This window comes from Schistocerca piceifrons, chromosome 4 (genome assembly GCF_021461385.2).
Source record: "Schistocerca piceifrons isolate TAMUIC-IGC-003096 chromosome 4, iqSchPice1.1, whole genome shotgun sequence".
Taxonomy (NCBI): domain Eukaryota; kingdom Metazoa; phylum Arthropoda; class Insecta; order Orthoptera; family Acrididae; genus Schistocerca; species Schistocerca piceifrons.
In genome coordinates, this window is record NC_060141.1 from 669,943,743 (window position 1) to 670,015,831 (window position 72,089).

Sequence of the window (72,089 nt, forward strand, 5' to 3'; positions counted from 1 at the left end):
GTTAAAATAATTGTCATAATTGAAATTATTAAAATAATGCGTCACTGACGAGGTTAACTAATTCTTTTCCATTTTTCTTCAATTCCCAAAACGTGTGAGGGAGACTATTCAAATATCTAATGAAATGCAGAATTCATTTTGGATTATTGATACTACAATAGTTAAATTCATTTTTTAACATTTTGTCAACATCTTTTTCATTGCAATAATTATTATTGCCTGCTGACTCTTCACCAGGGATTACTGCCAATGTATCGATTAATTGACAGATATCATTCATCCAAACACTTATGATGGGCTACTCTGTAAATTTTTGAACTAAATGCATGCCTGTCCTTTTATTTGCATTTGATTACTTCATATCTTGTACCAAAAAAGATGTAATATATATCCATTTATATTCCTTGCTTAATTGTATTTATTCCTATCAACATCATATTTGTGATACAATAAATTTGTTGATTATATTTTCTTTATAGTTATTTAAATAATATATTATGTATAATCACTGTTGTGTATAATCAGTAACATTCAATTATTTTCCTGTTACCAGTTTCAATACTTCATCTGCACCAATCCATTTTTTGTCTTTAATAATTAAATCACCATAAACAAATGTAACCTTTGCATTTCCAACAAAATAATGAACACTCACAGGTGTAATTCCGAAAGCGGCACCTTTAGCATTCATCAGACATTTCTTCAAATTTGAGCCAATATATACAGTACTTGATGAAATTTTTAACTGGCCTTTTTTCGTCATTTTTTCTTTCTACCTTTTGTTCAATTTTTTCTGATATTTTCTCCAAATGCTTCTTTGTTGTTGCTGGTATTAAATCATTGTCATCAATTGGAAATAAACTCTTTTCAAATGATGATTCAGGTGGTGCTGATGGGATTAAAAACATGCCATCATAATTTTCATAGTAACAAGGAACCATTCGTTTTTTAGCTTCTCAGTGTTCTTAAATTGCTTGTAACATATTATCATCTCATCCTTCTATCCCTTGTTTAACTTCCTGAGCTCCGCCAATAATGGGTTGATCTTCTTTTTCAAATTTTTCATGTTCTGTTCCTGTTTCTTATTTTAATATTCCTTTAATTGTTCTATTCCTTTTCTATCTCATTTAAATTTTTTGACAAAATCTGGGTAATATTTTGCAAACATTTATTAAGAATAAAAATTGATCAATATTTACAATTCATATTTTGGTTAACATTTTTGTGGCTTGTTTCTATTTAATGTTCTTGTTCAACATTCTTGTTTAAAGTTCTTATTTAACATTCTTGTTTAATGTTCTCACATCAATTTTATATTCAAGGCTCTATTTTAAAAAATTCAATCTTATGTCTGTATTTACCAGATATCTATTGTAATAAAGCCAAATTCATCATTATTCTTGCATTTACTATGCATTTCTTTAAAATCATCAAATATTAAATCGCCTTCAATAAACATGTGACAAATATGATTTGTGTCATCCTGTCTAAAAGTATTTAATAAATTGAGATCACTTTTGAGGTTAGAATGGCATGGAGAGCTGCATAAAACAGTCTTTGGACTGAAGACCACAACAACAATATCTCTGAGCTAAATAAAAACAATCTATTCCTTTTTGTCTTCCTCTAGTAAAATATTACCTAACTACATCTTAATTTTCAAGAACTAAATGATCAAATAAAATAACTGAATTATACTCACATTCGTCTAACAGAATAATTTCATCACTGTTTTAATGAAAGTAACAGTCTTCTCATTGTAATTATCTTCAATTTGTTCACACATTTCCATAAATTACTGATATTTTGGTATATCTAAACTTTTAGAATAAACATACAAATGATTAATTTTAGTCTAATTCAACAAACGGGAAGCCAAACTATCGTTGTTGATCATTAATGTCGTTTTTCCACATACACCTGGACCAATTATAAAACATTAAATGGAATTTGGCAAAGGCTTGCCAGGTTTATTTTTTGGTCACTTCTCTGGAATTCTTATTTTCGGTTCTCGATCTGGTTTGCGACTGCAAGAGCAGTCTTGGTTGCATTTCATTTGTTGTTATTGTGCTCTTCAGTCCAAAGACTGCTTTCTTGGAGCTCTCAATGCTACTCTATCCTGTTCAGGCCTCTTTATCTTCGAGTAACTACGGCAACCTACATCTGCTTACTGTATGCATCCCTTGGTCTCTGTCTACGATTTTTACCCCAGCCCTCCACTCCATCATTCCTTCCAGTACTAAACTGATGATCCCTTGCTGCCTCAGAATGTGTCCTACCAACCAATACCTTGTTTTATTCAGGTTATACCACGAATTATCCTTCTCTCCAATTCTGTTCAGTACCTCCTCATTATTAACATGATCGACCCATCTCATCTTCAACATTCTTCTGTAGCACCACATTTCAAAAGCTTCTATTCTTATCTAAACTGTTTGTTGTCCATGTTTCACTACCATACATGGCTAGACGCCATACAAATACTTTCAGAAAAGAATTCCTGACACTTAAATCTATATGTGATGTCAACAAATTTCTCTTCTTCAGACTCTCTTTTCTTGTCATTGCCATTACAGCATTTCATTTTTGTTCCATTTACGATAATTTTTATTAATAACAAGAGTGGTAAATCATTCATTCTCAAAAAAATATTAACTGTTCATGTAAGAGATACTTATAAAAATGTTGCACTAGGTGCTTTTTATGCAACTTTTTAACACCTCAAACAATAAATTATATTGTAATGCAGAAGTAATAAAAATCCCTGTTGGTCAATATAGCTTAAAAAACTTGGATATACTGATTCAGTCATTGAAGCCTAATATACACATTACAAAGAATGAAATTTTAAATACAGTTACTATTGGGAGTGTTGTTAAATTATATATGGCAAAAAAATTAGTATTTGAAGTGCTCTTTGATTTACTAACCAAGTTGTTGGAATTATTAAAAATACTGTTGTTAATGATGCCCCTATAATTAATCCGTTCTAATTAATTGATATAAAATTTAATTTGACCAGCAGTATCATTATTCATCGAGAAAAAAATAGTTATTGCTTCATTCAAGTTAAATGTAGAACCAATAATTTGTTAATTATATTATCTTGTGTATGTTCGAATTTTTCAAATTATGCAGGATTGACTTTATCACAGTACTCTAACAGGTAATGTAATAATGTCTTAATAATTGTTTTCTTTTAAAAATGAATAAGATTGAAAGTTACCAGTTTGATTCATTCCCAGCGAATAAGAAGATAATTTAAATCTCACTCGTAAATTAGTGGAGATTAATATAAATATTACAGACCATTGGATTCACACTAATCATGCATATTATTGAAGCTGATGGTACAGATGGTCCAGAATATCATGGAAACTCCAATAAAATTTAGTCGATAATTATGTAGCAAAGTTGTTTGAAGTCATCACAATAGAAAAAGGAAAAAAAACATTTTGTCTAGAATTGAACATCTGTTTATTTCTGCATCCACTTTTATTTGATTAACTGTGGAAGGTCATATTCTTAATAACACAATAATAAAAAGAAAGAAATGGAAGTAACTTATCCATTAGAATTATTCAGTGGAGTATTTAAAGAAATAATTTGGAAAGCTGATTTAACAGTAATTTTTTCTTGGAGTTTAAGGGCTATTCTAAGATGGCCTGATAAAAATCAGACAAGTGTTGAAATAAATGATACACTTACAAAAAGAAAAAAAATGTTGTGGAATCAATGGAAATCCGTGTTCATGTGGTTAAATATGAAGCTAAATATTCGCTTGAACTGAAACAAGAAGGAACAAAAATAAAAAAATCCATATCTTTCTTTGAATCTGAAACTTTGGAGATCGCAGGGTTAAGTGGAAAAGGAAATTGTAACAGGGATATCACTAATTACTGTAGTTCTACAGAATTTGAAATGCTGCATTTCATCTTCGTTGTTTTCCAGAAAAAGTGAAGAATAATCAACTGACTGGTTCTATTATTCAAATTACAGAATATCTATATAAAGAGCTGTACAAATAAAGTTTTCCTTCAATAATTATGAAATCTAGATTGGCTAAATAATTTTTAGAAAATTACGACACTTTTATTGATTTTAAAAGAGTAACATAATTCAATGCTGATACTAATGTAAGTACATTCAGTTTTCTAGGAAGTTATCCGATCTGTGTTATAAATATGACTCAAAGAATCAATGTTCTGGCCATACAGAAAACAATGATGAAATTGTGTACCATTTAACGATAACATTTTCCGTAGGACGCAATTGTGTCTATAATTGTGTATCGTAATAAGAATTTAACTTAGATTCAAAACACAAAATTGTAACTGAATATTTTTAATTATATTAACTTTTTGAATTATTAAAATCGAAATATTTCAGAGCTCTGCGGCGCAAATCGTATAGCTTCTGCACGGCGCAGCTTTCTCAAGTGAATGACGACTGTGAGAGCTGTAATCTGTAGTTATCTGCATCTGACCGATCGAATTCTGTTACCCCTGCCCTGTCGCACCTGAAGTGCAGCCAATGTCCTAGCGGTCTGCCGCTGGTAGTTGGTTAGTTCACTAAGAGATGGCGCAGTGGCTGCAGTCGTTTAAAACTGTACTGTAATATACTTCGCTTTTCACATAAAATACCCTTTTTCAATGTTCAACTGAGTGTTGTAACTGGCATTTACGTGTTGTTTACAATTCATCTCTTCAAATAAACCGCAATACCAGCGACAATATCATCTATTTACATCTTAAATATACCGATAAAAATGTAACTCGAATACCAAATATATATACAATTCGCTGACCCGTTTCTTTTCACCTTTTTTTTCTCTTACTCTACATGGGTACGTGGAATGAAGCATTGTTGCTGTTATTAGCAGGCCGGAGTGGCCGTGCGGATCTAGGCGCTACAGTCTGGAACCGCGGGACCGCTACAGTCGCAGGTTCGAATCCTGCCTCGGGCATGGATGTGTGTGATGTCCTTAGGTTAGTTAGGTTTAAGTAGTTCTAAGTTCTAGGGGACTGATGACTACAGCAGGTAAGTCTCATAGTGCTCAGAGCCATTTGAACCATTTTTTTTGCTGTTATTATAAATAGGAATTAAGTGCTAGCCATTCAACAAAACGTTCTCTGTCCCTCGCTTATGTGCGATTCATCGCCATCTGCCGTGTTTGTTACCTGCGATAAAGATGGAGTGGTGTGTTTCAGCCCGAATTAAGCAACGTTCTGTTAAATCAGAATTGGTCTCCATGAGGCGCTGACGCGCGGAAGATCAGAGGCTGGTAGCTCAGTGAAGGAGTTGGTGATCACTGAGTAGAAGAGTTCGATAGGGAACGTTTTGCTCTTCTTGAAAATAAATCTAACTCAATAAATTCATTTCATTAAATATTAAATTTTATCAGATTGGGCCTCAGAAAACCGATGAGTTACTCCAAAAAATCCTGGGAAAATAGTATGTGGGGTTGCTGTGCGCAGTTGCAGTCGCTTTTTCTATATCCCAACAGATTATCAATATTAGACTAGCAGGCGCTAGCGGACGGGTGACATGGAATATCAAAAAAGTTACTGCGACTGCCCTGAAGTGCCCCATGTGGTACTATCCACCTCTGCGAGCATTTCTCGCTTTACATTTTGCAGCTTTTACTGACTAATTCTGTTTCGTGTGGAGAAAAGATTCACTGAGCCCTTGTTTATATAGAGGAACTATTTTCAGTTTCTGAAATGAGTATTTGTTTGTAGTTGATATGTGAGTTGCTATGTAAAAAAGTCCAACAGCTGGAGCTGTCAACTGTCTACCATGCTGAATAGCCTGTCACAAGTGTATATCCTCTTGTCAATATGTATTGAAAAATGCCTTTTTCACTGTTCCGCCATCACCGGCGGGGATACATTTCACAGCATGAATGTATCAAATGCATTACCCCAGACTCAGCTCTCAAATGGCCCAGAGGTTTTATATATCTCTCTCCGCAAAAGAAAGAGACTGAGGTGACATTCAAATATACAGACGGCAGTCACATTCCCGTACTCGAGTTATACAAGGACAGTGCCTTGGCGGAACTCTCTTTTGTACTCAGGTGATTCAGGTGAAATGGCTTCTGATGTGAGTATGGACGCACGACGAGAATTAACAAATTTTGAAAGCAGAATGGTAGTTGGAGCTAGACGCATGGTACATTCCACATCGGAAAGCGTTAGGGATTTCGATATTCCGAGGTCCACAGTGTCCGGAGTGTACTGAGAACTCCAAATTTCAGGCATTACCTCTCACTACGGACAACGCAGTGGCCGACGGTCTTAGCTTAACGACCGAGAAAAGCAGCATTTGAGTAGAACTGTCTAGGTAACAGACTAGCAGCACTGCGTGAAATAACAACAGATATCAGTGTGCGACGTACGACCAACATATCCGTTAGGACAGTAGGAGAAATTCGGCGTTAATGGATTATGGCAGCAGACGACCGACGAGAGTGCTGTTGCTAATAACAAGACATCGCTTGCACTCGCTGGAATAGTAACCATATCGGTCGGACAGTAGACGATTGGAAAATCGTGACCTGATCAGATGAGTCCCGAAGCCTGGACCCAAGTTGTCCACAAACACTGTGGAAGCTTGTGGTAGCTGCATAATGATGTGGGCTGTGTTTACATGGAATGGATTTTGTCCTCTGGTTACGTTCGGCTTCTTGGAGACCATTGGCACCCATTCATGGACTTCATATTCTCAAAAACAGTGAAATTGTCACCGGCCCAGAATTGGTTTCAAGAACATTCTCGGCAGCTCGAGCAAATGATTTGGCCCTCCTGATCGCCCGGTACGAATCCCATCGAACATTTATGGGACGTAATCGAGAGATCAGTTCGTGCATTAAATCCAGCGCCGGCAACGCTTTCGCAATTATGGATAGAAGCATCATGGCTGACCATTATGGCTGACCATTATGGCAGTGACCTGTTGCATCCATGCTGCGTCGAGCTACTACTGTACGCCGGGCAAAAGCATGACGGATCACACTTGTAGACTCGAACAAGAAGTCTAATTCCATGATCCATATTCACACTCCCTTTAGAAGGTATACTGTGGACGCAGCCCACCTAACAAGTGCCGGCAATTCCTGAATGGAAGCGATTTATGCGGTCCACACAACTAATGACGAGATAAGTTCAGTAATTTTCTGCCCAGATCTTAAGTCACCAAATAATTCCACAACTTGTAAAGTTTTTTAATTGATCTTCTTTGTCTGTGCATTGAATGCAATAAGTGTAACGTTCTTTAAAAATCTTCCTTGTAATACGTTGGATGAATGCCTGAGCTGGTAATGCATACAAAACTGGAGTTATCGTATAGCGTGTTGTAACTGCAAGTGGTGTACTTACTCTGTGTTATTGTTAGCAAAAAGCTATGCGATCTGATTGGGCGACGCAACTCCCAATATCAATAGAGAAATGCAGTCATTGCAAAATGCATTCAGCGCCTTAGGTACTGAACCCTTTGGATCTGTTCAAAACTGATAACGTTGGTCCCTGTTCACATAACAAGTAAACAAAATTGTCTTACCCCTATCGCGTTAGCCGGCCGGGGTGGCCGAGCGGTTCTAGGCGCTACAGTCTGGAACCGCGCGACCACTGCGGTCGCAGGTTCGAATCCTGCCTCGGGCATGGATGTTTGTGATGTCCTTAGGTTAGTTACCTTTAAGTAGTTCTAAGTTCTAGCGAAACGATGACCTCTGAAGTTAAGTCCCATTGTGCTCAGAGCCATTTGAACTATTCTATAGCGTTATTCTCTTGTCTTTCATGAAGAAGAAAAAAATATACCAGCTATATGATCAGCGGTGTGCAATGCTGGCAGTATTACTTTGAAATGTACATGAAATTCTTTGACTGATAAATGAAAACATTTAAGGAAAATTCAATGTCTTTGAAAAACATATGACCTGGACAGGGAGACGGTATTGATTTGGGTCCATTTCTAACACCGCCTTTTCAATAGTGAAATTGTATTCAAAGTTAAGTTTGACTTTCCAAAATATCTGACAGCTGAAATTATATTACTGAGAAAAATGACATTCTTTTTACTAATTGAGTCACAGACAATGTGATTCATACAGCACGTATTATCTAACTTCACTAAAAAACATAAAGACAAATCATAAAATAATGTATACCTGTGTTAAGAAATCTTACAAACATTACAAAGGGGAAATATCTATAACTAGCCATTACATAAAATCTGTTTACGAATATTATGGGGCTTCTCAAGAATGGCCGATTATAAGCCTACTCATCTACATTAACGCGCTGGAAAAACGAAAGTAAGAAGTATTTGACATATTGACTTTGCTTGCGAGAACACTTCTGCTTCCACATTTGCATTTCCAGTAATACATGTACTCGTAATTCCACTTGGTGGCTTTACAGAGCACACCATAAAAACTGCCTACCCCATCCTCTTTCGCTCACAGTGCGCTCTCTTACACCAACACAACAATCTCAGACCGGAAGCATCTTTGGAGTTGTGGTGCTGCTGTCAGGGATCCGCTTTATAGAGCCCATCAGAGATATACATCGTTTATAATATAATGGTCTAGTTTTAGTTTACATTGGTATTGTAGAAATACTGTGGCGCCACATATAATTGTACCCAAGTAGACTCTTTTCAGACTTCACAACATGCTGTCAGCGACAGGCAGCTGCAGGGAGCCACATTTACCAACTCGATTCCTTTCCCACCAACACTACAAACCTACAATGGTCACTGATAACATCGCACTTACAAGTTACCTTTCTCAGCCGTTTTATCAGAACATAATTTAGATAAGATTTCACTTAATAACTGCAGCTAAGGACTCGTTTAACAAAAAGAAAATAACTCGGGTATATAAACACAGCTCAGTGAAGTTACTCAGTGAGCTCACATAAGAGAACTGGACTGGAAATGCTGGGGATGTACAGTGTGTCTGCAAAATGAAAGGCAAGCAGAGCTCGTGATTGATTGCCTTTCGGGCAGGAATGCTGCAGCTGTCGTACAGGATGATTATGAATTAATTTCTCCTCTAGCAATGCAGAACAGTGTGCAGAGATTTAATTAGTTTCTGTCCAGATACGTTTCTTGGCTACCATTATCAATAACTCTTGTCTTTATACGTTGTAGTGTTAATGCATGTTGTGGAAAATAAACACGTCCTCTTTCCCCCCCCCCCCCCTTTAGCATGTATGTGCAGTGTCTATTCCGCTGCGGAGGCTCGGTATAACTTTATGGAACACTCTGTATTTGCTTCTTATTACGAGGCGGGGTAGATACAGTGGGAAACCAACTGCATACTCTTCAGTTTGCACACCTGTAAAGGACAGAAGTGAATTACGACAATCCGTTGACCTGTATTCCCTCACTCTCGTATCTTCCAACCCCTCCCCCCCCCTCTCCCTCCACCCTCTTTCACACAACCAGAACACATTTTGTCATTTAATATAGCTCTACTGCAGTTATACGTGGCATACACATTTAGTGTTTGTTCATAACTCACTTCATTTAACAACAAGCATTCATTTTATACTCTTAAAACCCTATTTTTAATATATAGAAAATGCATGTTTAACCACCAGCTGCTTTAATTTTAAACCCAAATATCGACCGTTTTCAGTCATGAACAATCTTGAAGGATAAGGGTTATAACCGTTTAAGCCACAGCATCACACCGGCCATTACTTCAGTACTGCTCTGTTCACTCTTTGTTTTAGTACGTGTACTGGAATCAATGACATGTCCTATAGAGTATTTAAGAAATGACAGGTATGATGCTGTGGCTTAAACCATTCTAACCCTTATCCATGAAAATGGTCCATGACTGAAACCGGTCGATATTTGGATTTAAAATAAAAGCAGCTGATGATCAAACTTCAATTGTATATATTACTTGACGGCTGTTGTTAGTCACCTTCCAAAAGTGCTATTTTTAATAATCTGCTCTTTTTACATTGCCCTTCAACACAGAAATGTTAGTGCTAGAGATAATACGATTCGAACATGTTTTGTAGGAATGATTAGAACATGTTTTGTAGGAATTTAATGTAATTTAATTTTGTACTGAGATACATTATCGCTAGAGGCTGGAACTGTCGAGTTATTCAAGAAAAACAATAAAAATTGACCTAAAATCCCCACCAGCCGCGACTCTCACACTCCTCGAGTGGGTATTGGGGATTCTTTGTGTGTTGTTCACGACCCACTCTCCTACCATTCTCCAATAATTTGCGACTGCACTATCTTTTTCCCCGAATTTTCCTTCTTTGGTTAGACTGTTGTGGGGGTTTTCACCGATGGCATGGCGAGATGGGACAAACATGAAGGGAAGCAAATAGTGACCAGAAACAGAAACCAACCTAGAAAGGCGCTTTGCGATTTTCCCGGAAAAGGTATGTTAGTTCTCTTACCCGGCCTGTTCCTGTCTTCTGACTACGAGAAGAAGTGTGTCTCTCGGTTCACAACTATAACGGACAGCGTTATTTCCTTAGTGTCATTTCCTCAATGTATATTCGTATAGAAGCGCTCGTTCATGTTTAAAAATCTTGCCTAACCTATCCAACTCATCTCACCGGGGATGGGACACCTACCGTTTATCATGGAATCCGAACCTCATATTGTATCTGCTGACTTTACACATCTTTGAGAGGGGGAGTTTTGCTTAGAACGAATACCAAAATATCCGTGGCCCGGCCGGGATAAGATCCCGTGTGCTTGCGGGTTCCAAGCACGGTGTACACCACTAGCCCACGAGCTCCGACAAGTACACAAGATGGTGAGAAACAATTTGGCAGGCTTGTAAGGGTGTTGCAGGTTAGCATGGGCTGAGAAAAAATTCGAAACGTTGCATTGCTTCCGAATGAATTAAGAATGAAGTTAGCCAATCAGACCGTTGCGCGCATATTCACGTTATCCGGTAGATAAAATTAGTGTCAGTTGTTCTCATGGCATAGATGACAGCGCACGAGACGTCTCATCCTTTTTCTCGTGTTCGATTCTTACTACCGCTCCATGTCCAATTTTAGTATCGCCTTCTTATTCGGTTTAGCGACACCGCCTATGGTGGCCGCCTCAATTTTCGCGCGCAACGGCCTGATTTTCTAACTTCAGTGCTACTTAACTCGGAAACGGCGCAAGGTATCGATTTTTTCTCTTAATAATTATTTCTCAGGACAACCTCAGCCGCACCCTTAGAAGCGTTACAGACTGCTTCTGCCTGTAGTTGAGAAAAAGCGGTCTTCACATACTGATAGACAGACGAAAGGACAGCAAATGGAAAAAGAAAATATTTCATGTGCAGTACGAGGGCATGCCTCCCAATTTTCTAAGGGAAAGCGAAGCTTTTTAAATAAACGCTGTTAATGCGCTATATCGCCGTTCTTCATGTCTGCATATTTATTTCTCAGACGATGAATACAGTTGCCCCAACGAGAGATCAGTTTGTTATACCGTTGCTTTAGAATGTTCGATTTTGTTGACGGAGGCAACAGCTTCATCACTATGAAAGTGAATCTTTCTAGGACGATCTTTAAATTTTGGAAACTTATGAAAGTTCGTTGGGGCTAAGTTGGCACTGTATGATGGATGATCGATGATATTGAACCCAAGGTGTCGGATTTCTGCGGTTGTCTCAGCGCACGTTTGTGGTCTGACGTCACCACGATGATGAAGAGGGTGCCCCATGCGCTGACGAACTATTCGAATACGAAACTCGATTACAGCACGCTGTTCCTCGCGTGCCGACTCACTTACGTTAACATCGACATGTTGCACGCTACAGCACGGAGCCCACAAGAGGAAGAGGGCTTCAGATGTGTAAAAATGAAGAATAAAGATGTAGGAGTTATTAACGTTTGCTTTATTTTTTTTTACATAACAAGTTCTGAGCAATTATTTCCCACACACCCAAGTAATTATAATTAAACAGTTGTCGGATGTTTTTCTTCAATTCTACTGTGAAACCTTGTTTACTGCTAAATTTTATGATTCTTAGTCAATTGGAAGTAACCTATAAGTTTTGATGAGGGAGTTTGCCAGTGTCCAAATATATTACGTAAAAGGCGGTATCTTTTTTATAACACTGGCAGAGAAGCTTATATTTATACATCGTCAAGGAATCATAGACTTTAATACCTGATATAAATTTCAACTTCATACCTCTATCGGTTTCTGAGAAAAAGGGGTCTCAATAGTCGGACAGACAGACAGACGGACAAGAAAATGACTGAGGTATGCAATCATGAAAATTGACGCTTTATTCTGTCTGAGAACTGATTCAAAACTGTTTGACCCACAGTGATTCAAAATATTTGACAGAATGATAAGTGAAATAGAAAACGAATGTAAGATTCAGGACGTTTCACAATTCTTAGTTCAGTCTTCTAGGGTTTGTAGATGGGACTTAGCAAATAAAGTATCGAATTGGAAGTCATGCGCAGCAATGTATAGTTTTCATTCAAAATACGTTTGACTATTTGATCGCTTTCAAACTGATTTACCATTTTCACGGAACGGAAGATGAACTCTGCGCTCAATTTGAGCCCCTGGCAAGGACAATATTTTGAGTACTCGCCACCAAGTTGTCTTCTATGTGACTAAGAACGACCTCGTCCACGTCGGGAGTGTGGTACGACCCTGGAGCGACATAGTTAATCTTCATAACTGTACAGCCCCACCCCCTCCCCCAAATTTTTATATCAGTACGGGTAAAAGATTTTTCCCCATGCAAGTAATTCAGAAATTTTGAATACATTGTCATTTCCTTATCATTTCCCCCTACTGGTTTCTAAGACATACCTTTAGTACCCGATCAGTGTGATAAACATACACAATGTAACTAAATAAATATTACATTTATAGTAAAACTTATTTTACATTCCCAGAGTTCTGTACCCTATGTAATCGGTTCTAGGTTGGGATGCTTTTTGGCTGCAAGAAAGTCAGAACGATAGCGTAATATAGTGACTGCCATGTACCTGTAGAGATCCGAACTAATCCTTTTAGGACTGCCGAATAGATTATTAGTAGTCCAGTTTTTATTAAACGACTGTATTACATACACTCTAACATTCTGCGTGATTTCTGTTTGTTCTAAGTCGTGTCTCCCTACCACTTTCGCGCAACGACGCTCTGAGCGTGTTTTTTAAGGAATTGACTAGTTTGAACCTGGGATATGTTGCCGGTAAGGAGACGCCAGACCACACATGACATATAGAGTTCAGCAGAGTTCAGTGAGACTAGAGATGATATAATCAAATACTTAATGATTTCAGCCTCAGCTCCACTGCACTCCCTGTAAAAGAATCTTAATACTAACTAAATTTAGTGGAAGGGGTTCAAGGCTTTCCTAATTTTGGTTAGCTGGTAAAATAGCGTCGAAAAAGCAGTTAATTTTACCATTGGAATTTTTATTCTACGCAGTAAACATTGTTTATAAATTGCACTATTGATAAAAGGAAATATTTTAATACAGGATGATAAAAACCAACTGCGTTCAACAAAAATGTGAACGAATATTCCCTGAATGGGTTTCCAAGTTCTATAATGGATCGAAGGATGAGCTATGCCATATCACATCTATTATCCAGGTTTAAGTTAAGTTTCATAAAAGAGAAAACTAACAAAATGGTCAACAGTGACCCTCAATTATCTTTAATTACTTATTTAACTTGTCGTGAATTAAAGTGGCTGATGTGGCATCTCAATAATTATATAACAGAAAAATCATTGCGTTTCAGATTTTATCTTCTAGTAACAAATGTGAATACCATGAGCTTTAATTGACGATCGACTCTAGTATTACGCAGAAAGGGGATTTATCAGATGAGACTTGTGCACTTGTGAGTGAATCCTTATGCACTCTTATGCAACATCGCGTGCGTTCATACCTTGTCGGTGGTTAGGCAGCGTCAGGGAGCAGCGGGCGGCGCAGCTCCACACACCTTGTCATCTCGGTAGCAATTCTCTCTAACCTCACCTTACTACAGTTTACTGAAGTGGGTTTAAGAAAAAGGTATCTGGCTGTGTTTTCAACTGACCAATCAGGGTCTCAATGTTAACCTTAAGCTCCGCCTACAAAAATTCTGTCTATCCAATGAGAAACGTTATACTTTTCGTGGTGGGGCAATGTTTTTAATATTTGCTACGTAAGAGAGACACGTATAGTCTCACGCTAAAACTTTCAGCCGGTGTGGCCCTTTTAGTGTTATCGTAAGATCTATACTGTTCTTCTGGAGGGCTCTATCTTTTAACATGCGCTGGGGGTGGTCTTGGCGGTCGGCGGGCGATGTGTGTGTCCGTCCCTTATCGTAGGGCCTTGTATCTTACACGATTCTCCTCTCGGCTTCTGTTCTCGTTTCTCCCCTCGGCACTGTTTCACGGTGGGAAGGTATGACATACATAACGGCGTTCTTGTGTTAGTCTGTGGTATTCCATTTGCTCACTCGCTGATCGTATTACTTTGGTTAATTTAATGTCAGAATTTATTCGGAGCTATGTGACATACTGCCGGGTTTGCTATCATGTCAGGGTTTTCTTGGAAGGTGCTGGATTTGCCTGACACCTTACAATATGTATGACACAGATTATGCTATCATCTAGTTCCATTATGATAGACATTAAGGAGATTGTGGGCAAAGTTTAAACAGAGTGTAAAGTATACTCTGGAGAAGAAAGTGACGAGTGGGTGGATGAAGGACCGAAAATACCCACGGTAGCTCAACAAAGAGAGAAGGTGCAGGGAGAGGAGGGGGTAAGTAGCGGAAAGGAGAGATATTCGGCCATCCTTACACAACCCATGCTCCCAATCCCTTACCTCATGGCTCATACCCCTGTAATAGAACTAGATGCAAGACCTGACCCATACATCCTCTGACCACTACCTACTCCAATCCGGCCACTAACATCACCTATCCCATCAAAGGCAGGGCTACCTGTGAAGCCAGTCGTGATTTACAAGCAAAGCTGCAACAATTGTGCTGCGTTATATGTAGACATGACAACCATCAAGCTGTCTGCCTGCATGAATGGCCATCGACAAACTGCAGCTGATCTGGCTGTCACTTTATACATTAGAGGTTTAGTCAAAGAATGCCGAGATTGTAAGAAAATACAACCAAGTAACTCCCTGGCTAGTGGATTCAAACAATGGTTCAAATGGCTCTGAGCACTATGGTACATAACCTATAAGATCATCAATTCCCTAGAACTTAGAACTACCTAAACCTAACTAGCCTTAGGACATCATACACATCCATGCCCGAGGCAGGATTCGTACCTGCGACCGTAGCGGTCACGCGGTTCCAGACTGTAGCGCCTAGAACCTCTCTGCCATCCCGGCCGGCGCTAGTGGGTTGCTGCAGTCGGAATGGAAAGAGCATCCGTTGGACAAATTGTTTGTTGACATCTTGGGTTGTCGGGTGTTCTGCCGGATATCAGCGTCGTACTTGCACGATATTTCGGTCACGTAGCTCGAGACCTTCATCAGGTACGACCTGAGACTGCTCCTCGAGTGGACCTGGTCCAGTATTTATGCCTATGGCCTTCCCCCTCCACCAACGGCTGCAGGCGCTTCCTCTGTGGTCCGCGCCCATTCCCTGCGACCTGCTGGAGCGTTGCTGCTCCGTTTTCCGTCCGCTGCGGTTCTAGGTGTTCCCTCTGCGGTCCGCGCCCACCAAACCCGCTCCTGGGCGTTTCATCTACGGTCTGGCGTACCAGGCGTTCCCCCTGCGGTCCGCGCCCGCTCTCCACGACCTGTTGGAGCGTTGCCGCTCCGTTTTTCGTCCGCTGCGGCTCTAGATGTTCCCTCTGCGGCCCTCTGGTGGGCGCGGACCGCAGAGGGAACACCTAGAACCGCAGCGGACGGAAAACGGAGCAGCAACGCTCCAGCAGGTCGCAGGGAATGGGCGCGGACCACAGAGGAAGCGCCTGCAGCCGTTGGTGGAGGGGGAAGGCCATAGGCATAAATACTGGACCAGGTCCACTCGAGGAGCAGTCTCAGGTCGCACCTGATGAAGGTCTCGAGCTACGTGACCGAAATATCGTACAAGTACGACGCTGATATCCGGCAGAACACCCGACAACCCAAGATGTCATTAGATCGCCGGGAAAGCCTGAAGAGTTACAAATTGTTTGTTGATTATGTGGACCCACTTCCCGGATGGAAAAAGGCAGTTTGTATATTCTCGTAGTGGTGGACGCCTTCTCCAGGATAGCTTCGTTGATACCTAGCCGGGATGCGACCGCTCTTATCACCATCTCTCATCTCACTAATATATTTAGGTGCTTCAGGCCACCGCAGGCGTTGGTTGCCTCGCTGGCAAGGTCGTTTATACAATTCTGTTTTGGCAGTGGGATAAAACATCTTACCACCACACTGCATTATCCTCAGGCTTCATTCGCGTAAAGGATTAACCGAAACTTGAAGTCAGCATTGATTATTTACCACCATAAATCGACCAAGAAGTGGGATACCACCTTGTCGTGGTTAAACTTAGCGTTTAACTCCGCGCGGCATAATGCATCCCAGGCCGCCCCAGCTAGCCTAACGCTCGCATAACCCATGAATTCACCACTCTCCAATTTATGGGAGATAAATGATCTTTTATCTTCATCAATCGCCCTGGAGATTCTTAGGGAGAAATGGGGGTGAGCTGAGGCAAATATTAGGAAGGTCCACTAATGTAAAGTCTGTCGTTATAATGGAAACAAGCGCTCCTTTCAAAAGAAAGACAGGGCTTCATTTCAACATGAGGAACGTCCCTGGGAGAACATCCCGAGATAAACGCTTAGGGAAACTTGCCCCTCTTTTCCTAGGTCCATATTCCATTGTCAAAATTTTTAGCCCAGTCAATCTTTTGGTCCTGAAACCGGGAAAGGGGAAGCTCATAAGGGTTCATCTCAGTCAGATCAAACATTCCAGTGGAGTGCGGGGTTCTTAGCCCCGCGCGAGGCTTGTTTAGGTTTCAGAGGGGACGGTATAATCGTGACGACATTGTGTTAGTAGACCATTGTGTCCGGTGCCACTGGCTCGTATCGAATATCCCTCTTGCAGTCCCTTTGCCACATCTGTGAGGAAGAGTTGGTATCTGTGGGTTGTGTCCTTAGGAAGTCTATGCTTGGTGATTTATATATGGGGTTCACCGGCCCCAGAAGGAGCCATGAAGTTTGAGGATTTCGGTAGCGTCGCGACAAAACGTGGTCACGCTGTCCGAGCGACTGAAGCCACGAGCTGTGCAAGAAGGGGCCTGCGCAAAGCGAAGATACAGTAGTACTTCACCGAGGTCGGCGTCGATTACAAGCAGCAGGCTGACATCCCGTCGGTTGGTTGGCAACATTCGTGTCGGACGACCGCTCGTGGCCTGGCTGCCCTCTTCTACCTGGCTTTCATCAGCACCACTTAGTAACCGCTGCGACGCACTGTAAATCCAGGGAACTGCAAACTCATAAAGGGGAGTATAATTCTGTAATCCTCGTGGTGATTTGTTTCATTGTCTACTACCATCCTTATTTTTTCTGCTTTGTACCCGACCCTTAGTTTTACTCCGTCGGCTCTTTGGTCGTAAATACAGGCAGTAGTATTGTACTAAGACACTAGTTGCCGTTTGAAAATTAGTCCAGCTATTATATTGCCTTTCCTTTCTGTTTTTTACCCGATCATTAAAGTTCTGGTTTAATGTCAGAAGTTTTGCAAATTTGTTCATTTTGTTAAAGAAAATTTGATGGTAAAATGCTTCGATTATCTGTAAAACACAGTATATATATATTGTTAAATAAACAGGTTGTGTGACAAGAAATTTATATTGATGGGCCCTCCCTTCCACGTTTTCCGTATTTCCAGTATGTGCCACGTATCAGTATTAATCCAGAGTGTACTTTCCAGGAAAAATAAATAAGGACGTGTGCATGTGTGTGTGTGTGTGTGTGTGTGTGTGTGTGTGTGTGTGTGTGTGTGTTTGTGTGTGTGTGAAAGAGAGTGAGTTTTTTCCAAGAAGAAGTAGTGTAGGATCCACGCACACATACACATACACATACATTTGTACGATATTACATAGTGAAAAAAGATGCTGTTAGCAAGATGAACAAATCCATACCACTTAGCATGAGGCAGTGTATGTGGGAACAGTGTTTACCAATATACCAACAAATACTACAAGTTTAGCCTTGAAAACATGATTATTGACAGTATCGAGGACATTCACGTTAGATCTTCGTCGAAAAGAACGAGATGACCTCCGTAGACTTGTCCCAAAGGTTTCCTGGAAACGAGCAGACCTTACAATTTCGAAATACTGGAAGGGCAATAAATCATTTTACTTTTCTCTTATCCAGAAGGAACAAATCAGCAAACAGAATGTGTTCCGTATGTTGAAACATTTTTATTTTCGCTGTCCCCATTACAATAATAGCTATGTTACGTAAGACCGATACTGAGCATCCTCCGAACGTCTCTGTTGATGCGAGAAGTCAAATTCGATTCCCCCGGTGCTTTCGCTGCCTCTTTCCCTGCTGTTTTCCCAGTCGTTTCCGCTGGTGATTCTGCTGAGTTCTTCCCCGTCGACTCTGCGGCGGGCTGGCGGTGCTAGAGCTCTGCTGGCCGCTCCAGTCGCTCTTCACGTAGTCCGCGGCCTTCTCGGCGACCATCGTGACAGCGGCGTGGATGTTGCCGCTTATGGTGCTGGGAATCACCGACGCGTCCACAACACGTAGGCCTTCCACGCCCAGGACCTGCGTGACAGGACACGCCCGCTTCAGAAACCTAAACTCCAGTAGTTTAAAGCTCCTCACCTTTACAAGGTGTCCACAAACCATTAGAACAGTGATTTAAGGCTAAGACAATGCAATTCGCCATTCAATAAGGTTTAATGCAAGAGTATAGCTGTAAATCATTTAAGCAAAAAGTTAATGATTGTGTAAATACACTACTGGCCATTAAAATTGCTACACCACGACGTTGACGTGCTACAGACGTGAAGTTTAACCGACAGGAAGAAGATGCTGTGATATGCAAATGATTAGCTTTTCAGAGCATTCACACAAGGTTGGCGCCGGTAGCGACACCTACAAAGTGCTGACATGAGGAAAGTTTCCAACCGATTTCTCATACACAAACAGCAGTTGATCGGCGTTGCCTAGCGAAACGTTGTTGTGATGCCTCATGTAAGGATGAGAAATGCGTACCATCACGTTTCCCATTTTGATAAAGGTCGTATTGTAGCCTATCGTTGATGCGGTTTATCGTGTCGCGATATTGCTGCTCTCGTTGGTCGAGATCCTGTGACTGTTAGCAGAATATGGAATCGGTGGGTTCATGAGGGTAAAACGGAACGCCGTGCTGGATGCCAACGGCCTCGTATCACTAGCTGTCGAGATGACAGGCATCTTATCCGCATGGCTGTAACGGATCGTGCAGCCACGTCTCGATCCCTGAGTCAACAGATGGGGACGTTTACAAAACAACAACCATCTGCGCGAACAGTTCGACGACGTTTGCAGCAGCATGAACTATCAGCTCGGAGATCATGGCTGCGGTTACCTTTGACGCTGCTTCACAGACAGGAGCGCCTGCGATGGTGTACTCAACGACGAACATGGGTGCACGAATGGCAAAACGTCATTTTTTCGGATGAATCCATATTCTGTTTACAGCAACATGATGGTCGCATCCGTGTTTGGCGACATCGTGGTGAATGCACATATGGAAGCGTGTATTTGTCATCGCCATACTGGCGTATCACCCGGCGTGATGGTATGGGGTGCCTTTGGATACACGTCTCGGTCACCTCTTGCTCCCATTGACGGCATTTTGAACAGTGGACGTTTCATTTCAGATGTGTTACGACCCGTGTCCCTTCATTCGATCCCTGCGAAACCCTACATTTCAGCAGGATAACGCGCGACCGCATGTTGCGGGTCCTGTACGGGCCTTTCTGGATACACAAAATGTTCCACTGCTACCCTGTCCAGCACATGCTCCACATCTCTCGCCAGTTGAAAACGTCTGGTCAATGGTGGCCGAGATACTGGCTCGTCACAATACGACAGTAACTACTCTTGATGAACTGTGGTATCGTGTTGAAACTGCATGGGCAGCTGTAACTGTACACGCCATCCAAGCTCTGTTTGACTCAATGCCCAGGCGTATCAAGGCCCTTATTACTGCCAGAGGTGGTTGTTCTGGGTACTGATTTCTCAGGATCTATGCACTCAAATTGCGTGAAAATGTAATGACATGTCAGATCTAGTATAATATATTTGTGCAATGAATACCCGTTTATCATCTGCATTTCTTCTTGGTGTACGATTTTGAATGGCCAGTAGTGTATAAATTATTTTACTGGAAACAGGTTCCTTCTATTTCTGTAGCATTCTGACACATACGCGGAACAGAGTGTTGTCATGGTACACTGTAAAGACTTTCGCTACTACCCATTCTCCTAATATAAGTTTAATATATTTTGTTATTCAATTTTTCTATGTCCTGCAGTCTTTTCCTGAAATTATTCAGGAAAATTAATGTTTCTTTTTTCAAATTTGAAAACATGTTCCAAGGGACAATATGGTCATGCACCTAGGAACAAATATTCAACTGAAAATTAAAAGTGCCGCTATCGATAAAATATTGTCAACACCCTATTCAATTGTCGATAACAATATTACTGCAATATCGAAAAAGATCCGCGAGAAACAATAAATTTAGCAGAACTATTAGTAAAACCAAGTTTCAAGTTGAGTGCATTTTGAAACAGAACCTGTTGCAGACTAACGCCAAATTCCAGTTTCTAAACACGTAAACTTTTAAAGACATTAAAGAAATTAAGCTCATTTGCAAAGGTTTCCTGTTACATGATAAAAGAACTTATTTTGTTTCAAAGTGCAAGTGGTGCACAACTGAGCAACTATGGCTTAACTATCGTTTTATTTAAATAGTTCTGAAACTTGACAAGATTTCTCTTAGCATAAAATTCTGTATCTGTACAATTAAGAACATACTTCAAATAGCTTAGTTACGTAATACAGTACATAAAAGTTTAGAAAGCGAAATATCCACAAATGCTGCACAAAAAGAACCTCGTGTCTGACAGCTCCATAAACTGTACAGAATGGCGGTAATTCCTTATGACGGTTACGTAATACAGTACATAAAAGTTTAGAAAGCGAAATATCCACAAATGCTGCACAAAAAGAACCTCGCGTCTGACAGCTCCATAAACTGTACAGAATGGTGGTAACTCCTTATGACGGTTTCTAGTTGTACATTCCTTCACGTGATTCTAAAATCAGTCACCCAGCTGAAGTATCGACCAAATACCAACGTGGGTTCCTCGTACGCTATCGCCTACTCACAACACTGTCTCATGTTAAGTCCTCACACTGTACCCACCTTACTTGTGTATTGTTCAGGTGTGTTTCTGGAGACTAAATCGCGCAAAAGATTCTAGAATGAAACTTACATTCAGGGTGAAATGGTATCAGTGATGAGATTCGCTGATGACGTTGCTATTCTCAGTGAAAGTAAAGAAGTACAGAATTTGCTGAATGGAATGAACAGTTTGAGTACAGAACTTGGATTGAGAGACGAAAGTAATGGCAGCAGAAACTCAACATCAGCATCGGTGATTGCGAAGCAGATGAAGTTAAGGAAATCTGCTACCTACGCGGCAAAATAACCCATGACGGACGTAACAGGGAGGACATAAAAAGCAGACTAGCAATGGCATAAAGGCGTTACTGGCAAAGAGAAGTCTGCTAATATAAAACATAGGCCTTAATCTGAGGATAAAATTTCTCAGAACGTACTTTTGGATCACAGCACTGTAAGGTAGTGAAACATAGACCGCGTGAATACTGGAAAAGAGGATCGAGGTTTTGAGATGTGGTGCTATAGAAGAGAGAACTAATGAAGAGATTCTCCAGAGAATCAGCGAGTTAAGGAACTTATGGAAAACACTGACAAGAAGAAAGGACAGGATGATAACACATCTTTTATGAAAGCAGTGCTGAGCGAAATCAAATCAAACCAGACAGAAAACGGATAACTCAAGTAAAATAAAGTAAAAAACTTGTGCAATGGGATATCGTGTATCTTACCTCTTATGTCACACTGTCTTTGATAATGAGTGAAGTTGGGTGATGTGTGAAACACAATTATAATTTAATCTACCTAGAATTTCTTATTGTAATTGGTCTAATGTGTTCGACAGCATGCATTTAAGCAAACTTAAAGATTACGGAAATACGTGATAACACGATACATCAGGAGGTATTAACGACCGACGTCTTAACTGGTAGCGCTACAGTCGCAGGTTCGAATCCTGTCTCCGGCTCGGATGTGTGTGATGTCCTTAGGTTAGTCAGGTTTAAGTAGTTCTAAGTTCTAGGGGACTGATTACCTTAGAAGTTAAGTCCCATAGTGCTCAAAGCCATTTGAACCTTCTTAATTGGTGGAGAAAATTGTGTTCCATTGTTTCTTTTATACACTTTCAAGCAAGATATATTTCCCCAGATATAACTAGATAATAAAGTATAGTAAACATGATATCTGAAGGAACAATCAACGAAATATTTTGAAACCCAAATACCGTATGTTTTTCAGTAGATGCAAAGCACAAATAATACATTTGTCATTACATTTTATACACGGCAGTACATAGAGGCTCAAAAAAGAAGAAGAAAATCAGTTGTACTTGGGAGAACGTAAACATATTAACCGTAATAAAGTCTCTGGATATGAATATGTATCATAACATGACCTGGAAGTGAAATATTACACTTACAACCAAAGCCAGGGATTTTCTCTGCCTCGTGATGACTGTGTGTTGTGTGTTGTTAGTTAGGTTTAAGTAGTTCTAAGGGACTGATGACCATAGATGTTAAGTCCCATAGTGCTCAGAGCCATTTTTTGAACCTTACAACCAAATGCCTGATTTCACAAGCCCTTACGTGTAATTTTTGACTATAGCGATTCAGGTGTCGGACCTGTAGCATAATTACCACACCTCTGTTCCTTTTTATCGTATGGCAATTCCACATTTAGGCAGGAAATTTTTCGTTGCACGGAAACTTGTCACTACGGTCACATCTAGGGTGCATTCGTGAATATCAGGGTAACAACTGTTAAAATTAGGCATACTAATAACAGCGACACAATACGGACATTCTCTTAAGAAGATTCTCAGGACTAAGCATTTAAGAAAAATAAGAGATTAAGAGTAATTACGAATGTGATCTCCACTAGCAACAACTTAAAGTTTCTCTTGCGGAGAAAAGGGGGACAAAACTATGCCATCACAACAAAACTTGGCCACTTAAAAAAATTAAAGCTGCTCATGAACACTGAAAGAACTGAAATTATTTATGTGTGACAACTGTTAATGTACAGAGGAATTTCTGAATATTGTCTATGTGGCATCTGCTTAATTGGATTACATAAACCTTTTCAAAGTAAACCAAAATATAGAGCTTTCATACAACGCTTAGTTGGCGTAGCTCTTTGAGCCAACCGAAAGACACTTCATTCTGCGTAGAGAAACAACTGGAAGAGTTGAAAACAAGTAAGTCGCCAGGTTCGGAAAACATCTCAGTTCGGTTTTAGAGAATTTAGGTACTTTATGGCATTGGCCACTTACTTAGCTTGCATTTATAGCGAATCTCTCGCCAAGCTCAAAGTCCCAAATGACAGGAAAAAAGCGAATGTGACACCTGGATATAAGGTGCAAAAAAGAACGCACCCGTAAAATTACAGACCCGTATCCTTAACATCAGCATGCTGCCGAATTATGGAACATATTCTGAGTTCGAATATGATAGATTTCCTTCACACGGAAACGTTTGTGTCCACAAATCAGAACGGTTTTTGAAGCATCGCTTGCGCGAAACTCAGCTGCCCGTTCCTCACTTGATATCGTCCGGACCATGGACGAAGAGCAACCGGCGGATTCCATAGTCCTCGATTTTCGGGAAGCTTTAGATACGGTGTCCTGCTTGAGACTGTTAACGAAGGTCCGAGCGTACGTAATACGTTCCCAGACATGTGTGTGGCTCGCAGACCTCATAAGTAAAAGAACCTGGTATGTTGTCCATGACGACGAATGTTCATTAAAGAAAAAGGTATCGCCAGTATTGCCCCAGGAAAGAGTGATAGTACCGTCCTTTTCTCTTTGTATGTAAAGAGTTTGACTTATAGGATCAGCAGTAATCTGCGACTCATTGCTGATGAGGCTTTAATATACTGGAAAGTATTGTTGTTGAATGACTGTGGAAGGATATATGATGACTTAGGATTTCTATTTGGTATGTGAGCGGTAGGTTACTGTAAATGTTCAGAGTGCAGAAGCGTAAAAAAATAATCCTCTAAATCTCGATTACAGTATTAGTGGTGGACTGATTCACACAGTCACTGTGAAAAATTTCAGGACACAACGTGGCAAAGCGATATAAACGATATATGTGGCCAACAAAAAAGACTATTTAGAACACTTGTGCGACCAGTTTCTGATTACATCTCTAGATTTTGGGAACCTCACCATGTAGGTTTAAAGGGAACATTCAAGCAAATCAGAAGTGTACTGCTACATTTGTTATTGGTATGTTCGATCAAAATGCGAGTGTTACAAAAGTGCTTCGTGAACTCAAGTATGAATCATTACAGGAACACTGTTGAGAAAATATACAGAACAGGCATTTCCAGCTTAGAGCAGAACGAGTTTACTAGCGCCAATGAACATATTGCTCAAGAACTACGAAGATAAGATGCGACCCGACGGGGACATATACTTAGGCGTTTCTCCATCACACTGTTTGCGGGTGAAATAGGAACGGAAGTGACTAGTAGTGGTACAGTGTACACTCCACCACACACCACAAAGTTGTTTGCTGAGGACCTATGTAGATGTAGAGGTTCATGCCGAAATGTAACCTCGTTCTGTTTGTGTCTGTCGCAGGTCAGGTGCATCGTTTCTGGACCACACTCTTCGTGTTCGATAAGTACTCTAACGAGGACAAATGAAATGATCATCATGCATTACTGGCCGATAGACCTCAGTCTGCACTTGTTCCGCCACCTAATACAGGTGTACATCTACACTACAACTATATCTATATTCTTCAAACCATAATAAACTGCATGGCGGAGAGAACGTCCCTGTAATGTTAGAGTTCCTTCCCGTTCTATTCACTAATGAAGAGCGGAGAGAACGATTGTCTGCCCTTTACTACAGCGCAGCTGTGAAGTGTGGGTTCTGCTTCAGCTAGGTTTGATAGAGGACATCGAAGAAGTGCAAAAAAAGCTCGTTTTGTCTTTTCGCGAAATATGGGAGTACATGAAACGGATATGATATACGAATTGGGGCTTTCTTCGTTGTGGCAGGGTCATCTCACGAAACTGCAGCCAGTAATTTTCTCATAAGAATGTGAAAATACTCTGTTGAGGCGAACCTTTGTAGGAAGGAATAATAATCATAATAAAAAAAAGAGAAATCAGAGCTCGTACTGGCTGAAGTGTTCGTTTCTCCCGTGTCCGGTTCGAGATTGGAACAGTAGAAAAACAGATTGAAAGAGGTTCTAGTAACCCTCTGCGAGTCACTTAATTATGAAATGTAGAGTAATCATGTAGATGTAGATACACCTGTGCGTACTTTAATTATCCTAAACTTGTCTTCACTATTCCTATGTGAGCGATACGTAAGGGGTGGTAGCATACTCACACAGTCGTCATATAAAGCCGTTTGATAAAATCTTTCTCAGCATAGTTTATCTTCAAGAGTGTGTCAGTTTAGTTTCTTCAGCATCTCTATGACACCCTCTCACGCGTCAAACAAGCCTGTGACCACACGTGTTGCCCTTCTGCGTATACGTCCAATATCCTGTGTTAGTCCTATTTGGCACTGGTCCACACACAAGAGCAATAGTATAGAATAGAGCTCACAAGTGGTTTCTAAACAAATTCCTTTATAGACAAATTGCATTTCTCCTGTATTCTACCAATAAACCGAAGTCTACTGCTTACTTTAACCATGGCTGAGCCAATGTGATCATTCAATTTCGTATCGCTACAAAGTGTTCCTCTTAGATATTTGTATGAGATTCCAACTCACTGATATTAGAGTCATAGAAAACCACTTTTTTTCGGTCTCCGACTAGGCCGTTAATCGAATACGGGGCCCCACCATCTAGATGCAGCGGCGATAAACACTACACCACCAAATGTGGCCGGATTGGTGTTAAAATAGTAGCCTAACGGACAAACATTCTTCACAGTATTTCAATGAGTCCGCCACAATAGCTGAGTGGACAGCGCGCCGGCATGTCATGCGGGGGAAGCCCGGGTTGGATTCTCAGCTCGGTTGGAGACTTTCTCCGTTCAGGGACTGGGTGTGTGTATCGCCTTCATCATCATTTCATCCTAATCGACGCGCAGGTCGCCGAAGTGGCGTCACCTCAGAAGATTTGCACCAGGCGATCAGCTCTAACCGCCGCGAGGCCATTGCCACAGGGCATTTAATTTCATTTTCAAAGAAATTTGTCAGTTAAATGTTACATAGAGCTCCATTTACTTTATGTCTTCTCTGCAACATTCTGTAGCTATTCAAACGATGAACACATATTTACTATATGTCATCAGCCATTTAGATGCTCTTATCTTTATTCAAACCAGAAAACTCTTAATTAATTCGTTGGAAAGTGCTGAAAGTGTTGGAAAAAAATTATGAGCTTCTTCAGTAACGGTCGTTATAATATAACCTATCTTGTTAACATTTATCGTAATTTTGTAATAAACTTTTGGCGTAATGACTTCGTTGCTAAGTGGTAGGAGAGTGAATGAATACCGACCAGTCGCAGAACAAGTACGTATTAAGATTATCAGTACAATGATAACATTTTAGCATATTCAATATTGTACTAAATTGAAAATAAGCCAACCAATACCACCAAAAGATCTTATTTGAAGTATCAAACTTGTTGCGCCCATTTTCACCGAACATGTGTCCTTTTCCACTTCCTGCAAGTCAACACTTCTTCCATAGATTTAGTACAGTACTGAAGCTCATCACACACAAATTTTTTTTTATTAAAAGCACGGGTAACATTTACCACGTCTCCAATCATCTTTGTACTGTCTAGTATTTTTCTACAGCCGTAGGTTTCATTTTTTTCCCTTTCATAGTTGATCTATCACGATATGGCGTGGTAGGTGTGTTAGTAACCTGTTCCATTTCCTACTTAAGGCTTCGTACGGTGTTTTGCTTTTGTTCTCTCACCTATCTGTCACCTTACCATTTTTATTTCTTCCATGAAGTTTCTAGTGTGATTTATTTTCTTCTATTCCTCTACACGTGAAATGATGTCACTATCCCTTATTCCGGGTTTTCCATGGAGCACATTCCAAAGCTGAGTCCTAGACGAACAATTTTGCTATTCTCCTTACATCTACTACCTCCTGCTAACGTAATAAATCGTAATTCTTAAATTACGTCCTCTTAATCTGTAATCCCCTTGTCCTGTATTGAATTAAGGAAGTGAAATTATGCAGGCACTAAACATCAACCCATCTTTGATACAAACGTAGGTTACTAATATGGTTCTGTACTTCTTTCCCCAGTAGTCTCATTCGGTACATCTTTGCTTAAATAAGAAACACGTTTGTTATTGCCAAAGTCTGAAAATAACGATAATGTTAGAAACGATACACGAAGAGCCGCCATTGATCCATCACTAATTTATTGACCTATTTCTGACGGACGTAAGCTACCTGAAAGACTTTGAATTGTTTCTATACATGCACACGTCAGTCGTGAGGTACTAACAGATATAGCACTCACGAGCAGAAATACTCATGCACCAGAAAATATTTGGATGCCTGACGGTGGAAAATTAGTTTAAATCAGAGAATTTCAACAGACGAAGAATCTGAGTGGTACATTGTGTATCTTGTGGCTTACCTTGAGCGTTGGGTCGACAACGGCCGTACTGTCGTTGGAGACTCCCATCTTGCAGGTACCCACGGGGTGGTATATGGTGTAGCCCACATGTCTTACACCACACTCCCAATACTCTTTGCTCGTCTTCTCGTACTCTGAGCACGCCTCCAGAGTAAGAATTTTTACCTGTCAAAAATAAATGCGTAAATATAAATCCTACCATTTAAAAGGTGATTGTCTTTCTGTAAACTATTTGTAATACATAATCGTCCAGATATCCAGGTATAAGTTTTAGGAAACTTACGAAATGTTTCGATAACGTTGTTGCTTTGTAAAAGCATCTCCCGATTTCCTGCTGTGTCGAACTGGAGCCTGGGTTTCACCAGAAACTACTATCATCTTCAACAATGTTAAAAACTCGAAACCAATTCTATCTAATTTCCTATACGTGTAAGTGCAACCAACAACACTTCCGCAGGTGGCAACTGGCAGTAGGTTTCGGTATTCCGTCTGTAATTTAATATGATATTAGAGGCAATTTGTACAAAGGACGATCAAAAAGTTTCCGTCTGAAAGCCTTGCTGCCTCGTATATGCTACCCAGCGCGACTTTGATGTAGCCATACAAGCAGGGACATGTAGGCAAGGGATTACTGTGGCATTTGTGTCTTTCCGACGTGCGTGCGGTAAATGCGGGAACTTGAACTATGGCGACGCTATTACCAAATGCTACCAAACAGGAGCAACGTGGTGTTATTCTTTTCTTGGCTACCGAAGGACAAACAGCGGTAGACATATATCAGAGAATGAAGAATGTTTGTGGAGCAGCATGTCTGTCGAAAAGCACCAGTGTGGAACAGCATGGCAATTTCGTGTTGGTCGCGGTTGGATGCAAGATACCGTCTATCTGGGAGGCCAGGATCCATTAACGGGAACAATGATGCAGTTACGGCACGTCGGTACATGACCATTCCTCCAATAGCCAAGGATCGCGACATTAGCTTCGGTAGCGTACAACACACTATCCAGCAGGAATTAGGATATCGTAACGTCTGCAACCAGTAGGTACCCTGCGTTCGCAATGCCGAACAAAAAGATAAACGAATAAATGGTTAGCTGAAGCACCTGACGAGTTTCAATTGTGAAGGCAACACGTTTATTGAGCGTATTCTTGCAGGCGACGAAAGCTGGAAAGCTGGTGGCACCACTGGGAACCGGAGTTAAAAGCGCCGACGATGCAGCGGTGTCAGCCACCCATCGTGCAGGAGTTACGCAAACTCAAGAGCACCATTTCTATCCGTTGTATAGTCCTGACCTCTTGCCAAGCTATTACGACGTCTTCAGTCCCTTAAAAAAAAAAAAAAAAAAAAAAAAACGGAACAGTCGACCATTCCTTTCGGACGAGGAAGTGCAGCAGTCAGTTACGGACTTCTTCACGCAGAACGACATGGTACTATACCAAACAGATATCTTCAACCTGATGGGGGAGGATGGTGTGATTGCTTCATGGTCGTTTTATCTGACTGGAATGCTTGTTCTGGACTACACGGCCGTGGAAAAGAACTTTTAATCACCCATTATACTAAAAATTTGCGGTTGTCGTAAATACAACGACGCAGAAATAAACAGCGGCTTTCTGAGTTTGACTGAAAAACGTTCTGTGCACTCATACTTTTTCTAATTGATTTTTATATAATATTACATGTAATTTTTAATTTTTTTTTAGTTTATGTGTCTAGACTATCGTATATCGTTCTGACGACAACAAGTTATTGGTGATATGGGATGCGAAAGCATGAGGCGTGAGGTCTGCGTAACCGAGGGTAGGGAAACCTCTGAACGCAAACATCTCGGTAGCCAGACAGACATTTGAAGCACAGATCTTCTGAATCACAGTTATGTGTCTTATCAGCACCCTGAATCGCTAAGGACGAGTAATCTACAGGTCGCGCTAAGCGGAAGGGGCTGCTCACTAAATTCCGAAATCCGGTCTTCACTGAGGATGTAGAGCATATATTATTACCACCAACTTTCAAATCGGTAAGTGATCACCATTCCAAGATAAGGGAAATTAGAGCTCATACTGAGGCGTTGAGACAGTCGTTTTTCCCTTGCGCGATCCGCGAGTGGAATACAGGCGAGAGAGGGGGGGGGGGAGGGGGGGGGGGAAATATGACTTTGGCGCGAATTGTGCCCTCCGCCACACACCGCTTGGTGTGTCCTTCACGACAGCTACTTCTATTTTTGAATTCAACCGACACATACGTGAAATACTGATGAACAAATACTTGTTGCTCTTTGGAGCTGTTGGTCAAAGAAACTGCAACTGAGATAGATGGACCATCTTAATCGTTTAGTAATATACAGGTTGTCCCAGAAATGTTGCGACAAACTTCGAGGAACTACAGGATAGGATCCCGTGTCCAGAAGCATCATTTAACGGCGATGCTGATAGTTAAGATTACAGGCGCCAGCGCCTACAAGTGGACAACCCGTTCGGCAGCAAACGTATCTTCATAGGCTGACGGACCATAGGCCGAACATTTCGCAATGTTCTTTGTATTGTCGAACTGTGTCTGATTGACACGATGACCAGTGGAGAGGATGGAACTAGCTGCTGCCTACAGAATCCTCGTCTCCTGTGAATTCAATCCACTGTTAGTCTTGGTGGATGACGGCTTCAGACATGGATTTCCACCTGCTGCAATTTGTTTTTCTCTTGCATACCGAAAAACAACGGAGATTTTAGAGAAATCCAGGAGGAAAATAAACTGCGGATAGAAACCTGTATCCAAACCACCATCTAGAAACCTGTATCCAAACCACCATCCATTGAGACAACATAGCATAGCATTCATAGGACACAAGGCATTTCTAAGCAGCAGCTAGATCTACTTGCCCACAGTGGCAATTAGTAGCGATCACTGAATAATGAACAACCTAGCGCCGGTGTCTTTAACTTCGACGCTCTTTAGTATCGTTAGATTATGTTTCTGGACACGGGTTGCTGTCCTCGATATGTTCCTCAAGACATTCTGTGAAGCCCCTTGAAGTTTATCGTAACATTTCCGGGAGATCCTGTACATTACTAAACGATTGAGATAGTCACTCCTATCTGTGTTCAAATGGTTTCAAGCACAATGAGACTTAACATCCAAGGTCATCAGTCCCCTAGACTTAGAACTAAGTAAACATAACTAACCTAAGGACATTACACACATCCATACCTGAGGCCGGATTCGAATCTGCGACCGTAGCAGCCGCATGGTTCCGGACTAGAACCGCGCGGCCACCGAGGCCGGTCTCTTATCTCTGTTGCAGATTCTCTGATCTACGATACCGAAGAGCAACAGATATTCGTTCATCACTATTTCGTCTATCCATCGGTTGTGTTTAAAAATCGAAGATGCTGTCTTGATCAACTAATCAGCAGGTATAAACATACACTAAGGTTTTATCGCAGCAGGTCAGGTCGTCGTTATGTACTGGGTAGAGCCGTACTGTCCAGCCTTGGAGGTGCCGGGTTCAATCCCTGATATGAGTGGGGACTTTTCTTCGTCCCATTCCCTCCATGGAGGGCCCACATCCACTCAGTTTGCTATCAGGCGAGAGCCGGAGTCCTTTCCTCTGGGCAGAAAGTGACGGTGCCTTATGTTCGGCACCCATCCCCGCCTTGTGCCGTGACGATAAATGCAGTCAGGCTAATAGTCCGGTCATGGGCCTTAGACACTAAAAATAACAATAAAAACTTCGGTATCTTGCACAAAGTTTTAATGTCTAGTTCTTTACCACGAATTCTGTTTGCAACACATTTTACAGACAGTACCGACATATACCACTGAATTTACCAGTGAAGTTATAACATATTACAACTCAGAGATCATGGGATATATCGTCGTAGATATTAAGATGCGTGAAACAGTATCGTCCCTTTGAAAGCAGTTGTTAAAAAAATGGTTCAAATTGCTCTGAGCAATACCGGACTTAACTTCTGAGGTCATCAGTCCCCTGGAACTTAGAACTACTTAAACCTAACTAGCAGGATTCGAACCTGCGACCGGAGCGGTCGCGAGCTTGCAGACTGTAGCGTCTAGAACCGCTCGGCCACCCGGTCCGGCAGTTGTTAAAGAATCGGTGGTTTGCAGATACTTGTAATGTGCTATTAACTGCTGGTTCTTTGTCCTTAATTAAAAAAAGTTCCGTCTCCATCTTGGGCAACGAAGCAAATTGTAGGAGAATTCTGAAGACTATCTACGTGATACCTATTTGCGTTGTTGCTTGAAATCTGACAATCTACAAGAACATCGTTAACCCAAGTATTACACCAAATGTTACAGTTCAGTCCGCTTATGATCTTCTTTTCTGTTATACATTGTGAGTCATACTGTAAGTACCCATACACGTGGCAAAAGTAGTGACTAATTTCCTTACCGCTTCCAAAATGGGGAACCAAAAAGAAATACCATTACTGAAGGAAGAACGGAGTAACATATTCCGTTGGCTGGCACAGTATGCAGATAACTCATGACACGGTGGCAAAACGTATCAACAAATTCAAAAGGACAAGTTCCGTTGCCAGTGGAAGTAGATATGGATGACCAAAGACGACAACAGATCGAGGTAAGTCAGCGGAGGCGGTAGCAGCCAGTCAGGAGTCCGACAGAGCGGACCCGTTGCGTCTCGGCGCAAATGGGAACCAGCCAAGGCAGTGTTATGCGCGTTTAGCATTGAAATGTGTCAACCACACGAGCTACAGATGCTGCAGAATCTGATAGTAGACGATCCTGATCGTCGGGCGCAGTTCTCTGAGAGCGCTCTGAATGGGCACGGCCGGCCGAAGTGGCCGTGCGGCTAAAGGCGCTGCAGTCTGGAACCGCAAGACCGCTACGGTCGCAGGTTCGAATCCTGCCTCGGGCATGGATGTTTGTGATGTCCTTAGGTTAGTTAGGTTTAACTAGTTCTAAGTTCTAGGGGACTAATGACCTCAGCAGTTGAGTCCCATAGTGCTCAGAGCCATTTTGAACCAATGGGCACGAGACTCTTCCTGGTTTTGTTGATTCCATCCATTTTTCCAGACGAGGCAAATATATACGTCAGTGGCGAAGCGAACAAGCAAAACATCAGGTATTTCATCTGGAACAATCCACATTGGATGTCACACCGTAACAGTCAGTGTGCCGAGAAAGTCATGGTATGGTGTGGGATTTAGGCTGATATTGTTAGTCCTTTTTTCACTGAAGGGGCTACAAGGCGATGGTCTACATCGACATTCTGGACAATGAAATCTTCATGTCACTCCTGGACGAAAGTTGATATTTCCGTTCTTTCTTACAGCAAAACGCGCCACCCCAGCATTACTGCATTGAAGTGAGCCCATAGTTGGCCCAGTATTTTGCTGTAAATTGGCTCGGTCTATGTTCAGTAGAATGACGGCCTATGTCACCAGTATTCATACCAGTAGATTTACATCTGGGGCGACTTAGAACAGATTGGTACCATCAGAAAATCTATAATTTGGACCATCTGTAAAGAAGAATTTCATTAACTTATTAGCAAATAACAGGAGAAATAGTATCATGTGTTTGCCAACACAGATTCGAGCGACTGTCATTTTGTGTGTACATACAAGGAAGACATGTAGAATACATCCCGTAATTGCGTCATCTTATGACAATAGAAACAATAGTCACTGCCTTCACCCTTTGTTTGGAAACCTATGATTTATCCAGAATGTATTCGGACATTTTCGATTACAGATCACCAGAGGAAGTAGAGGCTGTGTTGCGCATAGTCTTGAGAGTAACTCTTCAGTACAAGTCTCATTGCTACTCAGTAGGTCTAGATCGATAGGAAGGTAGTCACAGGTATAGAGAACATGTTGTAGAGGGAGTCAGGTTATTTTTCAATAATTATGGATCTCTATATTTAGATTTTGTGAGATTACCTCTGTTCCAATGTTCTTCATAGCTTCAGTGTTGCCAAACTTTATGGCGTACTCGTCACCGCCCAGGAACGCCTGAATGTCTTCATCTCTGGTCAAATATCGCGGGTCGATTTTGGGTGGGTCACGCGGATTAGAGCTGTTAAGAGAGATTTTACCGACGCTTCGCGGGTGTAGTAGCGTCATGTACGGAACCATAGTCATGTCACAGCTGTCGAATATCTCATTGTATCCACGCCTGGCGTCATCTCCGAAGCCTGCTTTATCCAGGAAGGCCTGACGTCCACCGTCGTCCGTTTTGTTCACACAGGACAGTTGCATCTCGATGTCTGGGTATCCTTCTGGACAGTACTCATCTGGCGTAGAATTTGTCCTGATGAAACCTAAGAAATTGTTACACGATAGAGTTGCAAGTGGACCCGTTCTTCCTTTAAGATACTGGTAAGTTTTGTCGTCACTGGTTAACTCCGATTGATCTCTGCGGTACTTCTCGTTGTTTATGCAGAATGTGATTATTGGCGACTTGAAATGATCCAGGAGATTAGCTCCGACATTATCATTCGCTACAATCGTTGTTATATTCAAGGATTTTAGTTCATCTTCAGGGCCCACTCCAGACAACATCAGAAACTGCGGAGACTGCACAGTCCCTGCAGACAGGATGACCTCCTTTGTAACGTTAGCCGTCATTTTCTCGCCGCCATGCATAAATTCAACTCCATACGCCCTTTTGGTTTCCGGATCGATAAGAATTTTCGTTACGAAAGCGTGCCTCAGCAGATGTAGATTTGACCTGCGCCCCGCCGGACTCAGAAAAGCCTTCGCATTGCTGCACCTTTCGCCATCTCTTATGTCCCCCAAAGACTCGGAGAAAACGAGGAATTTGTCCGCGACAAGGTCGACTACGAATTCGTGGCCTGTCTCTCTGACGGCTTCCTTCATTGTTTCATAGACGCTCAAGTTGGCCTTTATTTGGCTGACAGTGTAGTAGCCTCCAAAGCCGTGGTACTTGTGGACGTCTGGTTCTGACGCTATTAAATCCGAACGTAGGTCCTCCGATTTCTTGAAGTATGGCAGCACCTGGAAAACAGAACGTGTTTTGTAAAAGAAACGTAATTGGAAGGCTCGTTTCTCAATGTGTGTGATGTGAATAGTCGGAAACGCGGCATTTCGAGAAGCCAGTTGGTTAGTGTCTTCTTATGGTACTCACTTTGTCGTAGCTCCAATCGGTGAGACCCTGTCGCGCCCAGCCATCGTAGTCACATTTATTGCCTCGCACGTACACCAAGCCGTAGAGGTTGCTGGAACCACCCACCATTTTCCCTCTAGGCCAGAGGCACCTACCAGGATCCTCAAACCCGAGACAGGCCTGTTGTTGCTCCTCGGTGACAAACTGCCAGTCTTCATAAGTACGCTCCACTCTATTCTGTAGCGCTGGTACCTGTAAATGAAAGTGTTTGGAATCTATGACAGTATGACGAGATCAGGAAGTGTGCTACTTGTAAAATACTATGCAGAAAAGGATATTTAATGGCTTTGTCAGAGAGGACGGAGCAGCGAAAAGAGTTTCTGGGAATCTTTTTGTACTTGGGATGGAAATTTGTGCCTTAAAAGCAGACCAATCGCCATCGATCAACGGCTTAAGGAAGCAGAAGGCAAGGGGTGCAATTGCCAAACAATTATTGAATAACCGGTACCAGAAAGTTGACTGACTGAAGTTTGAACGTGGCTGGGAAAGCAGTAATTCTGAAAAGAGAAACGCAAAGATTCAATCTAGAGAAAGTGGGGATTACTGAAGTGAAACGGAAAGATGAACACGTGGTAGAACATCTTCAGCAGAAAACTATATAAGGGGTAGTCAAATGGAAACTATACATACGGAAAGAAGAGTAGTTAAGTGTTCATTAGTTTAAAAATAAGCTTCATAAATATTAATACACGTGTCGTCCTGTGAGACAAATTGGTCGTCGCCGTGGAAAAATGTCTGAATTTGCCTACTGAATCATGATTGTAACCAGGCGTGCACGCTTCGTCCGAATCAAATCGATGGCCAGTAATGTCTTCCTCCAGGGCACCAACAGTATATTAGCGTAGGGAGAGGTCGTGACTCCATGGAGGATGTGTTAGGGCTTCCCAGCGAAACTTCTGCAGCATAGTCGAAACAACTTTGGCAAACACGTGCACAGGCCCGGTCCCTCGTCATGAGATATCCATATTTCTGGAGCCCTGAAGAAGAACTTTCGTGGGCGTCGATTTACATCGGGCAAGGAGGTGCACGCGTAGGTACAATTACAATTACATAGGGAACAGCAACCTTTTCTCCATAAAGTCAGTGACCGTCTTACCTCACAGTCTGATAAATATCTTAACAGTTACGGCGATTACTTTTGAAATAATAGTTTACATACTTTTTCTCCATCCGTCTTGTTTTAATTTGTCTGCATTTTATATAAAGAGAGTAGGAATCGTCATGAGAAAGAACCTATAGTATTCACTGAGTAACACTGAAAAGATAGGAGATACAATTGTTGTCATTACAAACGATGACAAACCAACTCCTACAACAATAGTTTAGGTATAATGCCGACGCCACAAGAAGATGACGAAGACGTAAAGGAAGTATAAAATAAGAATATAGAATGGGTAATTACATTACAGGCCATTGTAATCTCATAATCACACGGGATTTGTAGAACTATGGGAGGATATGGGCTTGATGTTAGGAGTTAGAGAGGAGAAAATCTGAATTTCGACATATAATTTCCATAGGAATGGGCATAATAGTGTCCAAATATCGGAAGAGGAGAAAGTATAGTAGGAAAATGCCAGGAGACACGGGAAAATCTCAATTTCATTACAGCACGGAAGGGCTGGGATCCTGGAATAAAATATTGGAATGAAGGTCTTACCCACGAGCAGCTGTGGACTCGGATCACAATTTAATAATGATTAAATGTAATCAGGAAGGAAAAATGTGCAAAGAAACGGCATACTTGAGTACTGAGAGAGGATGAGGTGAGTTTGAAGTTTTCTGAGGCTAAGGGTACTCGATAATGAATACCATAAAGGCAGTTCAGGTGGTTAGGAATGGACGTGTCTAAAAATGGCAGTCACAGAAATTGCACAGAAAAAAGTGTAAGGTAACAGCAAAGAAATCTCAGGTAACTGAAAAAATACTTTAGTTGGTTGACGAACGACCGAAGTACAAAAACGTTCACGGAAAACAGGTAGGGGAGTTTTTACATGGGGAAGCGTGTTACATGCGACTTTGAGTTAATCACTATTTGCAACAGACATTCTTTTCAGCTGATTGTAGCAGCTGATAGTACATTTCCTGCTGATCGCTGGAAAGCGAGCTCTGACTATTAGAGAGACTGCGAAAGGAAACGTTCCTCCGTATGTTTCCAGTTACTTTTTCTGCAACTCTTTCTTTCATACCAACGTAGGCTTTTGTAGATCAGTGCAAATGCTGTGTTATGTGGATTTCTTAACTTCATATAAATAATAAAATGTTTAAAATTTCTCTGCAGCTGAAACCGGATGCTTACTGGCAACCGTGTATGAAATGATGGGGTATGGAGTAATTTCCTATAATTTCATTGGGGCTAGTTGTTTCGGTGCGAATGTCATGTGTAGCTTCTTATTACGTACCTCATTTGTGAAGGCGATATGAGATAACACGAAAAGAAGACAACACAAGCACAACGCCCAAAGAAACATAAACATACAGCAATCAGAAAAAATGTAATGTCAGATTACCAGTAATTTGAGAAAAATGAAACAGATTTTTCGATTATATTGACAACATATTGCACGTACTAGAAACAAAAAATAAATAATATGAAACTGTAATTTTTAATGAATGCTTAATGGTGCGCATATAATGTAACAAATTACTTCATCCGTGTAACAACATTCCCCATTAGGTGTACAGCGTTGAGATGAACATGACCGGAAATAGTGTCAAATCAGCGATATTCTTGATAGGAGAACATAAAGAAAAATATTAAATGCAGTGAATGTATAACAATGATGCTACATTGTAATGTATATTTCCTTAACTTAGCTCTACAACTTAATTCTACAAAAATAATTAAATGGAACCATAACAACAAGTCTCGGCCATCTCTGTAAGACTCTACGAATCACAGGAATGAAATAAGCTGGATGTGAAGGAAGACAAAAGCAAAATGCCTGCAGGAGATGAGTGGGAAGAACCTATAAAGAAAAAGTCTTCAGAAGAACTTTTTGAGTATATAGAAAACTCAAAACTACCTTCAGGGAAAGTTAAGGTTGTCGACACTAACACTGCAAAGTGAATTGCAGTGGAGAGGGCAGGGAGGTGAAATGAGTAAATTGAAGAGTTCTATAACGGAAAAGACTTGTCTGATTATGTGATAGATGAAATGGGAGTCGATATGCAAGACATATTCGAGTGCAAGACAGTATTAGAGTCAGTGTTGAAAAGACATTTGGAATTCATGAGATCAAGTAAGATGGAAGGCACAGATAAGACGCTAATGAGAATAACGTAGAGAGGAACTGAAATGAAAATTAAGGATCTGTTAGAAGACGATCAGTTTGATTTATGGGACTTTGTTTTATGATTCACGTACACTGTGAGATATTGGTGCCGAGCGATGTCCATCCAGAGCAATCTCATGCTGCAACACAGAACTGGGTGGTGGGCACCCGCTTTGTTGGTGTCTGCGACTGAAAGAAGATTGACGTCGGACGGTAGCGTCATCGTCGGAAATTGTTACGACAGTAAAAAATCGGAAAGACCATGGTAATTATATTTTGTCAGCGGCCTTTGAATTGCGTTTACTTCTAAGTAAAATTTTTTCAGTTCAACTACATACAAGTTTGTTTAAATAGTGTTTTTTTTTAGAATAACGTAATTAGATGGAGTTTGTAGTACTGCTTTGTAACAGAATAATATTATATTTTACAGAAGTGGATAAACTGAACAGAAGAATTTTTCGTAAATAAATTAACTAGATATTTGCCGATGAAAGTAAAGTGATGCAAAGTACACTATATTGTGGTTACAAAATACTATTACATAAAAAATTTTCCCCAGAGATATGAATACGGTGGTTTAAATTTACTCCGTCAACAGTGTCGGAATATGCAAGCATTGATCTACCAAGGCATCGACATATCCGGTGATTAAATTCTCAAAACAGCCTGACAAAGACAGAAATTTTTCAGTACTTTTCCAAAGTGAAGTTGTACAGCAGTATAAAACATCTTCTCTGCATCTGTGTAGGTTATCCCATATCAACTTTCTCAAAGACACTGATGTAAATATGGTGGCTTTTACAAGTCTTACAACTGAATGAATTTTTTTATATTAACTGTGCTGATATTACATTACCTGACCTCAAACGGCACTTTTCTACAGTTTATCAGCGAAATGATGTGAATGTGACATGCATAAAGTGGTGCTGTAGCACTGAAGATTGTAGTTAAGAACTGAAGAAAATCAGAAACTGTTGGCTACGACTTCAGGACATGGCAGTATTGTCGATGGATTGTGGGAAACAGCACATTGCCAAACTACCATAGCGCCCGTAACATGACAGACAAATGACTGCAGACGTTCGCTGTTCTTTTCAATCTATACAACAAAGAAGCAGTGACAGAAATAAAGACAAAGTTGCAGGAATTTGTTTAAAATTTGGGGTTAAAGGGTATTAATGAGAAGATCCGCACATGACATTAGTATCTTCAGTGAAACTGGAGGACAATTACAGGACATAAGAGTTTTATGAATCCAGATGTCGATTGAGAGTAAAACGAAGAAAGAAGAAAAGTGGAGTGTAGTAGTAGAAAAGAAAATGGCGAGAACCTTAATATCAAAATCGGTGATCAAGAACTAGACGACGGAAGTCTTCAAACTTCAAAGCAAAATAGCCCATGAATGGTTAAGGGAAGAGTATATAAAGAGGGCAATCTGGGCCGAGCCAGATTACTAGAATCAGTAATGTAAAAATAAATAGTCGTATACTATCGATACGAGCTTAGGGGAGCAGATGCAGGACTGCTGCACTACCGAACATGACAATGTACACTACTGCCCATTAAAATTGCTACACCAAGAAGTAACGCAGATGATAAACGTGTATTCATCGGACAAATGTATTATACTAGAACTGACATGTGATTACATTTTCACGCAGTTTGGGTCCATAGATCCTGAGAAATCAGTACCCAGAAACCACCTCTGGCCTAATAACGACCTTGGTTCGCCTGGGTATTGAGTCAAACAAAGCTTGGATGACGTGTACAGGTACAGCTGCCCATGTAGCTTCAACACGATACCACAGTTCATCAAGAGTAGTGACTGGCTTATTGTGACGAGCCAGTTGTTCGGCCACCATTGGCCAGACGTTTTCAATTGGTGAGAGATGTGGAGCATGTGCTGGACAGGGTAGCAGTGGAACATTTTGTGTATCCAGAAAGGCCCGTACAGGACCTGCAACATGTGGTCGTGCATTATCCTGCTGAAATGTAGGGTTTCACAGGGATCGAATGAAGGGTAGAGCCAGGGGTCGTAACAAATCTGAAATGTTACTTCCACTGTTCTAAGTGCCGTCAATGCGAACAAGAAGTGACCGAGACGTGTAACGAATGGTACCCCATTCCATCACACCGGGTGATACGCCAGTATGGCGATAAAGAATACACCCTTCCTATGTGCATTAACTGCGATGTCGCCAAACACGGTTGCGGCAATCATGACGCTGTAAACAGAACCTGGATTCATCCGCAAAAATGACGTTTTGCCAATCGGTCACCCAGGTTCGTCGCTGAGTACAACATCGCAGACACTCCTGCCTGTGATGCAGCGTCAAGGGTAACCGCAGCCATGGTCTCCGAGCTGATAGTCTATGCTGCGGCAATCGTCGTCAAACTGTTGGTGCAGATGGTTGTTGTCTTGCAAACGTCCCCATCTGTTGACTCAGGGATTCGGACGCAGCTGCACGATCCGTTACAGCCATGCGGATAAGATGCCAGTCATCTATACTGCTAGTGATACGAGGCCGTTAGGATCCAGCACGGCGTTCCGTAGTCCCCTCCTGAACCCACCGATTCCATATTCTGCTAACAGTCATTGGATGTCGACAAACGTGAGCCGTAATGTCGTGATACGATAAACCGCAGTCGCGATAGGCTACAATCCGACCTTTATCAAAGTCGGAAACGTGATGGTACGCATTTCTGTCCTCCATACAGGAGACATCACAACAACGCCTGCGTATGAGAAATCGGTTGGAAACTTTCCTCATGTGAGCACGTTGTAGGTGTCGTCACCGCCGCCAACCTCGTGTGAATGCTCTGAAAAGCTAATCATTTGCATATCTGAGCATCTTCTTCCTGACGGTTAAATTTTGCGTCTGTAGCACGTCATCTTCGACGTGTAGCAATTTTAATGGCCAGTAGTGTTCCTACTAATGGAGATGGTTTGCTGTTGCCTTTCTCGGGGCTATTGTGCAGTGTTAAGTGTGTATTTGTTACGACTGTTATGAGTGCTTGAATATTGTAATGTTTTGGTTGTGTTGTTATGGATGAAAGGAAGGGTGGAGGTAAAATCTGGTGCCGGCACATAGCCTGCTCGTGGCGAATAGCTTCAGTGGGGCAGCTGAGTGTAACGTCCCCATCCGACAGATTGGTCACCATCAACAGTGTTTCACATACCCGCACATCGTGGGACACAGCAGAGAGGTTTGGGATTTAAACTAGGATATTGGCGCAGAGTCTGGTGATCAGGAACTTTACGCCACCACCTCTCCTCCACTTGTCGGCCAAATACTGGCAGTGAAATCTCATCTGTTACCAGGGCTCGAACCAGCTTACCTCCAAGCCGACTGCCACCACACAAGGGTGTGTTAGCGACCTTGGCTATAGAGGAATTGTATCAAACGTAGGCCTTATTCTGAGGAACAAATTTCTGAGTATGTATATTTGGAGCACACCATTTTATGGTACTGATTCTTGGAATGTGGTGACGTTGAAACACAAAAGGATCGAAGGATTTGAGATGTGGTGCTACAGAAGAACGTTGAAAATTAAGTGAACTGATCAGGTCAGAAATGAGTAGGATCTCCACCTTGTTACGGAAGCAAGGAGTACTTGAAAACAACTACAACAACAAGGGACAGGATGACGGACAAATATTAAGGCACCAGGGAATAACTTCTATGGTTCTAGACGAAGTATTAGATGATAAAAACTGTGTAGTATGGTAGAGACTGGGATACAACCAACAAATAACTGCGGATGTAGGGTGCAAAAATGTGGTACTCGGAGGTTATGAGTTTTCCACAGAAGAGAAATTCGTCATGGGATGTGTCAGATCAGTCAGATGACTGAAGAGAAAAAAATTAAAATGAAGGTTGGATGTGACACATTTGGGGAACATACTATCTGCTTGTTGCCTGAAATTTTTTCACGCTTCATATCATTTGGTGCAGTGTGTTACGACAGATACAGGAGATACATTCAGTGATACTGTCTTTAAGGGTATAAGGGATGCCTTATGACTACAGTGTTATTCTGAGCCGAAATATAGGAACATTTCTGATCAGGTGTTGGGATAAAATGCTTGATTTCTTGACAGAACACGGACATACGTTCTGTTTTTCCTACAGAATTAATTATTTTGGTAAAATGAAGATTTGAGGCATTTTGTTTCTTCTAAATGTAAAGTTATGTATTTTAACAAGTATTTTAAAATACAAATTATTTAATACGAAATTATTTCACAAATATTTCAATTCAACTATATTACAAGGCATTAAAGAACAACTCCCGAGAATTTCATCCTTCTACTATAAAAAGGCTCTGCGAAAATGTACCTTACATACAAAAATATTAAGATTATGGGAAATGATCGAAGATTTTCGTTCATTGCATGCCTTCTGCACAGCTAGCATCATCCGAATTATCCAACAGATTCCGCTTGGCTCTCCAACGCAGTTTAGCCATCCTTGGATAGATTTTCACTGCAGTATCTGAAGACCCGAGCCGTTCCTTTTCCAAACAAAGCACAGCTGATGAAACTTGTAATCCTATACAGAGCCCCATATTCTGCAAAACTTTACACTATGTTCTATTGCCCGAACTGAATGAGGAAACAGCAGCTTAAACACCACAGTGAAGAGTCTTTATACCTACAAAGGCAGTTTTACGTAGCTCGTTCCATTCAAATGGTCATGCAGTTATTTGGACTTGGAATCCAACTGTGAAAACATTTCATTAGTAGACTAATATCTGCGAGGTTTATTTCGTACATTATGGCTGATGGCAAATGATGAGGGTCATTGTACTGTTGTTTAGTTACCTTGCTTCTATTGTACTTGTACGAACTATGTTCTTCTTTTGGACGTAGCCCATGTTTGGGAGTTGTCTTGCTTTGTGTGGGAAAACAGAGCCCAGAGTGCTCATCTCATTAACTCAGCATCTACTGTATTCTACCTAACCTGTAGACCATAGCACTTCTGAATGTGGTCTATTTGTCAATCCATTTTTCGCATCTAAAGTTTTTTCATTCGTGAATTTCTTGGCCCTGATGCTTGACATGAACTGCAGAAGTCTTGATCCCATCCTTTTCGGAACTTCGCCAACACACTCTAGTTTGCAAATATTCACTTTATTTGCAATGGGTCTCAATTACTAAATGTCTTTGAACGCCTATGACTCACTGTCTCCAAGGAATTTATATATCTTATTTAACTGAGTGTTGCTAAATAGTTCTTACTCCAACGACTTTCGTAACAAAAGTTGAATCATAACAATTTGCTATGCACTCATCATCAAATTTATTTTTCATTCTATCCTTGCATCTGCAATGCTTGGAAACTACCTTGCCAGTGTCCACACTTCTAGCTGTACCAGCACGATTCAGAGATATTTAGCCTCTCATCTGCCAGTTCACATCAAAGCTATGGACAAGTCCCGGTTATTATTATTTTCAACAACAGCTTCCTCAACAGCATTTTTCAGATTTTCCTACGCCATTTCAACAGAGACCAAGACAACAATGTGTTGGTGAAATTTTGAGGATGAGAGTTATAAGGGGACTTCGTGGGAGAGTTAAAAGGCTGATATTGGGGAGAGGTGAATTTACTTGTGGGGACCGGGGTTTCAGAGTATGGCGTGAACGCCCCAGCCAAAGCGCTGTGGTCAGTTGCATGTGTTAGCAGACACCACAGTTGAAAATAGAACCAAGAGATGCTTCTGTGAAGAGGGCGTAAATAGCATATCACATAACGCCAGTACGCTTGTGCAAGAATACTAGGTTTTTTATTTATGAACAAACCTTTATTTGTAATTATTGTGAATGACCTGAGTGTCATCGAATATTGTTAACATTTCTTTATTAAAATATTGTTGAAATATATTACTTGTGCCCAAGAACTGGTCACGATGAGTCAAATCATGTTTACAGAATGTAAGAATGATGTATTTTTGGTGGGGACAGCCTTCACTCCATACAAATGCAGACAATAGTGGAACGCTAAGGTAGTCAAGCGGAGACTGGAACTTTTCGAGTGATAAGCTCAACGGAGCTATTCTGGACACTTTGTGTAGAACTGCCTATGGAAACAAGTGTGATTCAGTCGTACAGGATTGATTCTGTGCGGTGAATGGCCGCTATCATCGTTTTTGTTTAGAGAGATTTGAATGTGCTTCAATGTAGGACACTTTTGCTGCATGATTTAAGGAACTGAGACTAGACAAAGGTACTGTTCTTTGTATCATGTGTGATAATTTGTGAATCATGTTGAATTCTGAACTGTTTTGAGCTGTTGTGATCACAAAATGAACACAACCATGCCTGAGGCAGGATTCGAAACTGCAACCGTAGCAGTCGCACGGTTCCGGGCTGAAGCGCTTAGAACCGCTCGGCCACCGTGGCCGGCCACATATCTTTCATGATTATTTAGTTTGATGATTTTACAACCATTGTCGTAACTTTCTCGAAGTAACTTTACTGCATTTGATAAGGATATTTTCTGTCTGTATTTTAACTGAAAAACTTAGGACCCATTCCTGTTTATTTACCCATAGAACATAATCCATAAACCAGACTAATGTTAATATCGTACAGCGTATCTGTATCTGTAGCAACGTATGAGAAACTGCAAAAAATAACACTATGTTTGCAATATTGCACATCAACTGTGTAGGTTTGTATTCCGGGAAACATCAGATTTTCCACAATGTTTGAAACACACATTTTTCTCCAAAAGAAAAAGAAAAAAACATAATAAAGGCACATAAATTACATACGGCGATCCCAGCATTTAGATTCTTTTGTTGTTCTTCAGTTCTAGCTAGTTTCCTTTCTGAAGCACTTTCACATGTAGTGACAGCGGCATCTCTAAATGTATCACTTCTAGAGTAGAGGTTAGGCACTATTGGGACGTCCGAGGCTGAAGTAGAAAACTGAGTAGCCTGTACTTCCTTGCATCAATGTACATGGTTTTCAAACAACATGAGACTGCCTCACGATATCTTGCAGGAAAGGAAACTCAATGAATTCACCAAAACGACTTTCACAAGAAGCACATGTATTTGCTCGCAAAGGAATCAATACAAATGGTTTAAAATCGATTGTCAACTTTCTTACAGTGTAGCCAATATAAAGGGTAACTATCTTGTGCTCATTTACGTCTCTGGCAATTCATGAAAAATCACGCATGTTACACGTTTCATAAACAGGATGCGTAAAATCCTGTGCAAGTCATCTCAATATTTTGAAAACGAATTTCCACAAAGGTCGATTTCCTCACTGAAAAACTTATTCTGTACAACTTTAACACGAAAACTATCGCACGCGTTAGGTTGGTACATGTATAGGCGCTGATAAATGTTTCCTGTTTTTTTAGTCATTGAGCAGTAACTTACGTAAACGATCGCCGAAAAAGTGTAGGAAATGAAAGAAACATATGGTACAAAAAAAATTGAAGGCTAGGATCACGATATCTCACCATTGTCTATAGTCTGAGATGGGGAGCTGCTCCAGTGACTGTGTGAATATTTGCAAAATTTTGACTGCAGGCCAATACAAATTTATGTCGTGAAATAGGTGTGATATCAGTAAATGTAACATGACGAGTTGTAGTGAAATGCGACAAGGCACTCGGGGGGGGTTTCTTTTTGATATGGTTGGGAGCAGGATACAGGGGCTGCTGTAGTGGAAGGCTGAGCAACAAACTGAGGACAGAATATAAAATTAAATTTATTACGCAAGACTATTCATTTAAGGTACTGGTAACAACATAGTGACATATAACTTGTTCAATTTAAATGTACGTCAGCTGATTTAACATGAATCATCAACAAGTTATCTAACATCAAACAATCTGCAAATATGAGATTTAAACTTTCCCACAATTTTAATGGTTTTAAAATGTTATTACGAAATACTGAAAATTACCAAACTGGTCACTGTATTTGAGGATTACATAACCTAATGAGCACAATGTCTTACAGGCAATAATATCACAGACATATAGCAATATCTGCCCACTACAGCACTGTCTTACGTGACCTTGTGTGCCACAATGATTCACAGAACCAACTCATATAGTTAAATGGTAAATATTACCCACAATGGCGCTTGCGTTATAATCTTACGTAGCACACCGATTTACCAAGACAATGCAATTAATGTCAAGTAAAGTCTGGTCCAGAATAACGAGTGCCCTACCACTGATTAAACTACTCAGAATCAGTAATGAACTGTTTTACAAGGCAAGCACATTCAGCTCAGACTAGTTAACAAGACAGTGCTTCCATTTGAATATTACCACAGAAATCCAACAATAGCCGTATGCCGGACGGTGATTCGAAAAGGATTGATAGCAAGTTACCTAGCTGTTGGCTGCTGGCACTAAACACCTGGCGTGCGATAGATGCGTGGGCCAGAAACCCCGTTGCAGCAGACGCCGTTATCAACAGTACCCACAAAACTTCTAAAACCACTCCGTGAAATGACGTCATAGGAGGTTCCAAAACAATTTAACACTCAACAGTAGTGAGTAAGAGACAAGGACGAAAAAAAAAAAAAAAAACACACACACGCGCGGCACCTACAATTAGCCTTGAATTATTCCTAGCTGTGGTTAAATTGAATTAATTTAAGCAAACACGCCCACATAGGCACTCCAGTTCATACGTAAATCAACCAGGGCACAAGTCAGTATTTCGACACGAGACGTGGGAACACCCACTGCTCAGCAGCGCAAGCCAGAATACGACAGAAAGAAGTCTCGCTGTAACTCCATCAGATGAAGATGCACCAAACAAACAGCTCACCTTTAACAATATTAATCCAAATGCCGCTAATAAGGTAATGGCCAGAGTAACACCAGCCCGTAGCCACAGCGTGAGAAAGGTTGAACTAGTAAACAGAACGAACGACAGCGAGTCACTGCAGCACCTCCAGTTCCGCCGGTCGGCCGTCCCCAATGGAACTGCCACACTCACACCACTTGCCGACTCGACTTCCGCGATCTTCCGGCGTCGCTCCGCCCAGGCCCACTCGTCTCTCCCTGCCCGAGACCCCCTTTCGGCTTCCCGCACGGAATCCCAGAGGGCGCAACAACCCGCGCACCGCTAAGCGAATCGAAAGAGATCGAACACACTACACCGGAACAATCAAATCGCAGGAGCACAAGGCACACTTTTCATTCTTTGGTCTTCTTTAACTGTGTTGATGGTGGGGAACTGTATTAGCTTAATGGAATACACTCCTGGAAATTGAAATAAGAACACCGTGAATTCATTGTCCCAGGAAGGGGAAACTTTATTGACACATTCCTGGGGTCAGATACATCACATGATCACACTGACAGAACCACAGTCACATAGACACAGGCAACAGAGCATGCACAATGTCGGCACTAGTACAGTGTATATCCACCTTTCGCAGCAATGCAGGCTGCTATTCTCCCATGGAGACGATCGTAGAGATGCTGGATGTAGTCCTGTGGAACGGCTTGCCATGCCATTTCCACCTGGCGCCTCAGCTGGACCAGCGTTCGTGCTGGACGTGCAGACCGCGTGAGACGACGCTTCATCCAGTCCCAAACATGCTCAATGGGGGACAGATCCGGAGATCTTGCTGGCCAGGGTAGTTGACTTACACCTTCTAGAGCACGTTGGGTGGCACGGGATACATGCGGACGTGCATTGTCCTGTTGGAACAGCAAGTTCCCTTGCCGGTCTAGGAATGGTAGAACGATGGGTTCGATGACGGTTTGGATGTACCGTGCACTATTCAGTGTCCCCTCGACGATCACCAGTGGTGTACGGCCAGTGTAGGAGATCGCTCCCCACACCATGATGCCGGGTGTTGGCCCTGTGTGCCTCGGTCGTATGCAGTCCTGATTGTGGCGCTCACCTACAAGGGCGCCAAACACGCATACGACCATCTTTGGCACCAAGGCAGAAGCGACTCTCATCGCTGAAGACGACACGTCTCCATTCGTCCCTCCATTCACACCTGTCGCGACACCACTGGAGGCGGGCTGCACGATGTTGGGGCGTGAGCGGAAGACGGCCTAACGGTGTGCGGGACCGTAGCCCAGCTTCATGGAGACGGTTGCGAATGGTCCTCGCCGATACCCCAGCAGCAACAGTGTCCCTAATTTGCTGGGAAGTGGCGGTGCGGTCCCCTACGGCACTGCGTAGGATCCTACGGTCTTGGCGTGCATCCGTGCGTCGCTCCGGTCCGGTCCCAGGTCGACGTGCACGTGCACCTTCCGCCGACCACTGGCGACAACATCGATGTACTGTGGAGACCTCACGCCCCACGTGTTGAGCAATTCGGCGGTACGTCCACCCGGCCTCCCGCATGCCCACTATACGCCCTCGCTCAAAGTCCGTCAACTGCACATACGGTTCACGTCCACGCTGTCGCGGCATGCTACCAGTGTTAAAGACTGCGATGGAGCTCCGTATGCCACGGCAAACTGGCTGACACTGACGGCGGCGGTGCACAAATGCTGCGCAGCTAGCGCCATTCGACGGCCAACACCGCGGTTCCTGGTGTGTCCGCTGTGCCGTGCGTGTGATCATTGCTTGTACAGCCCTCTCGCAGTGTCCGGAGCAAGTATGGTGGGTCTGACACACCGGTGTCAATGTGTTCTTTTTTCCATTTCCAGGAGTGTATATACCCATATTTTCACCGTGATGGGATGGGATGAGTTCACTTCCTGTTCTTAATTTTCTTAAAACTTAACTTGGTACTTTCTACTTTCATTTGCTTTCTGGGCTTACTTCAGAAGCGATGACCGCAGTGTACGTGACGGTGCTGTCACACTGCCTGGCCTAGCGGAACGGCGCTTCAAAGAAATAGGGGGGCCGTAGGAAGAAAGAGCGCTGGTGGATAAGCCGTTGTTCATAAATGATGGTCAGCGAGTGGTCGAGATAGAAAGGACTTCGTTCCAAAATATGGAACTCTACCAGTGGACGATAGGTGTCTGGAGCTTGTGAAGTAGTATAGTTAGGGACATAAACATCTCCTGAATCTCCTACAATTCTCGAAAATAGCGCTGACTTACTTTGCAAATGGATTCTGTACCATCGTCAGCTACCAGCCACGTCGCAAGCTCTTCATGTTTTCAAGGGACCCGTAAAGTGAGGCAAGCTGATGGCAGAATGAGCACCGATTGACGTATTAGTCGTGACATCGTGTGGAAGTAACACATGGTAGCAATTTTTTTAAAAAAGGGGAGTAAATGTGATTAATTAGATGGTTGTCGCGAAATCATGCCTACGCTCTTGGGTGGAACTAGCAACTTTTTCGAGGATTCGTGAGTCCATTGTGTTGGCGGGAAGACCACAGAGATCTTAATTTTTAGAGACGTGTAACATAAAATCGATGGGAAGACGAGGCCAGAGGGAGTCGATGGGAAGACATGGACAAGGAGAGTCGCGTCTGGGATGTGGAAGAGAGGAGTCGATTGAGAGATGTGGAGGCTAGATTGCAGCTGATCTCTCTGGTCGCTGGATTAACGGGTCTCCATTCTGTTCACAGGTCAGAGAAGATTATGGTAAGCATCGCTTACAACTCTGGCATATCATGGAACCTGACAGTGTTAGCTTCATTTGCAACATAATTGCCACTGGCTCATTTACCAGCGTTTCGTCACTTCTGTACGATCTTTGGGTGTCAGTTCCAGACAAACTGTCATCGTGACCATCACACTAAGGCTGCTGTACCTGTCTCACAGAATTAGATCCTAGATCGGATACAACTCCTCCTCTTTCAGTAACTTAGCCCACTCAGCTCGTTAGTTGCGAATATGTATAGTGGGGAACATTCTTGTAACGTTCCAATCATTGTATTTTACTGCATTGACATTCATTATCGTAACGAGTGCCTTCAAATGATAATACACTGAAGAGCCAAAGAACTGGTACACCTGAATAGTGTAGTGTAGGGACTCCGTGAGCACGCAGAACTGCTGCATAGACTCGAATAATGTCTGAAGTAGTCCTACAGGGAACTCACACCATGAATCCTGCAAGGCTCTCCATAAATCCGTAAGATTAGGAGGGGTGGAGATCTCTTCTGAACGCACGTTGCAAGCATCCCAGATATGCTCAATAATGTCCGTGTCTGGGGAGTTTGGTGGAAAGCGGAAGTATTTAAATAAGAAGATCGTTCCTGGAGTCACTCTGTAACAATTCTGGACGTGTGGGGTGTCGCACTGTCCTGCTGGAATTGCCCTAGTCCGTCAGAATGCACAATTGACGTGAATGGATGCAAAGTCATATCTAGACTTATCAGAGGTCCCATATCACTCCAACTCCACAGGCTGAACACCATTACAGAGCCTCCTACAAGTTGAACAGTCCCCCACTGACAAACAGGGTCCATGGATTCATGAGATTGTCTCCATAACGGAACTCGTAAATCCCACGATACTTTGAAACTAGTCCGACCAGGCAACATGGTTCCAGTAATCAAAAGTCCAATGCCAGTGTTGACGGGCCCAGGCGAGGAGTAAATCTTCGTGTCGTCCGGTCACCAAGGGTACACCAGTGGGCCTCTGGCTCCGGAAGCCCCATATCGATTATGTTTCTTTGAATGGTTCGCACACTGACGCTTGTTGACGGCCCAGCATTGAAATCTGCAGCAATTTGGGGAAGAGTTGCACTTCTATGAAGTTGAACGATTCTCTTCAGTCGTCGTTGGTTCCGTTGTTGCAGGATCTTTTTCCGGCCTCAGCGGTGTCCGATATTAGACGTTTTACTGATTTTCTGATATTCACGGTACACTCGTGAAATAGTCGTACGGAAAAATCACTACCTCATCGCTACGGAGGAGATCCTGTGCCCCATCGCACGTGCGCGTACAATAACACCGCATTAAAACTCACTTAAATTTTGATAACCTGCCATTGTAGCAGCAGTAACCGATATAACAACTGCGCCAGACGCTTGATGTCTTATATAGGCGTTGCCGACCGCCGCGCCGTATTCTGCCCGCTCTTCAGTGTACTATATCGACTCTTCACCTTCACATATTCTTTGCTAGGGCTGTTTTATTAAAACATAGTAAATCCGTAACGCACACTAAATTTAGCAGTGGGTTTCAACAATTTACCTGGCTCTAAATTAATATGGGATCTAGACAGATATCACATTTTCCTCTCACAAGCAGTTTTTGCAGTAGCAATGAAGGGAGTGAAATTTAAGCTTGGATAAGGAACAAAAGATGAATGCGGGCACCACTACTAAGATCTGCAGAACACATACCCATTCAGGTCGGATGCAAAATAGGCTATGGAGACCACATAAAAGGAATGAATTGTATAGTCAGTACAAAGCATGAATTAAGTGTTAAGAAGGAAAAATAAAAGGTAAATAAATATAGCAGACAGGGCAACAACGAATTGCTTCAAATCAAACTTGCAAATGTGACAGTAGAGAAAGGAGTTAAACGGTTCTTCTTTCTAGGAAGCAAGATAACACAAAACGGCAGAAACAAGAGGGATCATTAATCAGCTGATATTCGCAAGGGGATAGAATATATCATCAAGAAAATGAGCTATATTTGTGTGTGTTAAAGATACGGAAATGAGGAAGAAGCTCCTGAAAGAATACATCTGGAGCACAATATTATAAGGAAGTGAGACCTGGACTGCTGTATATCAACTGAAGGAGAAATTGGAAACATTTGTGATGTGTTTATGTCGAATAATTTCAAAAATTAAGTGTACTAATAGAGTATAAGAAGCAATGAATCCCAGCTAGAGTAAGTGAGGAACGAACTGGCAGGTTCTCAGGACTCCTGCAATAGAAGTTACGAATAGCTTAATTACAACTGTAAAAAGTACTAGGTTCTAAATATGGGATGGAAACATCAACAACATAACACGCACGAAACATGATAGGGGATATTCCATCCAGTTCGTTGCTCACGTACTTTAGTTAGTATTCATTACACCTTGTACCATATTAGTTCACTTAATTTTAGGAATTATTCGACAGAAACAGATTAGAAATGTTTCCAATTTCTCTTTCTGTTGATTTACAGCAGTCGTGGTCTCACTTCCGTCGAATTCTGTCCTCCAGATGTGTATTTCGGGAGTTTCTTCCTCATTTCCGTATTTTTACCTCACAACATTACAACTCATTTTTTGATTATATATTCCATCCCATTGCGGATATTCGCTGATTCATTATCTCTTTTATTTGGGCTGTTCTGTGTTATCTTGTCACCTAGAAAGAAGAATCCTTTCACTCCACTCACTACAATCATATTTGCAAGTTTGATTTGAAATAATTCTTTGTTGCCTACTCTGCTGTATTTCTTCACCTTCTAATTTTCTTTGTTAACACTTAATTCACGCTTTTTACTGAGTATACAATTCATTCCTGTCAGCCGATCTTCACAGCCTATTTTATATCTGAAAATAATTAACATCAGACAGGAATAGATTGGGAATACTATCATAGTAGTCATGTAGTGACGGCTTAAAAATCTGAGAATCATCTGACAGACATAATAAACAAGCAGTTTCTATGGCTTCATTGTGCCGGTCTATGTAGTCACTAGGGACATAAAGAGCTAATTTTAGAGGTGGAAATTTTGGACCAAAGCATATTTAGTCACGAAGCCAAAAATCTCTCATTGCCTATTGCTTTTGTATATATTTTCAGCTTCAAAAAGCAGTTTGATCAAGGGTTAAGTTCACACTTAACTAAGAGGTATAGGTATTTATTCAGTTAACCGCAGTACGATGTTCCAAACTCTAAGTGGTCCTCAATATACCTGTTGAAGTAGCATCCTGTTTTTTAGTTACAGTTAGCGTAACCGAAAACGCTGCTTCTGGCGATACTATAGCTGCTCTACAGTTGCTCCCAACTTCCATCTCAGACGAATATGGTCAGAAAAGTGTAGCATGAAGATGAAATCCCATGTAAACTACACAAGATAAGTTCAGAATCCAACATCAAAATTTCGAAGACTTTTGAGGGACGTTTCCTGAGTATTTTGATATAATGGACTTACGGTCCCCGGTGGTTCGTTTCACAATAATTCCCTCAGTCCTCTCTCAGATCAGACGTTCTGGTATATCTCTCATGGTCAGTACCCTCCATTCTACCTACGAAGAATCCCTTCACACGCAGCTATCAGTATACGGACGCAAGAGTAATCTGTTGTGGCTACCGTCGCTGCGGGAAGACCTTAGTTGAGGAGATCTTCCATTGGTTTCGGTGAATCCTCGCAGGGGTTACATATCGCCCGTCTCTTTATTAGTAAACCTATCCATCCCGCTGTGTATCACTGTCAACGTGCAGCTAACACTGCCGGGAAGTAACGGCGAGACAGGAACGAGTAATATTGAACGCAAGCTTGAGGCAAAGATCTGTGACCTGCAAGTACCTTGATCCAATGGAGCAGGTTTCCTTCAAATTAAACGCACAGAGCATGCTGTCGACATCTGCATAGTTGTGCAGATATTTTCAGTGTGATACAGATACGAAGGTATAAGAGGGCAAGAAATCAAACGAAATATACTTGCTCTGAATGAGTCACCCGAGATCAAGCATTCCTTACACTCATAAAATAACCGCGGGCCACCACCACAATTTTGTTGGTGGAGCTCGGGTTCTCTGTATATGAAGAACTTAGAAAACAGAAATAGGTCATTAGTTATACGTAAATATGACGCGAATTTCCACTTTTTGTGGAAATGCTTTCCAAGGAAAATGTATAATATCTGAAATAAGCAATTTTCTGGATGGGGAAAAAAAGGTATGGGAAACCAAATATGGCGGAAACCTATCACGTATACTTCGCAAACATTGTAGACAGCTGTGAGACAGAATACTTAATCTATGTAGGAAAAAAGGATGGTAAAATGAAAATTTTTTTGCGGTAAATGTAAATGGACATGCAGTCGTTATGTTTGCCTTTCAACATGCTTTATCGAACCACTTTGGTTGAAAAAATCGGAAATTTGTGGTAAGGCCTTATGGACCCAAACAATTGAGGTCATTATTCCCTAAGCTAGCGCTCTACTATATCTAACTTAAACTAACTTACGCTAAGAACGTCACACACACTCATGCCCGATGAAGGATTAGAACCTCCGACGGGAGGAACCGCGCGGACCGTGACAAGATGCATCAGACCGCGCGGCTACCCCGCACGGCCCACTTTGGTTGAATGAAAAGTTATTACATAATCGAGAGAACCATCGGGAGTGGGCCGTAACCACGTTCGTCCTTTCAGTTATAAGTTTCCCTTCATATTGACTGTGCATACAGGTGACATGGCACCTACATTTCTGTAATTCATGTGTCAATTATAGACCGTGCACACCTTTGGCTACGTAAGAAGGATTCGAGAGGCTTAAGGAACGAATAACGCAACTGCCTTAGCTTACATACCTCCGTTGTGATTGAGGGATCACCACCAGCTTCGAGAAGGAGCACATTCCAGCCAGCGACCTCTGACAGTCGACTGGCCATAACTGACCCGGCTGAGCCAGCACCTATGATGATGAAGTCGTAGTCTGTGGTGATGGGCAACTTCGGCTCCCGAGGATAGGTCAGCGGTTCATTCGTGAGATTCCACGCCGACTGCAGCACGGAGGTCACCATGCCGGTGAAGAGCATTCCGAACGCCCCAGACCCCACAGGGCAGCTTTGGAGGCTCGATGCATCCACAGGGCACATATGGTGCATGTCTGCGACGGTACCTGGTGGCCAAACGAAATGCAGGGAATATTTTGAGCAGTCCAGCAGGAGGAACGTCTGTTCATCTTCCGGAATCATTTGCACAACTCACAAGACAGGAATGCCATAACTCTATATTGTCTGCAGTTGTGTCACGCCACTGGGAACTACGCAAGGAAAGGAGAGTCGGAACTGTGCAGCAGTGGTATATTTCTGTATGTACTACCATAATTTTGTATCTGAGGTTGGGAATGTGCTTCAGACTGTGATATTCTGAGTTCAGAAACAGAAATCAGTCGTTATTAAGTGCTAACGTAGTTTCCCAAGAAGAGCAGTTGAAACGATGTTAGTAACACATTTCCGCCTTTACATAAAGTCTTCATCAAACACTCAAATTTTCATACGCATGCCATGCATAATAACGCCTACAAAGGTTAATGTTAATATAATTCCAATAGGAAAACGCATTGAATAATAGCTTGAACATGTTTCCATAGATCTTTGCAGCACACTCCTTTTGTAGTGTGTGTATAAACCGACTTGTGTGAGTGAAGTCCTACTTGGCGATAGTATAGCAACCAGTTTCATGTAATGTAGGAAAAACAGAGAAGAAGGAAATTGAAAACAGTGTATATAACAATGTAGCAGCACTTAATGATTTATATTACAAAAACAGCCTCACACCCAGCTAGGCTCTCATGTGTGACCGTGAATGGCAGTCACAAACTGTGAAGAGAAGGTGGGACGTTAAAGCAAGTGCTACTGCACTTCACCGATGTCGAACTGTATCACGTTCGCTTACGATATAGTGCGACTGTCGCAGAATTATTGATCAGTCCCTAAAATCTTATTTCCTAGTCCCAAATGGGCAGAAAATATGGAGTGAAAGAAAACCATAGAACCACGAAAATATGTAGAATTAATACGTATAACGTCACAGAGGAGCTCATCGACACATCATGAAGGAATTCTGCTGAATAGCAAGTAAAATAATGTATGGCTGAAGACGCTAAGAGAACGTAGTGAGTAAATTATATGAGGTAAAGGTATCATTCCCATCCAACCGAAGAATTAAAAATTATTTCATGCGACTGTCAACAGCATTCATACTCTTGCAGAAATGCATGGTGCACACTAACAAATATATTTTTTTCACAACTGGTTTCGATCACCAATAATCTTCACAGTCGAAAAATATTGTGATAACTTAACATGCCATACAAGCTATTTAACTACAAAAGACGCCACAGCTGACTTGCAAACGTCAGAAACAGGTACTTCACGCCATAATACCGGCTTCAGCAAATAGAAAACATTGAATACGTAATACTATGTCCAGTAAGTCATACCATGTTACAGCAGTAAGGCAGCCTTGCCTGAGCAGTGTTGCTTGACACATACATGTTGTGGATTACAAGCTGAATGTGATCATCTTCAATTAAATTATTTGCAACTGTGGCTGAAGTAATAACATTACGAATCATTACCGATGGCTTTGACTATGTAATACGTTTCTGCTGCTACAACACCAAATTTATTCCCTTTAATACTGTGCTGCTACGGAACAATACTGAAGTGAAAGATTAAATTCTTTTTTACACACACTGATAATTCAAAACATTATGACAACTGCCCATTGCGACATTGGATGCCGTCTGGTAGCGTTTCCAGCAGGCGACGCTGTAAGAGCAGGCACGGATGGGGCATCACCCTAGCGAAGATGTTGGCTTCAAATGGGGAAATCCATTGAGATAAGCGAGTTTGACAAAGAGCACATTACGCACAGCTTGTGAACGAAAACTCTCGAAAACGGCGAAGCTGGTGAATGTTTACGTGCTACTGCTGTGAGCATCTACGGAAAAAGGTAGAAGAATAGTGAAACTACAACGAGGCGTAAATGGTTGGACGTCCACGACCATTCACAGAACGTGAGGTTCGGAAACTTGTCTGCTCTGTAAAGTAGAATAGATCGTGATCTGTGAAATCTCTGCCGAAAGAGCACAATGCTGGTGCACGCACTAGTGTTTAGAAACACACCGTTCGCCGTACATTCTGGATCATCAAGCTCCGCAGCAGACCGCCTTTACGTGTCCTCTTGTTGACACAACGATATCGTCAATAATACTGCAGTGGGCATGGGGCCATCGGGGTTCACCCGTAGATGAATGGAATCGTGTGGGCTCTTCGAGTGAACAACATTTTTGTTACACTAGGTCGAGTAGGATATCGAAGTGAACGGCGGCTAGAAACGGATAGCGAACCACAGACGCAGGCTGGTGGGAGCTATGCTATGGAAGACATTCTCCTGCGCTTGAATGGGACCTGTGGTAGTAATCGAAGACGCGGTGACAGCTGCGAATCACGTGAATCCCTTCATGTTTGATGTCTTCCCCGACGGCGATGGCATCTTTCAGCGGTGTAATTGTCTGTATCTCGGAGCCGTAATCACGCTATTGTGACTTGAGGAGCATTATAGAAAACTCACGCTGGTAGCTCGGCGACCAAATTCGCCTGACGTAAAGCCTATGGAATCCTATCGGGTCGCTATCGGGCGCCATCGGCGACAAATCAGCGACCCGTTATTTACGCGAATTGGGTGACCTGCTCGTAGAAATTTAATGCCATACATCTCCAAAAACGTACCAACAAACTGTCAGAGTCGTGACACACAGAATCAGTGATGTACTTCGTTCCCAATATGGCAAACCAGCTATTAAGCAGGTGGTCATAATGTTTTGGGTCATCAGTGTACAGTATTGTCTGTAGCAGTTATGGGCATCAGGCATTTAAAAAGTATTTCGATAAGATATTGATTACATTGAAACATATTTCCCCACAGATTCTGATTTCAGCTAAATTTAATCGAAGACTAAAAGTAATTGAATTACTTCTTTACGAGGTCAGTACAATTTATTCGATCTCTAAGTTTTGGGCCGAGCACAACTGGCCTCATGCGCCTATGTTTTCTGCAGCTTCTGTTTTCTGTTAGGGAGGACCCCCCACACTGGACGTGGTGATCACATGATGCTAACGTTACACGATAGGTTTGTCAAAACTGCCATTTACTGTATCAGACATCATTAAGTTGATGAACCTAGCTTGATGAGCCTAGCTAATCTAAAGTAATTCGCAGTGAGACGTGGAGAGTATCGTCAAAGTTACCATCAATGATTGCTACAGCTATCTAACAAAACGCCACATTGATTTCATGTCCTGCAGGAGAGTTTAACCCTTCTAATACCGAGTATTTTTTGTTACACTGAGTACCATTGGGGTCTTTAGTGGCCCCAACGGAATTTATTTTTTATTAAGGTTAGTTTTAATAATGGTAGAATAAAATCACATTCCTTATTTTTTCCACAATCTAAAACATGATGTCAGTGACATTACATTAAATTAAAATGCATATTTTTTAAAATTATTTATTTCCGTAAAATTTACAAACGATTCTCATGAAAATACAGACATTTTTGATTAAATTCCGAATTGACATTTATGACGCATTACACTTACAGCGATAAATTGCAGAGTGGTTTTTACACACAGAACATCCACATTTTGAACATTTATCGGTGAATTTTCTATCCTCAGACCTTTTGCAAAACGGACGCCTTCCTCTTTTTTTTGTCTGTACTGATGGTGGAAGTACTGGGGAAATAATTTTGTCTGGCTTTCTTCCGACGAGCTGCTTTCCTAATTCTATGAGGAATGCCTGTCTGTAGTATTTGGTCCTTCCCGCCCAGTCTGGTGTAAGATATATGCATATGATAAATGCATTCAGTGCACTGATATCAATCATGTTGTAAAATAATACCATTGGCCACCTTCTGCTCATCCTCGTGGTAGTGTACGTTCTAACTAGCTTGTCCACGGTATCTACACCTGATTTTGTTTGATTATTATCCAGAATCATTATTGACTTGCATTCTTCACGATCTTCCACTTCCTTGAATGCATTGAACTGAGCAATGTTTTTCGGACAATATGAAACAATTGAAGCATGCTCTTGGAATCCAAAAATAGATGAATATTTGACTCGACCTTTGGACTGAGTGAAAGCTTGTGGTAGTTCTCCTTTATTTTTTCTGATTGTTCCTAAGAGTGTGAGATTGATTTTCAGAAGTTCTCTCGCCAAACTAAGGCTAGTGAAAACATTGTCAGTTGTTACATTTCTGCCACTGTTTTCTAAGCCTTTCGCTATATCTAAAGCAACTCTCTTGCCTTGATCAACTTTACGAGGTTCATTTTTTTGTCGACGAGTGTAAACTTGGAGATTGAGAACGCAAGACGTTGCGCTATCACATACAGCCCATAATTTCAACCCATATTTTCCTGGTTTTGAAGGAATATATTGCCGAAATGGACATCCACCACGAAATGGCACAAGTTGTTCTTCAATTGTTACGTTGCTGTGAGGAACATATGCTTCTCGAAATATGCATACCCACATTTCAAATATTTCTCTAATGGGAGCCAGCTTGTCAGGAGCATGGTTGTGACGTCTCATATCTGCGTCATCAAATCGGATGCAACTTGAAATTTGCGTAAAGCGATTTCTAGCCATTGCTTCACTAAAAATGGGTCTACCAACCTCTTTGTTCCACAGATGTGTAACAGCTTCATTATGGGCCTTGTAAGCACCTGCTAGGATCAAGACACAGATAAAGCACTTCAGTTCCATGGCATCTGCTGGTTTCTCCTAAGAAACAACTAATAAGGTGATTCTATGGAGTCTACATTTTTCACTGAGAATTTTGTTGGACCTGGCTTTACTCGCATTATGTTCCATCTCTTTTTCACAAGCTCTTCTCAACTCGTGTTTGTGCCACAATTCTTTTTTGTTTTTAGACCTATACAAAATAAAAAAAATAAAAAATACAAAGGGTATATCTTGGCGCTAGACCCTAATGCACATTTACCTAAATACAATGTGTACTTACATATAACAGTCAGATATACGTGTTACTTACTGTTCAGGATTACATATGGGCTGTCCAACCCCCAAATCTTCTTTTCAACTTCCGTCTGATTGAGGAATATTCTCTTCTAAGACGTCAGTTTCTCCATCGCTGCATGAGACATCAGAAACTATATCGCTGATATCACTATTTGATTCTCCAGGTGGAGGATTATCCTGCAGTAATATTTCAAGCACTTTGTCTTCGGAAGGGTGACGAGACATTTTCCACTAAATGCAGCACACACAACAGTAGTGTCCACGTGTATGGAACAAGTAACTGTCGGCTTATGAAGTATTGGAAACAATCACACATTACAACAATATTTACAAGAATAAAACATAGGAAATACAGCAACAGTTACACATCAATGCGCATTATTGGATAATAATACCGCAAGAGAGAAATGGGGTCGCATTTAACCCCAATGGTATTCAGTGGTTCTCTCTTGATTTTCGGCAAAACTAAATATTTTCAAAAAGTTATATTAATATATTACGAACCCATTACTTAATTCAGGAAAAGTCCGAATTTTTCATAATTTTTAGGAATAGGAAACTAGGTATATTTTACAGATATTTACGGCCTGGGGTCATTATAGGCCCGACGGTATTAGGAGGGTTAAACGAGTAGTTGGGGTTCATACTGAGGCATGATGAACGGAAGTTAGAATAACGGCGCAGTGAAAGCCAGTATCGGGACATTAGGGGGCTAGAATGAGATTTTCACTCTGCAGCGGAGTGTGCGTTGGTATGAAACTTCCTGGCAGATTAAAACTGTGTGCCGGACCGAGGCTCGAACTCGGGACCTTTGCCTTTCGCGGGCAAGTGCTCTACCAACTGAGCTACCCAAGCACGACTCACACCCCGTCCTCACAGCTTTACTTCTGCCAGTACCTCGTCTCCTACCTTCCAAACTTTACAGAAGCTCTCCTGCGAACCTCGCAGAACTAGCACTCCTGAAAGAAAGGATATTGCGGAGACATGGCTTAGCCACAGCCTGGGGGATGTTTCCAGAATGAGATTTTCACTCTAGATCGGAGTGTGCGCTGATATGAAACTTTGTGACCTGCGTAAGGCAAAGGTCCCGAGTTCGAGTCTCGGTCTGGCACACAGTTCTAATCTGTCAGGAAGTTTCATTAGAGGGCTGACCTATGGAAAAGATACGGGCCGCCACTACGAAGGGTAATAAGGAGCAACATAGAACAATGGTATACTGCGTGTGAGCCGAGCTCCGCTAAATAGGCGCCGTCTGTGTTTATATCCCAAACGACGGAAAATTGTCGTGTAATTAAGCAGCGCCAAGGTACGTCCTACGAAATTGGACTGCGCACTGCGGGAAGGTCGTATTCTGGGAATCGCTGGCACAGGACTATTGAAAGAGGAGATCCATAAGGTAGTGTGAGATTAGGACATATGGCTCTTTTGTGATTAAGAATGCGTTGCCAGCAACCACCATGCTGGTGCCAAGCTAATTAAACTGTTGCTGACACTGCCAAGCAACAGCAGGGGAAGGTACAATTGTCTGATACAAATAAATTCTGGCGTGTGGCAACAGAACTCGCGATTGCGTACAAGGAGACGGTCGTATTGACTGAAACACTATGACGGATAATGGAAGTCAAACGTTGCTTTTTTCTGAGCTCCAACACTAAAACTCCCGACAATCGGTTAATTATATTAAAACTGAGCTCGGAAGAGAGGCTGTTTTGTTATTAGAATGGATCTGTGGCACTCGGAAGAATCTCTGTCATTGTTGATCAAAATTATGCACATGTCTCACACTCAAAATGTAAAAATGTAAGAGAAACACTTCAGCTTCTCGCTGGGAGCTCTCTGTACAACGTCTTCCATCCTAGACTCGGCGGAGTTTGCTTCAACTGAGAGGGGGACTTTTCTTTTGGGCCGTGAGGGAAAAGCTGCCGGATTACTCACAAATTAGCAGAGCCACAGCAGCCACCAATGGGCACCGGTAATGCTAAGTATTGTGGGCAACAGAAATGTTCGTAAATCGAGTTTTAAGAGGAACATTGTAAGAGTTCCATGATTAAGGAATTTGTTGCTAGCGCACTCGAGCAGCATTTAGATGGATTGCTCACGTGCTGCCTGCGATATGTAAGCTATAAGAGAATCTCGGACCAGAGAGCAGTGTTGTCAGCTGAACTGTGTAGCAGTTGTAGTAATAGTAGCTAGCAGTTGAGTGGAGTTGGCTGGGCCGGTCGTGGGGAGCGATGGCAGAGCCTGAGCATTGTAGCATAAGGTAAAAGCAACCTCGCGCATATGTAGTATTGTTATATCAAGTCCCATGTAAATGTTTAAAAAAATCTCTTAATAATAATCTTTCTCATAAAAAGTAACTTTTGACAATCATTCATCTTAATTTAAAGAATTTACTAATTTCTCCAATCCATGGTCATCCCGATTATTGTACAGAAAAATCAGTTGTTTCCTTTTATGCATGACAAATCTATCGGCCAGCATTGCACCACTTGGCTGTGCCATGTGCCCAAAAAAAAAAAAAAAACTTCTTATACGAGCAGATATATATGCGTTATCCGGCGACCTCATTGAGGGAAGAATTTTCAATTTATTCAGTATTAATTTTCAGGGCCATGACGCAGCACTGCTGACGTCCAAAATTTACCAGTTTAAATTCACAGTCAATTATTGAGCCACAATTTTATTTAGAGATTACTCAAATTGTATTTTTGGTAGGTTATGGAATTGGGAGGTTACGCTAAATGTGAATTATAAATAATTATATTTTTTATTGTTGGTAGGTTACGGAATTTATCTGTTGCTTGGTTAGGCTGAATGAATACGAATGTTATACTTATCGTTTTATCTGTTGGTAGGCTACACAGAATGTGAATCCTATACTAATATATATATATATATTTGTGGGAGGTTACACTTGTCGACAACCGGCCAGGATCGTATTTCTTTGTGAATTTCTGAGTAGTAGTCAGTTTTATATCTGCTCTTATTTACCTAATATTAAATGTAGTTTCCATCTGGCGCAACGCATTTACTAACTTGTCACGCTTACTTTCACATATCATCGACAATCTATTGGTCTTTGTTGTTGTTGTATTTGTTCCATTTTTGCTTGTCTTTGTTTGATTTTGTGCTTAACTTTGACTTGTGAAAATGCCGCGAAAAACTGCTAACAGTACATCGCGATGTGTAATGAGTGAAAAAGTCGACTCGAATAATTTGACCGATAATACTAGCGACACTCAATTACAGACAATCAGTGTGTGCCGACCACAAGTAATGATTTTGTTTCATATGATGAACAAAGAAATTCAGTTATTTCCACACTAAAATTAAAGACAATTGATGACGCGACACGTTCCGATACAATGAACGCTGTCCAGTTTGACACACCTGATTTGCAAAATTTGCACAGTGCACAGATAAATGTTTCTGACGGAGATGAACAACGTAGTCAAAATATGTCAGATTTCTTTGATTCCGATGTAGTGACCAACAGCGCACATCGAATAGGCAAACCTTTTCAAGAATCAGAGAATAACCGAATGGTTACACAAAACGTGACAAATGCAGATACACCATCACACAGCACAGAGAAAAGAGTAGGTAATATTGGCATAGATCAAGTTATGGCCTTATTACTACAACTTAATGAAAATCTCAAACAACAACTTAATGAAAATCTCAAACAACAACTCAATGAATCGAACAAACAACTTAATGAAAATCTCAAACAGTCGAATGAAAAACATGACAACAATTTCAAACAACTTAATGAACGTTTCAAACAGTCGAATGAAAACCACGACAGGTCGATCAAACAAATTAACGAAAAACTTGACACCTCTATTGAACAGCTTACAGAACAGATAACAGCCGTTGCGGAGCAATGTAATGAAACTAAAAAACAATTACGTGAGGAAATTAAGGCCTGCGCAGGAATAATAGTGAAGTGATATGCAATACACATGCTGCCACAACTAAATTACTTAGAGATGAAATCAGTGCAGTCGCTAGACAATGTTCAGAAAACGCAACACAGTTACGCGACGAGTTTAAATTAATGTCAGCTGAACTTTCACGCACACTGGATGCAAAAGTCGACAAGAAATTGGAACAACAGAACAGCCAAATTGACGAACGTCTAATTAGCACTTACAAAACAGTGAAACGTGTTACCGTAGATTCATGCAGGAACAGAACAAAGTAAAGAAACAAGCAGTGAAACGCATTACCGTAAACTCATACAGGAACAGAACAGGGTAAAGAAACAAGTCATGGAAACAATTACTGCACAGAGACAGGAAGATAAGCGTAAACTGTTTAGGAAAGCAAAAACATACGTAGACAACAGCACAGTTGCAGTATCAGACGAAATCAATACTATCAAACAGTTGAACACCGAATTGCATGATGAAATCTCTGATCTAAAAACAATGACACACACACAGTAGACTTTCAGACAGTGACCAGAAGACTTGAACAATTGGAATTAATACAGGATCCCGATGCCATTAAAGTAGACGTTAAGAAATTGAACAAAACCACCTGTAAAATCCAAAAAACATATTAATGCTTTCGACACTAAAATCGACGATCAGGTAAGAGCACTGACTGAAAAATTTGATCAATTGGCCAGTCGTATTGACGTTATCGAAAATAACATTGACACCAAATCAGACGATAAGTCACCAATTTCGTTTAATCAAACACCTGAATTCTAAAACATACAGCAAACAATCAGTGAGATAGGTTCGTCTAATAATATATTACGTAGAAAATTGTCATCTTTAGAGCAAGAAGTGACAGAGATGATAAATGTCTCAGCCTCTACCACGACACAGCATACGCCACTTTCCGAACATTTCTCCAACTCACACAGCCAGTAATTTACGGAGAGTACGAGACTTAGATTCCGAACAGACACAGACAAACAGATTATCATACAATCCAGAACCTGCTCAGACATTCAGAGACGATAATTTTGATTATGAACACTTTCCATCAGTTAGAAAATTTAAGGTATTTAAAAATGACGGACTACAAATACACCCTTTGGATTGGATACAACGATTTACTTTTGAATTTTCACCGGCATTGCCTGTAATGCAGAAGCTAAAATTTATTTGCAGCGCGTAAGTGACCTCAGGGGATTCATTACACTTCGATGAATATGTGCCGTAGACTGCACACGGCCCCGAGCCGTAGTAGTGCTATTTCATCTTTAGTTTTCTGCACTGTTGCTTTCTCTTTTACTATCCTTTATATCTATCAAAACAATTCTTCAACTATCGATCTAGCTAGGATTGGGAATGTGTAAAGAAAACCTGATATGACAAGTTTTACCGAAAGTGACAACTTTCAGTATACACTCCAGAACTACCAGCGCAATTTTAATAACAGACAAAATTTTAATCATCACTATGTACAAAATTTTCAGCAATCGCAGACACATTTTTAAAACAATAGAGGGTTTTCACCACAACAGCAACAAGACCAGATGGTTAGCATACCTAACCAACAATGTAACGTGCAAAGTCAACCAAGCTTTAATGTTTCGCCGCCTACACGTATAGCGTCGGCCCCACCAAATAGTAACGCACAGCAACAAGGAAATCAGTACGTACAGAAAATACATTTCGGTTCCAATCGCAATGCATCGTATAGCAATGATTATTATGAAAGAAATAAAAGTAATGAGCATAGTTTTCAGTGTAACAGTCAGTCTTACCAGCAGCAGAATCATCCGTAACAGCAGATTATCATGAATGAATCAGACAGTCGGTATCATACCGAACCAAACGCGTCAGGACGAAATAACAGAACAGTATAAATAGTTGAAATGCCTCAGCATCCTCCCGCAAATAAGAGCACGTCAGAATGAATTTGACAAGATACAGTACAGGTTGCATCTTTCAGCAACGTAAGTAATACTGTTGACACACAGAATCTTGTTCACGAAAATGTTATTACTTTTGACGACATCCGAGACACACATTTACAAGAAAACCAGTTATACAAAAAACTGTTTCCCACCCTGTCATTGAAGTAAAGATTGGACCATACACATTTTCAGCAGTAGTCGATTCTGGATCACCCATGTCAGTTATAAATGAGGAAACTTTCAACGAATGTAACAAAGAGAATACCTATCCTACGTTACCATTAGGCAAAACTAAAGTAAAAGGAGCAGTATCTGGTAAAGGAGTAGATGTAAAACTACAGACACACTTATCGTTTTGTATTGCCGGTCATACGTTGCACTCAAATTGTTGGATTGTTCCCTTATTGATAACAGACGTTATTTTAGGTACGAGTTTTTTGGTACAACATGACGCAGTTATTGACTTTCAGAATTCCTATTTAATATTAAAGGATAAGAATGTACAACTGTCATTAGAATTTCAGCACGCTTTATCTGCAAATGAACAGGCAATTAGTCGAGCAGAGGTCTTTCCTACATCGCGTAACACGGACTGTCATTCCACATTGTTCACAGATACGTACGTACACAACTATAATACACCAGACGAAGTCGATTATCTACATCTACATCTACATTTATACTCCGCAAGCCACCCAACGGTGTGTGGCAGAGGGCACTTTACGTGCCACTGTCATTACCTCCTTTTCCTGTTCCAGTCGCGTATGGTTCGCGGGAAGAACGACTGTGTGAAAGGCTCCGTGCGCGCTCTAATCTCTCTAATTTTACATTCGTGATCTCCTCGGGAGGTATAAGTATGGGGAAGCAATATATTCGATACCTCATCCAGAAACGCACCCTCTCGAAACCTGGCGAGCAAGCTACACCGCGATGCAGAGCGCCTCTCTTGCAGAGTCTGCCACTTGAGTTTGTTAAACAACTCCGTAACGCTATCACGGTTACCAAATAACCCTGTGACGAAACGCGCCGCTCTTCTTTGGATCTTCTCTATCTCCTCCGTCAACCCGATCTGGTACGGATCAAACACTGATGAGCAATACTCAAGTATAGGTCGAACGAGTGTTTTTTTAAGCCACCTCCTTTGTTGATGGACTACATTTTCTAAGGACTCTCCCAATGAATCTCAACCCGGTACCCGCCTTACCAATAATTAATTTTATATGGTCATTCCACTTCAAATTGTTCCGCTCGCATACTCCCAGATATTTTACAGAAGTAACTGCTACCAGTGTTTGTTCCGCTGTCATATAATCATACAATAAAGGATCCTTCTTTCTATGTATTCGCAATACATTACATTTGTCTATGTTAAGCGTCAGTTGCCACTACCTGCACCAAGTGCCTATCCGCTGCAGATCTTCCTGCATTTCGCTGATATTTTCTAATGCTGCAACTTCTCTGTATACTACGGCATCATCCGCGAAAAGCCGCATGGGACTTCCGACACTATCTACTAGGTCATTTATATATATTATGAAAAGCAACGGTCCCGTAACACTACCCTGTGGCACGCCAGAGGTTACTTTAACGTCTGTAGACGTCTCTCCATTGATAATAACATGCTGTGTCCTGTTTGCTAAAAACTCTTCAATCCAGGCACACAGCTGGTCTGATATTCCGTAGGCTCTTACTTTGTTTATCAGTGCGACAGTGCGGAACTGTATTGAACGCCTTCCGGAAGTCAAGAAAAATAGCATCTACCTGGGAGCCTCTATCTAATATTTTCTGGGTCTCATGAACAAATAAAGCGAGCTGGGTCTCACACGATTGCTGTTTCCGGAATCCATGTTGATTCCTACATAGTACATTCTGGGTTTCCAAAAACGTCATGATACTCGAGCAAAAAACATGTTCTAAAATTCTACAACAGTTCGACGTCAGAGATATAGGTCTATAGTTTTGCGCATCTGCTCGATGACCCTTCTTGAAGACGTTATGCAAATGATTTCTGATAAAGTAAAACAAAGCAGTGCAAATACAGACGATGAACGTACGTAACTACTCAAAATTCTTTTACAGCATCCCTGGTACTATGTCCGGTTTTATGTATGAATTTCAAGTTAAACAGCACGATACATTTAAAGCCAAACATTATCCCATTCCATGTATACACAGAGAACAAGTTAAGAAAGAATTGCAAGCTATGCTTGAACAAGGTATTATTTAACCGGCAGTAAGTCCGTACATAAACCCGCTCCATATTGTTAAGAAAAAGGATGGATCATTTCGCCTCGTACTTGATTCGCGTCATGTCAACGAAATTATTATTAATGAAACAGACCGCCCACAAACACTAGAAGAACTTTTACAGAAATTTCATGGTACTGCTAATTATTCCACATTAGATTTGAAATCGGGATTTTGGAAAAATCAGCTCCATCCGAACTGTAGAAAGTACACAGCATTTCTCTATTTTGGTGACTGTTATCAGTTTTGCAAATCAGCGTTCGGTTTAACAATTTCTTCAGCAGCATTTATTCGCGGTTTGAATACTATACTTCCGATAGAACTTAAAGACAGAATCACAATATATGTAGACGCCATCCTTATCGCAGAAGCTAGTTGGTCTGAACACAATTTGATTATGGAACAACTGTCGCAAACTTTTCGTGCACAAGGACTGACAGTTAATCTTAGCAAATCACACTTTGGCAAAACTTCTATAAAATTTCTTGGACATGTAATTTCAGCAGAATTCATTGCTCCTGACCCGGGAAAACTTGAAGCTTTACGTGACATTACTGTTCCAACAACGAAGAAACAACTACGCAGCTTTCTGGGTTTAATTAACTTTTTCCGTAAATTTATTCATTCCTCTGCTTTAGACACCCCTAGATTATGCCAACTGACGGGTAAAAACGCTGTTTGGTCCTGGGATAGCGAAGCACAGTCTGAGTTTGTTAATCTGAAATATGCTTTGTTAAATGCACCACTTTTATCACATCTAGATCGAACCAGAAATTTTTCCATTGCCACCGACAGTTCTAACACCCCTTTAGGCGTACACATTTTCCAGGAAATTGAAGACAGTACTACGGTAATCAAAAACATCGCTTTTGCAAGTCGAATTCTGTCACCTGCTGAACGCAATTATTCTGTTACAAAACTTGAAACATTATTTGTTGTATGGGCATTTACCAGATTTAGGCATTTTCTTCATGGAAGACATACCACCGTTTACACAGATCATAGAGCTATACAGTTTTTACTCTCCGCTAAATTTACACACGACAAGTTAAGCAGATGGAAACTTTATTTACAGGAATTTAATTTTACAATTATTCACATTCCCGGTACACAAAATATTGTAGCAGACGCACTATCCGGCTCTCTCAGCAACAATCAGCAAGACATCGCATCCAACTTCAGCCAAGCAAATTCTAGCATCATGTATATTCAACAAGCTGCATTTGAAATTTTCATTTCGTCGTCATTAGGAGACATAGTACAAGAACAAAACAAAGACAACGTGTGGAAAGAAATTAAACACCTTTGGCTAGTTAGGAATAACGTTACCATTAGAAACCATCATACTGCACGCAAGAACATTCTGTTTTGCCGCTCTCATCCTGACAGCAACAGTTGGTTATTATGCATTCCTGACGAACTTGTTAACAAATTAATTTGGTATACTCATTTAAGTTACGCACATTACGAAGCCAGAAAATGTATTCTTATACTGAGACAGAACTGTTATTTTGCGGAAATGGAGAAACGTATTCGACGAGTTTTAGCGTCACGTAAAATCTGCCAGAAAGCTAAATCAGACACGACTTCACATATTCCTCCGTTACATCCCATTGTACCCATTAAATTGAGACATATGGCCGCTGTAGACATTTTTAGTCCGATTCCCAGATCTAATAGAGGTTTTTGTTACATCTTTGTCGCTGTTGAACTCACTTCGAAATTTGTTACCTTCACTCCGTTACGCAAAGCTACTGCTAAATCTATTTCGACTGCATTTCTAAAACAATTTCTATTTCATGTAGGGCATGTATTGAAAGTAATTTCCGACAATGGACCACAATTTCGATCTGTAATATGGACACGTATGTTACGAGCAAAAAACATTTCTCCGATCTATATATCCAGGTATCACGCTTTTTCGAACGCTTCTGAATGACTGATGAAACAAATTGGTAAAGTATGTAGAATATACTGCCATAAAAGACATATTTACTGGGATACACACATTCTCTCATTCCAGGATGTAATTAACTCCATACCAAATGAATCTGCTATGCTATCTCCGACTGTTATATTGAAAAATGTTGAACCACCTAACAAAATTAAAGAATTAGTATCTTTTCCTACATCTCGTCGACTACGCCACCATGAAATAATCGACATTGCCCTCAACACAAACGTGCCGCAGAGCGCCGGAAAAGACAGCAAAAGCAGGTTTGTACACGCCGTGACTTTCACATTGGACAGAAGATATTAGTACTCACACATCATTTATCCAACAGAGGAGAGAGTAGATGCAGTAAATTTGAGCTTCTATACGCAGGTCCATAAAGAATTCGCAGCATTCCTCACCCCAATGTAGTACGTGTCGAAACTTTGAGAACCAGAAAAAGCAAAGGCAATCACCATGTCTCCAATATTAAACCCTTTATTGAATAAACATACTTTACGATTTATCACACTGTAATGCCATTTCCTGATGTTTATATGACCACTTAAGCAATTATATCTGTGTGACTACTTACTGATGATGATTATGTTTTTTCTTGGCAAGTGCCCGGCAAGGTAAGGTTAGCAGGTCACTTTTCTTGTCGTTACATATCAGACCGTGCACATTTTCAGTTTTTTTATATGTATGATTGTTTTCCTATGGAAAGTGGAATTTTTCTCTGTATGCACTATGAAATCTTTAAAATGTAACAAACACCAGTTCACTTTGATATTTCTGTCTTATGATACCTCAATATTTTGACTATTCTAGATTTTTTAGGTACTACATTATGATATTTTTTGTAAATTTTTTGCACTTAAAAATTGTCTATGCTTTTGACCTAATACGTTTTCTGTCATGCTATGCTGTATGCTTAGTCATGTCACTAGAAACAAGTTTTAATTTAATGGGTATATGATTTAAACGTAAGATATTAATCCTTATTCATCGTTTTCAGAAAGCAATATCGTGTAAAAGAAATAAATTAAACAAACCGCAGTGGTTTACTAAGAAATGGAAATTTCACCATTGGAATGAACGAAAGAAAATGCAATACCTCGTCATGAAGAGTAAATGGATCAGAATTAACAAGCACCAACAAGAACATTGTATAAACACTGTATAATAGCAGTCTTAACCAATTATTTTTCTTTCGGAATACGACGCGATTGAAGCAAGCTCTCAGACAGAACTACACATGTTAGTTTTAGTGATGAAATACGCTAGAAGTAAGAAACTCTATACTATGAATAGTTGTATGAAGTAAATGGTAATATGTATAATGAAGGGTATTTTTTTTGCAGATGATAATAAAAGATGATGAATAATTATATGAAGAATATGGTAATATGAATTATGGAGTTTTTCTTTGCAGATGAAGAAAATGTTGAAGTTATGGTAACACGAATAATGAAGTTATTCTTTGCACATGGTGATAATGATGAGGTTTATATATTTTGTATAAGTTAGGAGATGCTATGTAGTTATTTAAGTACTTGTTGCAGTTCATTTTGGCAGTATGTCTTATGTCGCATAGTTTAATGACTGAATGTTTTGGGAAAGACAGGTAGAGTACGTGCATATTAAGTACACGTTTCATTACCTGTTAATTCGAAGTTTAATTCTTTTCAGCATAATATGAACACATTTCTTCTTTCAGCTCAATAATCCACTTTGTATTTTTTCCAGGAGAAGCTTTTCATGATTCTAATATGTTATAAGCATTTAATTATTAAATCTGTTATAGTACTTGTATTTTTATCCAGTTGTGTCTATCATTTATTAATGTGATCACAAATACTGTACTTGTTTCACAACCTTGCTACAGCTGACTCATGAGAAATGATGGTATTAATCCTTATTTCCAGCAATAAGTCGAAAGCAAATATTTTCATGCCCCAGTAATTAATTATCGAT

At 41.1% G+C, this 72,089-nt stretch overlaps 1 protein-coding gene across 1 annotated transcript; it reads right to left on the reverse strand.

Moving 5' to 3' along the window:
• Nucleotides 1-18,378: 18,378 nt before the first annotated feature.
• Nucleotides 18,379-60,084, reverse strand: LOC124794931 (glucose dehydrogenase [FAD, quinone]-like). Its single transcript, XM_047258639.1, has 6 exons — nt 60,065-60,084; nt 54,807-55,117; nt 35,089-35,319; nt 33,882-34,958; nt 27,960-28,124; nt 18,379-18,747 (listed from the first exon to the last, which is right to left on the reverse strand). Exons 2-6 carry the CDS (start codon nt 55,101-55,103, stop codon nt 18,487-18,489), a joined length of 2,031 nt encoding a protein of 676 aa, XP_047114595.1. The 5' UTR covers nt 55,104-55,117; nt 60,065-60,084; the 3' UTR covers nt 18,379-18,486.
• Nucleotides 60,085-72,089: the final 12,005 nt, after the last annotated feature.

Coding starts and splice junctions, on each gene's coding strand:
- LOC124794931 (XM_047258639.1), bottom strand. CDS start 55,103: ATGCACCATATGTGCCCTGTGGATGCATCGAGCCTCCAAAGCTGCCCT. Junction 28,125..33,881: donor TGAAGAACATTGGAACAGAG/GTAATCTCACAA, acceptor TATTTTTGACAG/GTAAAAATTCTTACTCTGGA. Junction 18,748..27,959: donor TTGTCGACCCAACGCTCAAG/GTAAGCCACAAG, acceptor CCTGTCACGCAG/GTCCTGGGCGTGGAAGGCCT.